The following is a 65,352-nucleotide window of genomic DNA, read 5'->3' as shown; positions in this document are numbered from 1 at the left end:
GAAATGTCTTCCTGTTGCACCTGAAGACACCCAAGGAGAGACAGGGCCCTGGATGTGTGGAGGGCAGAGGAGCTAAAGGAGCTGGGCAAGGGAGAGCATGTCTAGGTCAGAGTTTCTCAATGGTGGGCAACAGAGTAGGCTCCTGCAGCAGTGGAGGGTGCCTTGCTGCCCCCACTGCCAGATGGCACCCTCACAGGATCTGGAAAACTCCAGGAGAAACACCTGAGCCCACTATGATTTGGAGATGCAGCCTTCGGAGGTGGGGTCATGTGCACTGACATTGCACCATCAGATCACAAACAACGGTTTTCTTGTTCCCCGTGGTTCTCCAGACCTCTCTGGAAGCGTGTGTCCTGTTTCCTGCCCAGAGGGATTTTTGTTCCCTCCCAACTCCCACATGTCACAACCAAATTAAGTAGTGCCCATGTCACAAGCAAGTAAAACCATTCAAAACAGTTTTTTTCTGCACTAGGTTAACTAAGGGTTAACAATAATGATAGTAACCGCTTTTTTGCTGCGCATGTCAAAAAGAAATTTATTGCTGCGCCACTAACAGAGATAAAACTTAGCCTTCTGTGCTGTACATAAATCATTATAATTGGTCAAAGAAAACAAGGAGTAACCCTATGATAACACCCTAGCGAAGACCGCTAGATAATTGGCGATTCTAATTAAATTTATGACGTGGTGAAAAGCAATTGGCTATTACACAAATAAAACCTGTCTTCACTTCCGTGAAGAGTGGGAGACCTCCGCACACACACCTGAAAAACCTCTGAATGTATGCGTGAGAGTAACTGACAAATTGATCACTTGTCAGTTTCCCCCGTCTTGACCCAATTCTCAGACGTAAATTGACAACCTGCCAGCCCGACCATTTCTCTGCTCGACCACCAAACTCTTATGCAGACTGACCTACGACCTACAAACTTTAAGCTATAACTAACCAAATATCTTTGACCTCCGTCCTTCACCACCTTGACAGCGTGAGTAAATAATCTTGCTTTATAACTGATAAGCGTCCGCCTAATTAATTCCACTCCAAGCGTCACAAATACCCGCCTGACGGCCTTCTAAGGCCCCGGACCCTTATCTGCCCAGGTGGGAGTCAGGGAGAGCTGCTGGCCGGCTGCCCTGGGTCCCGACACCACAAAGCCTGGTTGGCGCTTAAAGGCGATTTCAGGGTATGAGGGTTTCTTTTGACAGCCTCTGTTCTCCTGCAAAACTAGTCTCCTTCAATGGAGTGAATGAGGAAGCAATCTTTACTGCAAGTCTCCAATTATGAATACTTTTAGCAAATCTTGGAGTATTGCTATCCAATACAGAATCATGCACACAAATACACATACGTGCATTTCATACGTGTATAGACTTCATGATCTAAGTAGAAATAAGCAGTCTTACAAACTAAAATCTTTACATCTTGAAAAATTCTAGAGCCGCCCAGCTTGTTGGGGATGTGTTACTCAGATTTGAAGAAAGGCAAGGATTTCTTAGGGCAATATCTTACATTGGAACAACTTCATAGCTGAGACAGGGAAACCACCTTTTGAGTCTTTAGACAGTCTTCCTTAGATCAAGAATATCCTGCATTGGAAAGCTTGTCTAGCTCTATCCCAACTATGCAGCAGGTGTAGTGAGATAGAGCACCCTGAGAGATCCTTGCCTCCCACATCATCTCTGTACCATCACGACTACATCACTCTTACACTATGAAATCTGAAGACTAAGTACTAAGAGGCATTAGATTTTCACTTCGGTTTGCAGGTGGGAACCGCAGCAAGGGACACGAGAGGGTGTCATATCACAGGGAACGGAGCCCTTTTCCATCCCACTCCTTTTATCCTCCTTTCATCTGACATTACCAGACAGACCTTTGACAACCTGGGGGAGAAAGGAGATGATCTACATCATCCTGTTGGCTAAGATAGAGGATGCTAACCTGAACACTTAATTAACATTTCATGTCCTAACACTGGCTCCTCTTTTAAAGATACCTCTTTTACCCCTGACTCAGTTTGTATTCTACTTCCCTTTGCCTCATTTCCTAATATGGCCTAACTTACACATAACACAGCTAAAAGCTGACAAGAGCTGGTATACTACAGCTGACAGGACTGTGGCTGAAGAGAAAGGTCTTTGCCCTCACACCCTATTCATCAGTCTTTACTTCGCCCTCCCTGCCTTCAATGCAAACAGGCAGAGCCTCTTCCCACCCCACACCATGGAGGGACACCACTAGCCAAGCAGCCACAGCCCTGATCGCTGCCTGCACTCCCATCCCAAGGAGGCAGGTGATGACATGTGCTTGCAGCGCCCACCACAGCCTTCCTCTCACATGCTGACAAAGGGGAGAAGCCAGGAGATAACCCAGTCCCTCGGGCTGGGAGACTGTGCTGCTGCATTTCATTGGGAGCTTAATATGTTGTGAGTTCAGCAACAACGCTCTGGGCACTCCTGGGCTGAACTAGCAGTTATTTCTTATTATAACTCTCTGGGATCATATCCAGGGTGGATCTCAACAATTGCCTCAGTAGATGTATGCAGATCTTGTACTTGCTCTGCCTCTGACTTGGCCCAGTGCAGTCCGGTGCAGAGAGAGGAACCAAGAAATGTCTCTGGCTCCTCAGGGCAGAGAACGTGGAGTCCCTAGTGCTGCAAAACTGCCACAAGCAAAGCGAACCCTGCAGTGCTGAGCATGAGGGCGTTAGCCGTAAAGGGACAGTGCAAGGAAAACACAACAAGGCACAACAGAGCTGCTTCTGCAGAAGGAGCGTGGCTCAGAGCAGAAGCAGAAAGAGCCCAGGCAGGTCCCCGTAGGATGCCAAGGTGAGGCAAGGGGAATTTTGGGAAGAAACCTGAAAGGCAGATGGTGCGGGTCTAGACACGTGCAAAAGCATGAATACGGTCCAAGAGCAGAGCCCCCAGCTATGCTCACCTCACACCAGCTGAGGAAGGCCCTGAAAACCCATCCCTCTTCTGACAAGTCACAGACCCAAGCATGCTCTCATTGCACCAGGACACCCCCACATGTTTCCAGCCCTTGACACTCCTCTCTCCACCTACATGGACACAGAGGTCTCTCTACCACAGCCCCAACATGGCCAGGAAGAGCACCCAGAAAGTCCTTCTGTAGGAGCAGCTTCCCCTTGTATACATGGGGTTGACATACCACCCGAAACTCCCCAGCGGCATACATGGGGGTGACCTGGGGAGCAAAAAAGCCCATAGGCATCCATGGGGTTGACATGCCGCCCGAAACAAGACTTAAAGCATGGACTGGCAACCTTTTACAAGCCATGGGCCAGAACAACTTGTTTCCAGTCCAGTGTGGACTCTGTGGCTGAAGCAGCATGTCAGTGGCAGGGGGCTTCTCCCTGCCCATGCCAGGACCAGGCAAGTGCCAATAATGAATCAGCTCTATGGAGTCAGCGTCTCCTCTGAGTCGTGAGGTTGGAAAGGACCATCGTCTTCTACTCCTACATCCTGCACAAATGCAGGGTGTGCTGGATGAAACCCGCCCTTCTCCAGGCACTACCCTGCCTCTGATGAAACAGAGCCCACAGGGGCCCTGGGCACCTTGTTCCCTGGCCCTGCTGTTATGACGGGGTTGCGGAGCGTCTGTCTCAGTGCCCAGTGCAGACGGCAGCCTATGCAGTGGGGGAGAAACTTCTCCCTCCTGTCTATGGCAAGCTGTCCAAAATCACTGACTGTCCTCACGTGCCTCCTGAACTTTCTCCAAGCCAACCTCACCTGGTTCTCCCAGCCTTTCCTCATATGGCTGCATTTCATCTCCTTTATGCTTGTGACTTACCTTCAACCCAGCCTGCTTCAGAGACAGGACGGTCCCCTCTTCGATGGTGGGACAGTATGGCTACACTGGCAGAAGGCAGGGCAGGGTAATACTTGGGAAAGTAACTCATGCAGGGAGGCAGAAGCTTTCTGGCCTCAGCTGACTTCATAAGAAGCTACGCCTGTGTTGATGAAGGAAGCCATCTTCTGAGGAAAGCCTGGTGAAGAAGAGCCGTACATCATGTTGTGGCTGCTGCAAGGTATTGCCTGGAAATAGCAGCCCTCAGTGGCTTGCTCGAGTGAGGACTAACCCACTTGTCTGCCTTGGGGACCAGGTTGCAACTTCTGTTGCTGGTCGAGGCACACCATATTATGACACTATCAAATCCCTCACACCAACTCCTGGTGCCTTTTGTGACGACACGCTCCTGTGAAGTTACAGCTCCTGTGAAGTTCACTCCTGTGAAACCTGAGCCAGCGCTTCATCCTCCATCAAGTCACAGGAATGGGCCACTCTGTGATTTATGCCAGATGTGAGGGCAACACCACGAGCATGCATGGCTTCTTGAGGATACTGCCCGGCTTTGGAGCATGGATTCAGGAACGTGCGCCTTGTGCAGGGGCCTGGGAGGAGGGAACCGCTTAGCAGAGAGGAGACAGCAGGGCCCTGCTGGCACTGGGTGTGCAGCTGCCAGGTTGGGCTGAAGTCATGTTGACTCCCAGGGTCCAGGCCCTGAGTAAACCCCAGGCCCTGGGGTCAGGTCAGGTCAGGTCAGGTCAGGTCTGAAGACCTTGCCTCAAACCCAGGCCACCTGCCCCCACCACTAACTTCTTTAACTTGCGAGAAACACTGCTGTCTTAATTCCCAGGGCAAACTAGTGCTATTCACAGCTCTGGAGTGGGTAAATAGGCTTCATATGTGGGCACTGTGGCTTAGTTGGTGAAAGCACCTGTTCAGTAAATAGGGGATCCTGGGTTCAAATCCCAGTAGTGCCTGTTTTTTTTTTCTCACCACAACACAAGGTTTCCTACTGTTAAAACAGGATTGAACCTGGAGTCAATACTAGCTTCCTGGCTCCATCTTCCCACCCCTTGGGACTTTGATTGACAGCTAAACCTGTCTCTAATTAACAAGAAATGGGGTCTGCCAAGAGGTAGGTCAAGTGCCGTATTTGCGGTGGGGAAGGATCAGAAAGAGTGGGATCCCTTCCCTGTTTCTAAATGGAACTGCAGCCCTGTGCAATGTAAACCCCCATTCTTCATAGGAAATCCATGGGTCTGAATTTTTTCTACTTGTCAAGAGACTGTCTCATGTTTTAAAGGTTGTCTTTGGTTGATGCAGGAAGACCCAAGTGAAATTCATCTTGTAACCCGCATGGCAGCCCAATAGTTGCCACCCCTGCCCAATATCAGGGATAGTGTGGTAAGAATGGGGCAGGGCTTCCAGCCAGCACCAATTTACTTTCCAGCCGGCCCCTGCTTCCCACAGAGCAGCCCGTGGTCCCAAGAAGGTCTAACACTTAACTGATTTAACTATTTACACTTTATTTACAAAACAAGAATAATAGGAAAGGTCATTTACAAGTGAACTTCAATCACATAACCAGAATCACAAAACAAACCAGAATGCATTAGTCAACCCTTGACTCAAGAACCGCAGGTAGGGTAACTGGCAGCTTTCAGCCACTGCTGAGATGCTCCCACAAGGGAGCAAGGTGGTCACTCCCAGCAGCTCCAACAGGCTTCCCAATAAGTGACAGACTGCAACAGGTTAAGCTCTTCTGGTCTGCAGCAATCAAATTGTATCAAAACCCAACCCCCAAAAGAGGCTGAAGGGTGACCCTCCCTGGCAACCAAAAAGGCAAGCAACAAGCAACAGAGTAGGCTCCTGCAGCAGTCAGCATGACCCAAGCACAAAGCTCAGGGACTCCGTTGGATGACAATCAGCTGCAGAATAAGGGACAGGACTGAGTTCCCTCTGAGGCAGTCAGTGGCAGAGGGTCAGCAGCACAGGCAGCTCCCAGGGGTCATTGCTCTAAACCCCTGCTGCAGATGACTGGCCGGGCAGACTACATGCCTCGCGGCTCACCACTCCCGCTCCGAGCGCCAGCCTGTGCCCCGAGCTCCTGGGGACCCTCCTCCTGGTGCTCTGCTGCTCCTCAGGATCTCAGTGCCTTGCCTGCTGCTGTCCCGCTTCCCCAGGGAAGGTGAGGGGTTTCCTCCACTCACCGGCCCAGCTCCCTGCTTCAGATAAGGATGCCGCCTGTGCTCCTGGCTGCTACTTCTCTGCAGTGGAGTGGGAAGCTGACTGCCACCCCTATCCTCTGGGACACCCGGCACATCCAGCACACTGCGATGGGGCTTTGGGGCACCAGCTCTCTGCCCCAAGCCCTGGCCGTGGCTCCCTCTCTGCTGCAGGGCTGGAGGCACGGCCACCTGCCCCTGCACCTTCTTCCAGGGCCTTCGAGGCTCTTCAGAGAGGTCTCTCTGCTCCCTCTGCCGGGTCAGCGCACCCCAGCTCTTCTTGGGCCTCCTGCATTGTTCCCCGGAGTCATGTCAGCAGCTCCCATGCCAGTTCGGCTGCTGCTTTTATCCCCTCCGGCAGTCCCCACCTGGCTTGCAAACCGGCCAGCAAGGGCTCAGGGTGGCTGGCCCCCAACCCTGGCCATGCAAATGAGGAGATTGAAAACCCCTTCTTTTGACTGGCTTCTCCTTTTCCACAGGGCAGGGCTCCCCTGCTCCACCCTTGGGGTCGCTCCGAATTCACCCCACCGTTTCTAGCCCAGGGTAAGTATCTCAAGCCAAATCTGGTGAGCCCACATTGGCAGTCTCTTAAAAGCTAGATTCCAGTAGCAGCACTGACAGCCCGAATCCAGATCCCAGAGGCATCATTTCTCAAAGAGGCCTTCTGGTTTGGACTTTTCCAAATGCATTTAATGGGTCACAATTCAAGAACGGGTAGGAAACCACCGTGGAGAAAAGTCATCTACAAATGGACTGAGAGAGAAAGAGCAGTTGAAGGAGAGACTGAGTCTTTCTGACACCTTGTTTATGAAAGGGAAAAGGGAGGACCCAAGCCACTGCAGGCCAGTGAGTTTGACCTCAATCCTGAAGTAAATAATCAAAGAATCCATAGCAGACAGGCTAGCACAAGGCAGTATGCTGAAGGACAGCCAGCCTTTGCCCTGGTCTCCCACAAAGTCCTCATGAAAAAATTGGCAAAATGTGGCCTCAAGTCCTTTCAAGTCCAGTGGAGAGGTAACTGGCTCCGAGGTAGGACCCAGAGCGTATTGATTGACAGAACTGAGTCATCATGGCAGAGGGAGACCAGTGGTGTCCCTCAGGGTTCAGTCCTCAGACCATTGCTTTTCAACATGTTCATCAACGATTTGCATTCGGGTATTAAAAGCAAACTAGCAAACTATTAAAGCAAACTATTAAACGCAAAGTTTGCGGACAACAAATGATGTCATTCGTTGTCATTTAATACGTAGAAATGTAAAGTAGCTCTATCTGGGGAGAAATAATCCACAACACACTTACAGGCTGGGCAGTGGTAGGCTTGCTAGCACAAAATCTCAACATGACCTGGGTGTTGTGACAGACTACAGAATGAACGTGAGCCCCCAGTGCAATGCCGTAGCTGGCAGAGCTAATCAAACACTGGTGTACTTCTACCGAGGCATCTCCAGCAAAGCTAAGGATGTCATCCTCCTGCTCTACTCAGATCTGGTGAGACTGCAGCTGGAGTACTGCATCCAGGTCTGGGCGCCGCACTTCAGGAAGGCTGTGGAGAAGCTTGAGAGAGAGCAAAGGAGGAGCACATGCATGATTAGAGGCCTAGAGAACAGGTCATATGAGGAGAGGCTGAAAAACTTGGGACTGTTCAGCCTGGAGAAGAGAAGGCTCAGAGGGGAGGTGGTGGCAGCCTATAATTATATCGGAGCGTACATCAGGGTCTGGGGGAGCATCTGTTCACCAAGGCCCCCTGGGGAGGACAAGAAATAATGGGCACAAGCTGATTAAACATCACTTCAGGCTAGACATAAGGAAAAACTTCTGTACAAGTTGAGTACCGAGGGTTTGGAACAGGTTCCCCCAAGATGTGGTACAGTTACCCACCCTGGTGATCTTGAAAAAGTGTCTTGATGTCCATCTTGCTGGGGGCATCTGATCCCAGTGGTCTTTCCTGCCCAAGTGCAGGGGGGCTGCACCCCATGATCTGTAAGGTCCCTTCCATCCCCTAACAACTATGAAACTATAAAACTATGAAACCATCAAGCTCCAAGACCAACTGCCAAGACCACCTGCCATGCCCAGCTGGTAAGCCCTGCACATGGAGGAGGACTTTGGGGGACGGGGGCACTGAGCGCCAGAGGTGCACGAGCAGGTGCAGGTGGCCCATGAGCAGCAAAGGAATCTGGCTTCCTAAGTTCAAGAGAGGCATGTTGTCCTTCTTGAGAGCACGGTGGTCACCCAGGAGCTGCTTCTAGAGCATGCAGCATCTGGATCACAGCTTCCTAGACAGTAAAACCTGGAGGCTGCAAGAGGGAGAGGAACAGTGCAAAATACCCTAGTCTGATTTGGTTTGCTCTGCCTTTCAGCATCCTCTGTCTAGCACTGAGACACACAATACTGAGCAAGAGGGATCTATGGGCTGACCCAATAAATGGCAGTTTTTAGGAAGTGGCAGTCAAATCAGCTCAGTCCCAGTGGCCCAATGTAGAAGTCTCTAGACTTCTTTGCCATAGGTTGTGGGTTCAAAGCCCACCTATCAGTAAAATGACTTAACTTGTAACCAGGGTGCAGGTCAGCTCGACTCAAAAAGCTAAGTATTAACCAGGTTACTGGTAAAACAAAGGTATATCCATAAGCATAGTGAGCTCAAAATGCTGGCCTGGTGCTCAAACGGTTTAAGGATCTGTGAGTTGAAAGAAAGAACTAAAAAAAAAAAAAGTCTAAGACCTATGACTGGGGCTTAGATGCCTGCACCTCCGAGGCTGTTTAGGATGTCTTGGTAGATCACTCAAGTCTACAGTGGTTGACAGCAAAGTAAGTTTAAATCCCTTGATGCTCCCTCAATTAGCTCCTTAAGGGAGTCTTTATAGATTCATAGATGTTAGGGTTGGAAGGGACCTCAATAGATCATTGAGTCTGACCCCCTGCATAAGCAGGAAAGAGTGCTGGGTCTAGATGACCCCAGCTAGATACTCGTCTAACCTCCTCTTGAAAACCCCCAGGTAGGGGAGAGCACCACCTCCCTTGGGAGCCCGTTCCAGACCTTGGCCACTGGAACTGTGAAGAAGTTCTTCCTAATGTCCAATCTAAATCTGCTCTCTGCTAGGTTGTGGCCATTGTTTCTTGCAACCCCTGGGGGTGCCTTGGTGAATAAATACTCACCAATTCCCTTCTGTGCCCCTGTGATGAACTTATAGGCAGCCACAAGGTTGCCTCTCAACCTTCTTTTGCGGAGGCTGAAAAGGTCCAGTTTCTCTAGTCTCTCCTCGTAGGGCTTGGTCTGCAGGCCCTTGACCATACGAGTTGCCCTTCTCTGGACCCTCTCCAGGTTATCCGCATCCTTCTTGAAGCGTGGTGCCCAGAATTGCACGCAGTACTCCAACTGTGGTCTGACCAGCGCCCGATAGAGGGGAAGTATCACCTCCTTGGACCTATTCGTCATGCATCTGCTGATGCACGATAAAGTGCCATTGGCTTTTCTGATGACTTCGTCACACTGCCGACTCATGTTCATCTTGGAGTCTACTAGGACTCCAAGATCCCTTTCCACTTCCGTGCCACCCAGCAGGTCATTCCCTAGGCTGTAGGTGTGCTGGACATTTTTCCTCCCTAGGTGCAGCACTTTGCATTTCTCCTTGTTGAACTGCATCCTGTTGTTTTCTGCCCACTTGTCCAACCTATCCAGGTCTGCCTGCAGCTGTTCCCTGCCCTCCGGCGTGTCCACATCTCCCCATAGCTTTGTGTCATCTGCAAACTTGGACAGAGTACATTTCACTCCCTCGTCCAAGTCACTGATGAAGACATTAAAGAGTATCGGTCCAAGGACCGAGCCCTGCGGGACCCCACTGCCCACACCCTTCCAGGTCGAAACCAACCCATCCACCACGACTCTCTGGGTGCAACCCTCTAGCCAATTTGCCACCCACCGGACTGTGTAGTCATCCACGTCACAGCCTCTTAACTTGTTCACCAGTATGGGGTGAGATACCGTATCAAAGGCCTTCCTGAAGTCTAAGTATACGACATCCACCCCTCCTCCTGTGTCCAGGCGTTTCGTAACCTGGTCATAAAAAGAGACTAGATTGGTCAGGCACGATCTGCCTGCCACGAACCTGTGCTGGTTTCCCCTCAGCGTAATTTATCCTGCCGGGCTCTCACAAATGTGAGCCTTGATAATTTTTTTCAAAGAGTTTGCCAAGGATGGAGGTGAGACTGACTGGCCTATAGTTGTCCGGGTCCTCCTTCCTCCCCTTCTTGAAAATGGGGACCACATTGGCCCTTTTCCAGTCCTCTGGGACTTGGCTCGTGCGCCACGAGCGTTCGAATATTCCCGCCAGTGGCTCTGCAATGATGTCGGCCAGTGCCTTCAGCACCCTGGGATGGAGCTCATCCGGGCCTGCCGACTTAAAGGCATCCAGTTCTTCCAAGTGACTCTGCACCATCTCAGGGTCTACGTATGGAAGTTTGGCGCCTTGCTGCTGCCTCTCTACAACCCCAGTGAGAAACTTGTCGTGCCCCTCACTTAGGAACACTGAGGCAAAGAACTCGTTGAGGAGTTCAGCCTTGTCCCCTCTGTCCGTCACCAATTGTTTCTGCCCATTTAGCAGGGGTCCTATTCCACCCTGGGCCTTCCTTTTACTCCCTATATATCTAAAAAAAAATTTCTTGTTGTCTTTTACTTGGGTTGCCATCCTCAGCTCCATGGTAGCTTTGGCCCGTCTAACTGCCTCCCTACAAGCACGAGCAGAGGAGGTATATTCATCTTTGGTGATCTCTCCCTGTTTCCACTTTTTATGTGCTCCCCTTTTGGCCCTTAGGCTGCCCTGGATTTCTGCGGTCAGCCAGGGAAGCCTCCTGGCCCCTCTCCCTCTTTTGCCTCGCTCGGGGATTGTCTTGCTTTGTGCCCGAAGGATCGTTTCCTTAAGGCACAGCCACCCTTCTTGGGCTCCCATCCCTTCAAAACACCTACTCTGCAGTGCGTCCTTGACTAATCGCCTGAGTTCATTGAGATCAGCTTTCCTAAAGTCTAGCACTTTCACCCTACTAGTTACCTTACCCACTCGACGTCTTATGTTGAATTCTATTATTAGGTGATCACTGTCCCCCAAATGGCTACCGATCTGAAGGTCCGCTACCATGTCATCCCCCGTTGCCAATACTAGATCCAGTATGGCATTCCCCCTAGTGGGACCGTGTACCTCCTGTGTCAGGTGGAGGTCCTGTACACAGGTTAGGAACCTGCGTGAGCGATGGGACTTTGCTGTCTGCGTCTCCCAGCAGATGTCCGGGTTTTTTAGGTCCCCCATGACTACCGCCTCTTTAGCTTTTATGGTCTCCGAGAGTTGCCTCAGGAGCCCCGAATCTCTTTCTTCCCCTTGATGTGGGGGTCTGTAGCAGACCCCTACCACCAAATCCCTTTCTCCTTGCCCCCCATGTAGCCTAACCCACAATCCTTCTACTTCCTCATCCTTGGATTCCGTCTTGATGAGGGTTGATGTATATTGCTCACTGACATAAAGCGCAACCCCCCCCCTTTCTTCCCCACCCTGTCCTTTCTGTACAATCTATAGCCCTCAATATGTACCGCCCAGTTGTGGGAAGAATCCCACCAGGTTTCTGTTAGCCCCACTAAGTCATAGGTGTTTAGTGCAAGCAGGAGTGCTAGTTCATCCTGCTTGTTCCCCATGCTCCTAGCATTAGTATATAGGCACTTGAGCCCTGTGACTGGTGCCTTTGGTGCCCCCCCGCTCCGAGTCCCAAGGGGCCCATTCTTTCTTACCTTCTCGTTTCTTACCTGTGCCGTAGTGCTGGTCTCCCCATGGCTTTCAGGTTTCCAATGCTCTCTTTCTTCAGGCTGGGCTGTCCTTGTGGGTGCCACATGGTTTGGTGGTCCACAGCTTCCCCCGCCCTCGTACTCCCCTCCCCCCGACGAGCCTAGTTTAAAGCCCGCCGGAGGAGATCCGCCAACCTAGAAGAGAACACACGCTTACCTTTGGGGGACAGGTGAAGCCCATCCCAACTGAGCATGTCCCTTGTCGTGATGTGCGGGTCGTTGTCCAGGAAGCCGAAGCCTGCCTCGAGACACCACTGCCGAAGCCGCCAGTTGGTCTCTCTGATGCAGTTCTCCTGCCGTCTTCCTCGTCTGGTCACTGGTAGGATGGAAGAGAATACCACCTGTGCACCGAACTCCCTCAGCACGCCACCCAGAGCACTGTAGTCCGCCATCAGGTGATCGGGGGTTCTCCTGGCCGCATCATTAGTACCCACATGGACTAGGACCATGGGGTAGTAATCGGTGGGCTTGATCCTGGCCTGGATTACCTCCGTCACATCCCAAATCTTTGCTCCGGGCAGGCAGTATACCTCTCGTGCTGAGGGGTCCTAGCGACAGATGGGTCCTTCCGTACCTCTCAGGATGGAGTCGCCTATGACGAGCACTCGTCGCCTCCTCCTCTGGGTCCTCGTGGATCTCTTGACCTGTTCAGAGTGTGAAGAATGTGGTGTTTCTTCTTACCCAAGGGTTTCCTCCTCCCCTTCCATCTCCTGCAGGGTCGCCAGGGCCTCGTACCTGTTCACCAGTCTGACTGGAGAAGCTGGTACCGGTTCGCTGCGAGCTGCTCCGGTTCTGGCTGTGACCGTCTGCCATTCTGCTGTGGAGGGTATTCCCCGGGGTGCTTCTTCCTTCGGTGCCTGGTCCTGCAGGGAAAGGAAATAACTGTCAATTTCATCCTCCGCCTCCCTGATCCCCCTCAGCCTGCTAACCTCCTCCCGGAGCTCCCTCACCTGCGCCTCCAGAGCCCTAAGACGGGCACCTGCCGGACAGGTGTGGGGGCCCCCAATCTCTGCCCCCCCGGCCCTGCTGGGGATCCCCCACAGGCCAGGAGGTAGGGGGAGGTAGGGGGACATCAGCTCCCCCATGGGAGTGTATGTTGGCTCAACATTTCTTTGTTCTTGCCTGGAGCGCTGTGAACAGTTCTGGCCTCTGTGTTTTAAAACTGAAAGGGAGAAGTTAGAAATGGTCCACAGGTGGGCAGCAAAGATGGTCCAAGACTTGGAAAGCAAATCTTACAGTGAGAGGCTGTAGAAGCTAGGGCATATGATAGCAGTCTTGAAGTACTAGCAGGGCTGCCATAAAGAAGGAAAGCACCTTATTTTCTCTTGCTGCAGACAGGAGGGTGCAGGCCAATGGTCTGAAGCTGACAGGGGAGCACAGCCGACCCCAAGCAGATCATGCTAGTGAGGTCACGGGGAGCCCATACACCGACTGAGACTGAGGATGGGGCTGACTGCTCTCCCAGTGGGAAAAGGAACGGGAAGTAGGGAAGGAGGATCCATAAAGAGCTCCGCGAGGTCAGAGCAGTATGCCTGGAGTTGGAGAACAGAATAGGGTGGATGGAGGGCACAAGCAGTGGCTGCAGAGCAGCAAGGTGGGAAGAGAGGTGGGTGGGATCAAGGCAGGTGGAATCCCAAAAGGGGGGATCAGGGTAGGGGAACAGTCCCCACACCCCAAGCTAAGGAGCTATGTCCCCTGAGAGCCAAAGAGCTATGGGGCTCTGGGGAAAAATACATGGTGACAGGGGTCACGAACTGTACAAAAAATCCCCGAGGCTCCCCTACACAGGACACAGAGCACCACGCAGCACGGTGCACTGGTTTACTGTGACTTGAGGGACAGCCCATGGCCGTCTTTGTGAAGCAGTCCCCAGAACTCAGGGACTCCCCCTGGCCTCTCAGTTGGACACTGACTGTTTGTCACCATCCTTTTAGCTATGTGGAGCTGCTCTGGGCACTTTTGCCCCCTCCCTGGCAATGGCTTTCTATAGCACCTGGTGGTGATGCCTGCCAAAGGTGGAGACCCTGGTACCACCAAGCAGGATGTCCAGCTCTTGATGTCCCCTAGGGCCAGGCACTGAAGAGACCCAGCCCCCAGCAGAATTTCATAGATTTCGTAGACATTCGGGCTGAAATGGAACCCGGAGGATCATCGAGTGCAGCCCCATGCCCAGGGGCTGGAAGTCAGCAGGGATCATAGGATCCCAGCAAGATAAACATCCATATGTGTCTTGAAGGTGTTCAAAGTGGGTGCTTGAACCACCTCCGGCGGCAGTCTATTCCAAACCTTGGGGGCTCAGACAGTAAAGAAGTTCTTCCTTATGTCCAACCTGAATTGGTCGCGGCGGAGTTTGTGACCGCTTGATCTTGTCACCCCTTGGGGCGCTCTGGTGAACAGACATTCCTCCAGATCCTGGTGAACACCCCTGATAAACTTATAGGTGGCCACCAGATCGCCCCTGAGCCTGCGCTTTTCCTTGCTGAAGAGTACCATGGCTCTCAGCCTCTCATCATAAGGTCTGTTTTCCTGACCTCTGATCATGCGCGTGACTCTCCTCTGCACTCTCTCAAGCTTCTCCACATCCTTTTTGAATTGTGAAGCCCAAAACTGGATACAGTACTCCACCTGCGGCTTCACCAAGGCCAAGTACAATGGGAGAATGACGTCCCGGGATTTGCTTCAGACCACTCAAGAATTTGCTTTTGTGCCCGAGGTTCCCAGGCACTGCCGTACAAATCCATTCCCTACTTGTTGAATCCATCATCCCTCGTGGTCTGTCAAAGGGCACGTGTTGAAAACCCCGGCCATGCTGCTTTCCACTGAGAGCTCTTGTAGGATGAGAGAAGCAGCATTTCTTTTCTGCCGCGCTCCGTCTCCCTCCTTGTTCCCGGTGCCTATTCCAGGCGGGCCTACCGACAGACTCGGGGGAGACAGCCAGACACCCTCCAGAGGCTGGCAGTGCCAAGTCAGGCTCTTTCTTTGCATTGAGAAACCCCCTGAGTGCAGTTCTCAATTCCTATGAACACAACAGGGAATGTTTCAAAGGATCTGAAGAAGGGATGAAGGAAAGGTACAAAATGTATGAGCACTTTCCCAAACTGAGGGAAGTCAAATCAAATCAGAAAGTAGCCAGCTTCCTTTTCCTGTGGTGTCACCATAATTTGCCACTGGGCATCCTGCCTTGGAGCTTCCTGCAGCTCCTCTTTCTTGAGGCAACAGCCATCCTCCTGCTTGAAATCCCCGTCTGGGAGCAGTCTAGTGAGAATCTCTAGGGCTAGGAGACTAAAAATGAGGACCTGTGAATGAATGCCAGCCACATGTGAAAAGAAATCCTGGCAGCTGAGAGCTTCACTGCTGAGTCTGGCAACTGCAGGAGTTACCCTGCATGGTGGCCCCAAGCAAGGGAGCAAGATGCACCTTCTCCTTTCTCTCAGGACACTTTCCATGCAGCAGTGTCCTTTCACTGCTGACTATGTCCAAGGCTGGTCAAACATGCCAAAGTCAGACAGGGTTGGGGAAAGGGTGCTGGGCAGGTAGATCCAGGCGAGAGCTTGATGGGCCCCAGACAGTCTTTCTGAGAAAGACCCCACAGCTCAGGGCCTCCTCTTGACTTCTCTGTCACACACGCTCCCCTAGGGCAGGGTTTGGGCCTCAACCTTGCAAGTGGGAAGGAAGCCAGGGATGAAGGCTGTGCCTTTTCCCAGGGTTTCACTTTTGTTTCTCAACAAGGAGCATCAAAGGAAAGAAACTGCAGGAAGAGCAAAGGAGAGGGAAGGTTAAGGAGGGAACTGAGCTAAGCCACCTCTTTGCAAAATAGGCAGCACTATAGGAGTCTCAGGAGTAGCTTTGGCTGAGACTTACCATATTTCTAGTTCGAAATAGAGGACACCAGTCACGGGGGGAGGAGGGGGTACATGACTGTAGGGGCAGTGATATGCTGGTGCCCTCCCCCTGCACATTCCCTTGCCTCTCACTCCCAAGTTACAGCCCCTAGGGCAAGCCCCTAGGGCAAGCCTGGAAGCTGAGCAGAGCAAAATCCCGAACATTTGATAATATTTAAAAAACAAAACAAAACTAACCTCCCAGATGGAGATGGAAAGAACCAGAAAGAGGACATGTCTGGGAAATCCTGGACGTATGATAACCCTGCTTCAGAGAGGGTTGGGCTCACTTTTCTTGGGATTTTCTTCATTTCTAGCACACTGAAAGTGCTGTTGAAATGATCTAGATGAGCAATTCTCTGCCCATGGTAGGGGTTTTTCTGAGATCCTTTTAATAGTGACACATCACCATTAATTGTAGGAATACCTGCACATAATTCACAAGATATATCTCAAGATTTCAAAGAGGAAATGAGTGTCAAGAAACACGCTCGACTGTGCTAGTCTTTCTGAATGCTGACAGTCAGTAAGTTTAGTGACAGTTTGCAACCCTGAGCAGGACTCATCATGGCCTTGCCCTACACCTGGACAGCATTCAATCAGACAAAGGCCTGGGTCAACAGGAAGGTGAGAGAGGACTAGATCACTCCAAGCATAGATCCCAGTACCTGCACAGTGAGCTTCAAGTGGGGGAGAGTCAAAGGGGAGCAGACGAAGAGAGGGGATGTAGCTCAGTGGTAGAGCGCATGCTTTCCGAATATGAAGTCCTGAGATGTCTCCATTTTTTCCTGTGGGCAGAGGCTGGACAGGAGGTCTCTCCAAACCAGGGCTGGACAAAATATGGCCCCTTGGATGGATCTGGCCTGTGGAGGGTCTGTATCCCACCCATGGGGCACCTTTGGACCCACCTGGTCCAGCTGCTACTTGGCCGTGGCATGTCCTGCTGCTCCTGGGCAGGCAACAGGCCTCCATGGCTGGACTGCTTTTCTAGGCAACCTGAGCAGTGGTGCCTCTTTCTGGCTGCCATTGCCACTGGCCCAAGCCCTGTGGTACTGGTGGGGACCTGCAACTCTTTCAGATTTACCCATCTGACTGAGCAGCAGCAGCAGCAATGTCACCCAGCAGAAACTGCTGCTCAGCATGGGGGGAAGCAGCCCCTCCCTGTCACTGCTGCTGGGCAGTACTCCTTGCAGCTGCCTGTAGCCACACTGCACTGGGCTGCCCTGTGGCTGCTTTGCACTGTTACCACTGCTGCACTGGGCAGCCCAGAGGTGGCAGTGATAGAGATGTAGGGCTTTGGGTGTCTGCAGTGAGAACTGCCTGTCTGAGACGGCTGGAGCCGACTTGAGGAGGATTGCTGATTACGCGGCCGTCAGACGGGCTGGTGGATGGAGAGGCGGGACACAGCTTATTGGTTGCAAAATAACTTTAACTTTAACTTTACTTACGCCGCTGGTGGCCGCAACGCAGGTGGTAAGGTTGCTCACGTAGTTACAGGTAATGAGTTGCTTGCGTAGTTACAGGTAACTGGCAACAAAACGAGCCGGCGAGTTTGTAGACAGAAACGAGCATGCAGAATGAAGGATACATCGGGAACAGACGGTGACGGGGAGATGTTTGAGGATGGCCAGTCTGCCAGCTTTTCTCTGCCACGTGGCAAAGTTCTCCGTACTCTACCATGTGCTCAGAGCTCTCCGACTTGGGCGGAAGCTGCACGGATTTTTATACATTTAGAGTAGCCAATAGCAGACTGCCAGGTGGGAATAGCTAATGAGGCAGAACGTACCAAATTTGAAAGTAACTGTGGTTATTCAGGGCAGTTCTATTGTGACAGGGGCACTCAACTCATTTGGTTATGACATGCCCCCTTGACCATGTCACAATAGACAAGGGAATTAGGTTACAAGTAATTTTTGTCTAGGAACTCGTTGTCTTTACAAGGTTCAAGTGGTAAATGGGTATATACATAAGCAGATACCTTTATAAATCGATCTTTAACAAACTGTAAAATACAACAACCCAAACATATAACAATGACTATTGGTAAACACAAGGTAATAATAGGAGTTAACAAGTGTATCAACCAGGATGACGTGTCCCATCCTATCCAACTAAAAATGTCGGCTAACCATCCTTTCCCAATTCTGGCAATTTTATTGGTGTCTGCGGCAACTTGTTTTATGTGGTCGAGTTGCTCTTCTAATGGAATAGTAACGTTGGGTATGCTAATACAACAGTATTCCTTAGACAGGTTAAGAAACTGACAAACGCCTCCCTGGTGTAACAAAATTGCGTCGAGGGCTAAGCGGTTTTGCATGGTCATATGTGATGTAGCTTGTAGTTGTTGGTTCAATAACCATAGGGACGTTTCGGTACTATTGGCTAGAATCTCAACTTGTTCAGCTAACTCGGCGATAGCGACTCTCGCTTTGCCTATCCCTACTCCCCACGCAAAAAGATCTTCAAGCGCCCACGCCAAATGTTGGCTGAATCGCTCACCCCGTGTCAACTTACTCCACACTGGAACGTGTCGCTTGTGGCGACGGAGTACGGCTGGGCTATTCGGGTGAGCTGCATTAACACTTAAAGGAGGGCAGAGCATTACTGTACTCAAAAAACATTGGACACCTGTTAGGGTAGCTGGGAGGTTAGTATAAAGCTGCCCATCCGAGCAGACCCATAGCTTCCCTATAGGGGCTGGCGTATTGATCAGTGCACAGCTTTGATCTTTCCATCTGATTAAAGCTACCTCATGAGGGAGATCGACTGTGTTGGCGGGGACGGCGTAACCATGGCACCATTGACTAAATCTAGCCACGATTAAGATGGGGTAAAAGTATGAGCACCAGTCTTGGGCATCCGATATGTTGATGGCTAGTGACTCATCCCAAGAAACTAGAGATCGGGACCGCTGAAGGACGGATGGAACTGGGCCAGACTCATCTCGTGCCCTCGTTTTGTTCGGGCCTGGTGGAAAAGCTAAGTACCATGTTGGCGTGATGGCTGTGGGGTTCCAGGTTAATGAATTATCATCCCTGGACCACTTTATTCCTTTTGGGTTAATCCCCCACGGTATTTCTGAACACGCAATGTTATAGAAGAGCCGAATGGGGGCAGGTGGAAACATAGCCTCCGATCTGCAGACAGAGCAGTTCATTTTAGCTAGGGTTAAGTTACTTGGCCAGGAATACCGGTAATAGACAGTGTGTTGGCGCTGGGAATATATAAAAGAATGTTGAGTTATCGTAATATTGGGGTTCGAATTGGTGTTCCGGGCTTTAAACCACTTATCAACATTAAGAGGATATACAAACAGGGTTAACACCGGGTCGTTAACAGAAAAAGGTAGGCATAAACATGCGGTGAGTCCTGACTTTCCACTATCTCCCGTAAGGTTCGCCCAGAGTGATAAAAGGGACAAAACCGAGTTAGATGTTGTGAAGTCAGTCCCGTTTGCTGAGGAACCTGTCGGGAACAGCAGGAATAGGGTGACTACCCCGCTCGCAACATACAAGTAGGCGGCCATCGCTGCGTTGACTTGGATGTGCTGTGGTTTGGTGCTCAGTGGATCTCGTGATCGAGCAGCTGTAGATTGCTGCTTCATCACCGCCAGGCCTGCAAAGAAACAAAAGAAACAAAAGAAAACCGTAATTGGGTTCACTATGAGGAAACTGGGTGAACGGCGGAACGGCGAGTCAACCAGTTGTGGTGAACGATAATGGGGGGACGATCGGGCTTTTCTTCTAACAGGATGGAATAGGTATTGGGATACTGTTCCGACCGTTGAACTGTTCCCTTGTAGACTTGTGGATGAGATTGACGAGGGTGCGGTATCGAGACCCACACTAACTCATCTGGTTGGAATTTAGGTTCCCAGGGTAGAGGTTTTTTGGGATTAGCCTCGTCCAATAGTGGCTTTGCAGTGTTCAGCGAAATGAGGACGTCATGATTGTGCTTAGTCCAGTTTTTGTACGTTCCTCCCCCTCTGAGGCGAAGTTGTTCTTTGTATAAGCTGATGTGTCTTTCCACGACGCCGTTGGACTGTGGGTGGTATGGCAGATGGAGATGCCATGCGATGTTGTGAAGACGGGCAAATTTTTCCAGGGCATTAGAGTTAAACGGGGGTGCTCCGTCAGACTGAATTTCATGAGGAGGTTGCCAGGTGGCAAATGCAGCGGTTAAGGCGGAGACAACGGCAGTGGCGTTGCTTTTCCATAAGGGAATGTCCTGTAACTGGCGCGTTCCCAAATCAACAATGACTAATCCCTTACTTGGCGGTTTGGACCCCGGGAGGGGCTCGAGCAGATCTATTTGCCAGACTTTTCCCGCCTAGAACTGCGAGGGGTTGAAAGCTCCAAGCTGATGTTTGGTTCAATGGCACTTCTCTTTGGCACATATCTCACAGGCTTGTGCTACCTTTTCCCAATTGCGTCGAACTCCATACGAGGTGAGCTCTGTAGTGGCTTGGTGCCAGCGTCGATGGCCAGCCCGCGGTCCCGGGTGACCCCAATTCTCATGAAGCCACGGGAGGAATGGGCTTACTTCAGGACCAGGGGTGGTGGTGATGGGCAAAACTACATCGGTCCGGGATGGATCTTCCAAGAGTTTGTCGATAACCTCATGCACTGGGTCGGTGTCAGAGCGGTGTGACTTGGTATGCTTAACCAGTGGGAGCCGTGTAAATTTAGTCAAAGTTTCCCAGATGTCTTCCCAATTACTTAGATTTTCCATGGAAAGGGCTGTACTGGTAAGGATCTTATAGATGTACTGTGAGTCGATTACGATGATTGGGACTGGAAGTGTATCATTGTGGTGCATCAGACAGTGTTGCAGTACCTTAAGGAATCCCAACAGTTCACATTTTTGAACAGAGTTGTCATCTGGGTGGGCCCAGAGTATTTCCACGTCGTGGCAGGCCTTACAATAGTACCCGTAGCCTCCGCCATGTCGGGAGGTTCCATCCGAGGCCATCCAGGCCAGGGCGGAGGTTCCATACAGCGTTGGGAGTTTTTCCTCATCCCCCGGGCTAGGGTCGGGTGTTATGTCTTCAAATTTCCAGCAGCACCAGCTGTAATGATGGGTGAGTACCAACGTGTTCCACGTCTTAGGTTCTCCTTGAAAATGCGGGTCAACTTTTTCTGCATCTAGCAAAGGCAACAAAGTGGCAGCGGGAGCACGGAGCGTTCCGTGCCCCCTTCAATGGCTCCACTAGCTATCCAGCTAGGAGGATTTTTCCTACGGCTCCAAACCGGTGTTGTGCTGCTTGAAGAGTCTTATGGGCAGTGTATACCAGTTCATTGCGAGGGTTGTGCGCGACAGCCCACACGTGGTTAGTGGTGAACCCAAGAGTCACGATTAATGGTTCACTAAGGTTGATTGCGTGGAGCTGCATACCCTTGACAGCGGCTAACAGGCGATGCAGGTTCCGCTGATCCCCTTCCGTCCAAGGTGTGGATTTTCGGGACTTGTCACGGACCTGTTGCTGTAACTTAGTGAGGAGCATTAGATGGCTGGAGTTAACAGTGCCGGTACCAATTTAAGTGACCCAAAAGCTGCTGAAAATGTCTTTTAGTTACGGGCAGGGGTTTCTTTAATGGGTTGATGTCGAGACCATCATGCGAGATTCTGTGGCGGATGGGGCCAACGAATCGGGTGCTGAGGAACGTGATGTCATCTACGCGATGCAGGCATGACTTTTCCTCGTTGATCGTCCATCCCACACCTTGAAGGTGGGCGACTAGTTGGTTGACTATGCTGGTAACGATGGAGCAATCATGGCCCATAATAGCGATGTCATCAACATAACTCCAGATTCTTAATTCCTCTTCTGATGGAAGGGTGTGTGAGGCACGAAAGTTCTTTAAGGTATTGTTCATAGCACCAGTGGCCAACGATGGGGCGTTGCGGCATCCCTGCGGGCAGACCATCCATCTGTACATGGTGCCCTCGATGCACATATTCAACACTCCTTCAGGGTCAGCAATTGGAATCGAGAAGAACATGTTCTTTAAGTCCAGTGTGACCCCGACCCATTCATCTCGCTGGAATTGGGCCATTTCGGACATACATTGTGGTAGGGTAGAAGGGTTGGGTTGCTGAAGTACTTGACACCTTTTGTTGGCCTCCCTGTAATCGATGACTAGCCGGGCTTCGTCGGGTTTTCCAGGTTTTGCGACTCCCCACCCCGGTGATTGGTAGGTGCTAGCAGTTACTGGTTTGATGCAACCCCGTTGCTCGAGTCGTCGCAGGAGGTCGGTGAGGGACCCTTTGAGGGGGTCCTTGGTTGGAATTGGTCGGTATCGCCAGGTGGAGGTGTTGCGGAGCATCGGTCAATGCCAATCCGGCTCCGGGATAGAAATGGGTAGCACTTGTAGCACTTGTTCTTTGAGGTTAAGCGCTTTGATTCCCGGAATTCCCAAGATATTGATGCCTCCTAGCACTGCCTCTAGAGCACGCCAATGGCCTTGGATTGTAAATTTAACTTTTGTTGTGACTGCAACAGCGTTCAGTCCTTGTACCCTAATTATTTTTGTGGTTTTCTGGTGGGGTGTCGTTGGAGTAATTACATTGACTTGAACTCCGGTGTCGAGGAGGAAGAGCACTTGTTGTTGATTACTTGGATTGATGGAGTCGTATACGGTGAGTTCAGTGTAGGGGCGAAGGTCAGTGGGGTCGGGGTTGGCCGCCAGAGTGACCGGCGGCCACTACTCGTTTTTTTGCTTGTCACTGAATTTGAAACCTAATTCAGCCGCTAGGTGTCATTGGCCCTCATTCCCCAGGATACGTAACTGCTGCTTCGTGAGCCTGGAGTGATTGAGGAGGAACCCGAACATGGCTCTTTCCTCCGGTGTTCTTTGGGGTAGCGACTGTGATTCTCGCTGCAGGTCGAGTTCCTGACGCCTCGGCCTCTGGGCCTCGACCGGATACGCTGAAGTTCGGTCTTTTGTATCGATAGGAGTTCCCTCGTTATGTTTCATGAGTGTCTGCAGTCGTGGGAGATGACGTAAGAGGTTCCCTGCTGCCTGACCCGCCGTTGGGTTAAGAAAGAGTCAGAGCGTGATAGCATCTGTCCCTCCGTACACCTCTACACAGGCGTCTATGGCCTCCAGAGTCATTGGAATTGCTCCGGGGTTTGGTAAGTGGCGATGAGGCCATTTTTCCTTGTGTTGGGCCTGTGTCAGTCCCAACTGATGTACCCTTGGGTTCCATGAAAGGTACGACACTCCGATTATGGCCAAGAGAAGTTGTTCCGCACTGGCCTTCTGCGGGCGACCCTCATGCCAGGCGTGGGATTTATGGGTCACTTGTCCCACCACAAGCGCTGGGAATGGAATGGGCCAATGTGTGTTTTCCGTGATCACGTTCAGATCGGTGGCACGTCCTCCACTCCACACCGCTTGTTGGGTTAAGGCATTTGCTTCTTCTGAGTCTAGTATGTCAGATCCGAATTCCACAATCAGTCATCCCAGCCATATGGCTAGAGTTTCTTCAGGTTTCGTTTTTGATTCCCGACAAAGTTCTTGTAACTCTGGTTGAGTGCACATGCGATATGTAATGGTGGTATGTGTGGTGCCTTGCACATCTGCGACATGTTTCATCAATGCTATCGGGTGAGCCGCAGTCGGGAGAGGGTTAAATTTGTCGGGCGGGAGCACTGGATACAACTTTCCTCCCTCATACGGGGGTGGTTCCACTGCTGGCTCCACATCAGGGGGCGGGGCATCTTTTGACGCCACTCTGAGGGGCGGGGCCATGGGCGGTGATGTGGCCGGCCCGCCTCCCAGGGGGATTTTCGCGCCCTTTTCACTTTCCTCGGCACCATTTTCTGGCAGCGGTGCCATGCGGCTGGTGCCATTTTCGAGCGTTAGCTTGGAGCCCCCCGCTGCCTGCTCCAGTGACTCCTTGCCTGCTGTATGCAACTGAGCCTCAAAATTTGCATTCTCCTGTAGTAGACCTGCTACCGAACAGAATAACACATTTATTATTTTTCCTTTATTCCACTTTGTTACCCCCCATCTTGCCGCGTGGTGGCCCTTGGTCTCTAGGCCTTCCCGGAGCTGGCCGAGGAGTTCGTGACCGTGCGATCCAGGCACTAAAGCCGGACAGTTAAACCAGTCCAGTGGGGTGGGTTCCCCTCCTTCTCTCAGGTACCGGGTGCACTGGGCAAACTCTTGAGCGGGGGTCAGATTTTCCGCCTTCTTCGCCTTCACCCCTACTAGGGATAGGGTTGGTGTTTCATCTGGGGGCCGATAGCAAACCCGGTCACTGCCCATTACACACCCGAATGCCCCGGGAAACAGCTTTGCTCTCCACTCCTTCATGACTGCTCCTTCCCCTTTCACCGAGAAGTAGCTGTCAATGTTCCTTCCATCCCCTCCTACCGCCTGGTGGTAGGTGATATGTGCCCAGAGTTCGTCTGCGTTTTCCACACGGCAGGTCCCGGTGCGCCAGGGGCAGCACTCAATTAAATTCATTTCCACCACCGTGCCCTTAGATCCTGTTCGTGACGCCATGTCTCAGACGGCCGGAGCCGACTTGAGGAGGATCGCTGATTACTCGGCCGTCAGGTGGGCTGGTGGATGGAGAGACGGGACACAGCATATTGGTTGCAAAATAACTTTTACTTTAACTTTACTTATGCCACTGGTGGCCGCGACGCAGGTGGTAAGGTTGCTTACGTAGTTACAGGTAACGAGTTGCTTGCGTAGTTACAGGTAACTGGCAACAAAACGAGCCGGCGAGTTTGTAGACAGAAATGAGCATGCAGGATACATCGGGAACAGACGGTGACGGGGAGATGTTGGAGGATGGCCAGTCTGCCAGCTTTTCTCTGCCACGTGGCAAAGTTCTCCGTACTCTACCACGTGCTCAGAGCTCTCCGACTTGGGCGGAAGCTGCACGGATTTTTATACATTTAGAGTAGCCGATAACAGACTGCCAGGTGGGAATAGCTAATGAGGCAGAACGTACCAAATTTGAAAGTAACTGCGGTTATTCAGGGCAGTTCTATTGTGACAGGAGCACTCAACTCATTTGGTTATGACACTGCCCAGCAGTGATGAGTGGAAGGAGCTGCTTGTTTCCCTCCCCCACGCAGAGCAACAGTTTCTGCCTGGAGCCACCACTGCTGAGCCCAGACACGTGAGTTCAGAGCACATGTGGGGTGTGCTGGGTTCAGCCTGTTTGTGCAGGTCCCTGCCAGAACCGCGGGGCTGGGGTTAGTGGCAGCAGCAGATGGAAGGAGATGTTGCTTCCTGGACTGCCTAGAAAGCCAGTCCCTGCATGGGGCTGCTCCAGCCCTGCTTTGTGCCCAGGGGTGCCGGGAAGCACCACAACCAGGCAGTGCGGAGCAGGTGCAGGGGCATAGGGGCATGCTGTGGCCATGCACTGCTGGCAGTGGAGATGACAGGGAGGTGCTGCAAAGCACATGGGCTCTGGACTGTTGTGGGGCAGGGGCGAGTGCTGACTGCTTCAGGGGGGCACGTGTAGGGGGCACACACTCACACCTACCCACAATCCCCACACTCACACCCACGGACCTTTGGGGGAGCCCCTTTCAATGCTGTGTGCATACACCCCACCACACGCATGCACTCACCCACACACACACCCCAGCCACCGTCCCCCTGCACACACCCCACAGGCCCCCACAAACCCCACACCCACCCACACATCCCCACAAAGAGAGGGACTTCCAGTGACAAAGGTCAGAAGGGGGTGGGACTTCCAGTCCCAAATGGCAACCAGGGGGTGGGGCGCTTGTTAAAGGTGGGGCAACAAGTCCCTCGACAGCTCACCAGAACTTGTTAGTGGCCCTCTAGCTGAAATAATTGCCCTCCCCTGCTGTAGATCCTCTCCACAAGCCTTGGAGGCTACAGTGGCAGGGGGCTGCCCTGTCCCGGTTCAGCTCTGCCTCCCAAATTTGCAGCAGGGAGCAGTGACTATCATCATCCCTCACACCTGTGGACTTGAGGGCCCTTGCTGAAGCCCTGGGGCTTTGCACCAGCTCTAGGACCTCAGGAGGTTATTGGTGACTTGAGGCCTAGGCGACTGCTGCAGCAACACCCCAGGATCACCAGTCACCTCTGCTCCAAGCTCTGGAGGAAGCTACCTCAGCACACAAAGCAGATGTAAATTGTACCAGAGATAAGGTGCTGTGTGCCAGGCATTGACACTGCATTTTGCTTGGAGCCTCGTCTCCCTCCTTCATTGCTCCCACCTGCCTTTTTTCAGAGCAACTCCCACCCTGGCTTCAGAGAGATCTAAGGCTGAGCTGCCCTTCTCTTGCCTCCAAGCCCCCTCTATTTCCCCTGCCCAATCCCAACTCTTAAGGCTGCAAAGGTTGGAGTTCAGCATTTCTCACTTTAACCATGGGGAGCTCTCAGGCTCTGAAAGACAACAAGTGTTTTACTCCATCAGTGCCAACAGTCTCAAGGGGTGACCGGTGTGCTTCTGCTGAGTGGGCAGTGCAGCAACCTGGAGAGAAGGGGTGGAGCTGCCCGGTCTCTCCTAGTAGCTTCTAACAAATGTTTGCCCTAAATGGCTTTTGTATTGAGTTGAGAAGAGTGCAGTGATTTGATGTTTCTAGCTCCAAGCTGGGCCTATGCTGAGAAGTAAATATGCATCAAAGCAAGGCAGCTGCTCTGGGCTAGGTGAGAAGCAGCCAAGCCTGGGCTGTGACGGCACCAGGCACTCCCCAGGAGTGCTCGCGCCAGCTCTTGGGAGGGCGAAATTCCTAAGGATTGGTGTCTCAGCAGCCACTTGGTGCTGGTGTTATGCCTCCTGATCATCACCTCTTCCCTTCCCCACCTCGTATGCCTGTCCTTTCCTCCTCTCAAAATACCCCAGACCCTGTGAGTTGATATAAGCAAAACATTTCTTCCTCCTTTCAGTGGTTTCAGACCCCAAGGAGCTAGCGTGCGTCTCATGCCCGGAGACCAAAGCTGACCGCAATGGAGATGGTGAGCAACAAGGCAACTCACAGAGCGGCTCTAGTCAAAGATGCTTCCCAAGCCGATACAGAGACAACGCTGGCTGCAGGGAGCTGCGGTGGAAGAAAAAGCTCATGGGAAATCCTCTGGTTTGACTTCGTCTTTCAGCTTGGATCTCATCCAGATGTTTTTTCCCCAAAGGAGTGCAGTGCAGGTGTCTTTATGCACAGCCATCTGCTGGAGCCAAGGATTGCAACCATTTAGTACAGGGTGGGCAAAATGGCAGAGCTGGCTGCTGGCCAGACTCCATTTCCCTGCAGCCTCTCCCTGCGCCGCTCCCAGCCAGACTCCACGGAGAGCCCCGAGCAGCGTGGCCGTGACAGCCTGGGGCAGCAGACCCCGGCCCTGCACTGCCCAGCCCCACGCTGTCACCGCCATGGAGGATGGCTGGGCAGGGACCTGTTCTGCTGGGACAGGCTGGGATCCCTGCCGTATACAGGGACTATGCACACAGTCTCAGTGCCCCCACTCCTCACAGTGTGGGGCACACCGTCACTGAGAAACACACTCGACTTGTTTCCTAATCTCACTGAATGCTTTTGGTGCCTGAGGCCTGTCACTGTACTGTGCCAGTGCCCCTGAGTCCACCCTGGCACCAGGGCTAACCCCAGCCCCCTGCTCTGCAGGGATTTGCTGCCTGAGCTCCTCTCACCGCTGCTGCTTCAAACCAAAACATGACAGCGCCTCTGGGAAGCAGAGCTGCTGGCCAGGGTTGCACTTGACAAAGGACATGGGCAAGTGCCCATCCTCACGCAGAAGACAAGTCCAGGGAAGGGGCAAACGGCTTGATTGCTGCACTTGGAGATTTGCACTTAGTCCAAGGCCCCTGAGGAAAGAACGAGTCTAAGCTGTGAGCTGACTCCCTGCTCCTTCCTCCTGTGTGAGGCAGGAGCTTAGGGTTAGGCCAGAGACAGACAGAGATTTAGCCAATGCATTGCTGCAGCACTCCAGCACGTCTCCTGCAGTGCTGCTCCATGGAGCAGAGGCACAGTCAATGAAGCAGTGACGTCCCAGCGGGACAACAGCAGGTCACAGATCGCTACCACATCCTGCTGTCTGCAGCAGCCTGCAGGGACCTCAGTGGCAAGCAGAGACCATGAGAATATTTCCCCTTCAGAGGTGCCTTGTAAGGAGGTGCTCAGCCCATGCAGTGCCGTACCTAGCCTCCTGGCAGCCCCAGGTGAACTCTTAGTATTGGGCCCCGCTTCGCCAGGGATGAGTTTTTTTGCTGAAAAAGTCTTGATCACATCTGTGGTATCGATGTCTTTAACTAGTTTGCTCTCAACTGATAGCATTCCCAGTCCTATATATGCACAATATTAAAACATTTGTTGCAATTGTAATTTTTTTTTTTTTCCTTTTTGGGGTCTCTTTCTGTTTGTGCTCCAAGTGGCCACCTGGTTCGCCCATGCCTGTGTCCAGGTCTGAGCCCATGAAGGATTCGGAGCCCAGCTGCAGGGCTCAGTGCACAATAGTGTGGACCATGAGGCTTGGGGTCAGCTAGAAGACACCCGATGCAGGTGGAGCCAAAGAGACAGCTATGAACCGCAGGAGACAGGTACTGGAGAGAGGAAAGGGCAGGCCGACTCTCCTAAAATCTGGAAAGGCCCAAGGGGCTTTGGTTTGTTTGTGTGGTTATGTTGTGGATTCGTGGTTGTTTCATGAAGACTCAAGCTGCCCTGACAACTGGAGAATGGAGCTGACACACCTGGCTAAGGCAACAGGGTAAGCAACCTGCTTACAATCCTCCTTCACATGAGAGAGATGGACAGCAGTTCACAGTCAATCTGAAAGAGATGCCTCCTAAATAATGCAACCAGTCTTATGTGCCACCAGTGACCTCAGAAGTGATGGCATCTGGAGTTTTGCACTAACAGCAATCCAAAAAATAAAACCCCTCAGTGGTAGAGCAAGCAGATGAAGCAAGGACACTTCACAATGGATGCACAGGTGGATGAAGGCTGTGGCAAAGTAGAAGCCTCCGGTCAACTAGATTTCCCTTGATCTTGGATTAAGTTTTCCTTCTCACCAAGTACTTTGTGGCTACTCAAGCTCCGTAACATCCCCATGTTAAAGAACACACGTGCAAGCGTCTTCCTTTCTCAGCAAGTCCTATGGTGATAGATGAGGGGCGATGGAGATAGCAGCTCATGATTACCGAAAGCCCCATGTTAGACCTACATAGAGGCATATGATGCTCAGGGGTGATGCGTGGTGGGTGCACATGCACCCCCTAGAAAAAGGTGTCGCTGAGACCCCTGGTCAACGCCCCAACCCCCCGCCCCCTACGCACACACACTTACTGCTGCTACACTCCTGCCGCAGCTATGCCCCCGCAGCTGCCAGGAGCACATGCCATTCATGATGATGCTTACTTTTGCACTGGGAGCTATAACAGGTGTGCAAGTCAGCAGCTGCAATCATGACTGAACAGGCCTATTTAGGATCCACTTTGTTTCCCCCATATGGGTAGGGAGTTAGAAAAGGGGCCCTAAACAGAGACGATCTTACTTCACCTGACTGGAAAATGGCATCAAATGGGATCAATCTATCCACAGCCCAAAATGAGTCAAAAAGATTGCAACCTGGAACATCCAGAACATCTATGATTTGATATTTCCATTTTTGCACTTAGTGAGACCCAGACACTCAGAGGAGGGCCAGCTCACAGAGCCACACATTTTTTGGAAAGGAAAAGCTACAGAAGACAAACATATCCATGGTGATGGGTTTGCTATCAAGTCCAAGGTTGTCTTCCAGATACTGAAATGTCTGGTTGGCAACAATGAGCATCTTCAACCAAACAGCAACAGTCATCAGTACACCCCCCCGACCCTTGATGCAGAAGACGAAACAAAATTATTCTATTCTAAACTCGACCAAGTCCTGTCATCTGTCCCCAAAGATGATAAAATAATTCTTCTTGGTGATATTAATACTGGAGTGGGGAGGGACTCTGAGTTATGAAAAGGAGCACTTGGAAAGGAAGAGGTGGGGAAGATCGATCCCAATGGATTTCAAATACAAGATCTCATTGACAGGAAAAGCAGAGCTTGTAGACATTGGCAGAACGACATCAACTCCAAACAGAAGCCAAACAGTTTGTGACCACATTAAAACCAAGACCCAGAGGAAAACTGAAGAGTGAAAGAACAAGTGGTGGGAGCACAAAGCAAAAGGCATTAAAACTTTTGTTGACAACCACAAAATGTGTGGTTTCTTCAGCACAATCAAAGCTAGCTCTAGGCCAAACATACAAGAAGCCATCTCTCTGAGGTCCAAGCATGGAAAAACACTGTGATAGGAGCTCTGCCATGTAAGTGTGGTGGGCAGAGCACTTTTAAGCATCCTAAACCGGGATTGTAATGTTGACGACAATAACATTAACGCGATTCCACAACACCCCATTAAGAGTACCTTGTAGATTCACCAACTGATCAAGAGGCCTGGACAGCTCGTAAGCAGGCGAAGAACAACAAAGCATGTGGTGCTGATCGAATTCCAGCTGAAAGTTACAAGCAAGGTGGAAAAAAGCTCTCTCACCAGCTACGAGGGCAGCCCGAGGGGGAAAAGTGGTACAGTTGCACCCCACGTTGATATCTGGTCTACCCAAAACATTAACAACAAGCACCTGGCAGTGGAAGCAGCATTTCATTCCACAGGTGTTAGTTAGTGACTCTCCCATTACCAGGATCTGCTCCTTCTCCGCAACATTTTGTCATGTCTGCAGTCAAATGTACAGCTCTTCAGTGGTCTATGGACTAGATGTACAGGTAGGTCTTCAGTGATCATGTCTCTATTTACTGGGTGATTTCCTGCCTCGTATCAAAGAACTGCTGTAGCAGAAGGAAAGGAGCCATTTCATTCACTAGTAAAGTAAAATAAAAAGGCACTTGGACTGGGGTGATGGGGGAGGTAGAATAAATATCAGCAGCACTCCACTTCCAGTCATCACACAGGGATGGGATTGTGACTTTGGCCTTAATTTGGAGGGAAGGAGACCATCAACCTGTGTCGATGAAGCCATGAGGGTCTTTCATCCCTAACTGGCCAGTGGCTAGAAAATGATATTTAGAGGTTTGCTTTCAGGAATTGGCTTGCAGGTAAAGTAGATATGTATTAGAGTGGTGGTCCAGGGGAACAGCAAGGGTGAAGTGGTTTCCAAAAGCCTGTTGGTGATGAAGGTTCACAGCATTTAAGGCAGATTCTGTGTGTGAAGCCAACAGACAACCAGGCGGAGAAATGTGAACAGTGTTTCCATAACAGGAGATAGGCTTGTTGCATCGACTAGGTCAGAGTGTCCAGCTGTAGAGCTCTTGGGATTTCCAGTTTTGTTGTATGGACCAAATTTAGAGGCTGGGCTTGCCCAAATTAAGACATCGGTAAAAGACCAAGTTAAGATGTGTGTATATGATGGGAACGTGGGAACAAAGGAATATGCTGACAGGACAGAACATGGGCAGTATGTCGATCACTGGGAAACCAATCCCTGGTACTTGGAGAAGAAGAGTCATCAGGAAGAGAAAGAATACCAAAGGAGGGACTTCAGAGCTGCAAAGGGTCCCTGAGGGGGGACCCCAAGGCCACCATGGACTGAGCGTGCCTCACCAGCCCATCTCCCCCACCCCACTGAGGGGGGTGTTCCTTGGTCCTCGACCTCCAGGCTGCTGACATCTGACATTCAAGAGAGAACCGCAAGGTGAAGCTCGTGCAGTGGCCAGACACCTTCCCTCTCTGACAACCCCTAGGACTGATACATATAGAATCGGGGGGTATTTTATTTGCCTTGCCTGCATTATTCTTATCTGCTTTCACTGTGTATCAATAACATTTGCTTATTATCAAACGGAAGAGGTTGTGCTCAGTCTGAGGGTTTGAATCTGCCCAGAAAAAAGTCATAAAGGGTCATAAATCTAGTGCCAACACTAGCTAGGCCCAGACCTATTCAATTTCTTAGTTTGAATGGCTCCCTTTTCCCTTCCCTCCATTGCAACGAGCCATGAAATACCTAGAGGAGTTTATACAAATTACAACCGATAAAACAAGCGGGAGGAAGAAGGGGACAGCATGGGTAACATGGGAATGAGCATCTATTACAAAGTACCAAACCAGATGGGGGACAGGGAAAACAGCAAGGGTGATGTCCTACTCTTATACAGACCATGCAACCAGGGAATACAGGAAGGAAAAGAGCAAGGGTGTTGGTATAACCTGAGTCCATTACTGATGACCAATCCAGGTTTGGGGAACAGCAAGGATGATGTCATAATGGAGAATTAATACAGACCTCCAAACAGCCTGGGGGAAGGGCAAACTGCAAGGGTGATGCCATAATGCATTTCTATAACAGACACCAAACCAGGGAGTTGGGGGAAGGGGAAAATAGCAAGAACCTTGCCTTGGCCGACTGGGAAAAGCAACAGTGACATTGCAATGGATGTCTATTACAGATTTCCAGAGTCATGGGGAGGGGAACCCCCAAATTGGGTGTGGGGAGAGTGGGAGCCTTCATTAAGCCACTCTCCAAGGCAACTATACTGCAGGCCTTGTGAGAAAGACCAAGGAAAGTGAAGGTTCCTCAATGAACACGGAAAGAAATCGAGTAATAGGCAAAGTGCAGAAGGCTGCTGCAGAAGTGGTCAGGAAACATGAACATGGAGGAAGAATCTGAGTGCCCAGTTAGGAAATTTGCAAATGAAGAGCAGTTTAGATAGTCACGTGGCTGAGCTGATTGGGCCAGGGATGAGCTTGCCTTGAGCTGGGGTTGAACTAGACAACTTCTTGATTGTCCTTCCAGGCCTATGGTTCAATGACCCAGAAAATGCAGAGTCCCACCCCTACTCCACCCAGTACCTTCTCTGTCTGCAACTTCTCCAGCTGAGATTTCAGGTACTTCCAGGTTGCCATGACATAGGCTTCAGCATCTCTGTACTCCTGACAGGCAGCTGATTCAAGCAGAGAGGTGCAATGGACAACTTCAAAGCGGCCGGTTTCAACCAGATTTGCTGAAAATCAGTGGATTCCAGGGAGTTGGGTCCCAGCACTGGAAAAAATGACTGCTTCTGCACGGTTTAGCCCAAGAGCACAGCAAATCCTGAAGTCTCTGTGGAGAAGAGAGGAGAGGACATTGTACCTAGAGACTGAGTGAGTTGAGCCCAGGAGGGGGAGGCCCCTCACCCCATGCCTTGCCCCAGAGCCAGGCAATGCCCTCCCTTGAGGCAGATCAGTTGGGGTCCCCTAGAGGGGAAAAGCACCTGCCCCTTTCTCCACAGCCACTCGGCTCTCTCATCACAGCCATTTCTTCCACCCTCCTTGGCATTGCCCTTCTTCCTCACACCAGGGCCACTGGGCTCTAGTCCTCACCTCAGCCAGGGCTGCCCCATGGGCCAGCGCTTTCCAGTCCTCGGGCCGTGCAGGCAGGGAGGGATCATGGCCACAGGGGGAGTAGCCAGAGGATTGCAAATGGACCCAGCGGCTGCCCCAGAGATTCACACTCGGTTGGGGGCACCGTGTGCCTGGATAGAGCCTTGAGTCCTGAAAACAAGCAGACTAAAGAAAGGAGACTCCCAGAAGCTCACCAGGGCTGCTGCCCTCGCCTGGGCACTCCAGGTCGCAGTGGGCACCAAGGCAGCCGGGCAGCGTTGTGACATCAGCCAGCTCCCAACAAAGGGCGGTGAGGCCAGCAGCATGGATCCTTCCCCTATATATACACACATTAACATATTCAATTAGGATAAAATGATAGTGTTGTGGGTTTTTTTAATATAAATTTAAAATAACACTAGCACTTTTGTGCCACGAAAATAACCAGAAAAACCTATGAGAGTCAAATTTAATACTAAATATAATTTTACTCCTTCTGCTCTAGCTGCTGGAATTTTACGGTATTTTGCTATATCAGGAGCTATAACAGTTATTACTTCATTCAAAGTTTTGAAGTTCATTGTTAGTATCTAGGTTCTTGTTTGTCCTTAAAATGGACAAAAATTAAAGAGTTATCTATACTAAACTTTTTTTTCCACCTAAATTATCTATAATGAATTATAATTTTATTTTATCCCATAGTAATTTTTACACTACTCTTGTGAGGAGGAAGCTTAATGTCTTATTTAAAGAAAACATGCTGGTATCTTGCTGTGTTTTAACTCTTTTTCTGCCAGACTTTAGGAAATGTTTTTATTGAATTGTTTTGGTTAACTTTATTAATTACTCAAGAACAGCGACAACTTTAATAGCTGCTAACACTTTTCTTTTTAGAATATTTAGGCTATCCCCATGCTGTTTTTAGATCTATTTTATCCCATTACCGATGAGACTGCACACATTCATACTTTTCATAGTTTCATAGTTTCATAATTGGCAGGGTGGGAAGGGACCTGAGGAGATCATCTAGTCCGACCCCCTGCCGTGGCAGGAAAGAATACTGGGGTCAAAAGACCCTGGCCAGGTGTTCATCCAGTCTCCTTTTAAAGACCCCCAGGGTAGGAGCCAGCACCACTTCTTTTGGAAGTTGGTTCCAGGTCCTAGCCGCCCTGACAGTGAAATAGCGCTTCCTAATGTCTAGCCTGAAACTACCCTCCGCTAGCTTGTGTCCGCTGTTTCTTGTAACTCCCGGGATTGCTCGGGGGAACAGGGACTCTCCCAATGCCTGCTGGTCCCCCTTGACTAGGTTGTAGACTGCCACTAGATCCCCTCTCAGCCTTCTCTTTTGGAGGCTGAACAGCTTCAGGTCCCTCAGCCTCTCCTCGTAGGGCCTGCCCTGCTGCCCCCTGATCATGCGGGTGGCCCTCCTTTGGATCCTCTCCATATTGGCCACATCCCTCCTGCAGTGCGGTGCCCAGAACTGGACGCAGTACTCCAGCTGCGGCCTGACCAGTGTCGCGTAGAGGGGGAGGATCACCTCCTTGGACCTGCTTGAGATGCATCTGTGCATGCATGACAAGGTATGGTTGGCCTTCCTGACCGTGTCCCCACACGGTCGGCCCATGTTCATTGTGGCATCAATGACAACTCCAAGATCCTTTTCTGTCTCAACGCTGGCGAGAAGGGACTTCCCCAGCCTGTAGGTGTGCCGCTGGTTCTTCCTCCCCAGGTGCATTAGCCTGCACTTGTCAGTGTTGAACCCCATCCTGTTCTCTTTGGCCCACCCCTGTAACCTGTCTAGATCCGCTTGCAGCCTGTTCCTTCCTACTAACGTACCCACTTCCCCCCACATCTTAGTGTCATCTGCGAACTTGAACAGGGTGCTTCCTACCCCCTTGCCCAAGTCACTGATGAAGATGTTGAATAGTGCGGGCCTGAGGACCGAGCCCTGGGGAACCCCACTGCCCACATCCCTCCAGGTCGAATAAGACCCATCCACCACCACCCTCTGGGTGCGGCCCTCCAGCCAGTTTGTGACCCATCTGACCGTGTAGGCATCAACACCGCTGTCTCCTAGTTTCTTACTGAGAATGGGGTGAGAGACCGTGTCGAAGGCCTTCCTGAAGTCCAGAAAGACTATATCCACTGCAACACCTGCATCCAAGGACTTGGTGACCTGGTCGTAGAAGGCCACCAGGTTGGTTTGACAAGACCTGCCCCTAATAAAGCCATGCTGGTTGCCCCTGAGCATAACCTCCCCTGCTGGCCCTTCCTGGACATGTGCCAGGATAATTCTTTCAAAAAGCTTCCCCAGGACCGAGGTAAGACTCACGGGCCTATAGTTTCCTGGGTCCTCCTTCCTCCTTTTTTTGAAGATTGAGACCACATTGGCCCTTTTCCAGTCCTCCGGCACATCGCCCGAGCGCCATGACTGCTCGTAGAGCTGTGCCAGAGGTCCCGCAATGACCCCTGCCAGTTTTGACACTCTCTGCCGTACACTACAGGCACAGAGCAAACACATAACACTGTTTACACTCTCTGTTTTACATAAATAGCTTAATAAGTTCTGCAGTGCAGCCCATTTTTTTAGGCTTAATTTTCATGGTGACAATATCAGCAGCAAAGCAGCACTTCACCATGCATCAGCAGATGTATGACAGATAGCTCCACGGAGGTGATACATCCTCTCTATGCGGCATTGGTCACACTGGAGTTGGAGTACTGCATCCAGTTTTGGGCGCCGTACTTCAAGAGGGATGTTGATAGACTCGAGAGGGTCCAGAGGAGGGCCACTCGTATGGTTAGGTGCTTACAAGACAAGCCCTATGAGGAGAGACTGAGGGACCTGGACCGCAAGAGAAGGCTGAGCGGTGATCTTGTGGCCACCTACAAATTCATGGGGATGCAGCATGGGATCAGAGATGCTCTGTTCATCAGGGCGCCTCTTGGGGTAACAAGGAACAATGGTCACATACTGAGAGAGAGCGGATTTCGGCTAGATATCAGGAAAAACTTCTTCACAGTGAGGGTGGCAAAACTTTGAAATGGGTTCCCAAGGGAGGCGGTGCTCTCCCCTACCTTGGGGGTCTTTAAGAGAAGGCTGGATAGGCATCTGGCGGGGGTCATCTGACCCCAGTACTCCTTGCTGCCTAGGCAGGGGGTCGGACTCGATGATCTCGAGGTCCCGTCCGACCCTAGGACTATGAATCTATGAATCTACATCCTTCCCCACCCTGCCTTCCCCGCTGGCCCACCCCGCCAGGCAGGTGGGGGATTTCTGTCAAAGGGAAACTCCCATCTCCCCGACACAGGGCACCTCTTTCGAGACAATGAGGTCTCTCATGAGACACCCAAGTGGCATTGGCACCACTGTCATTGCTAATGGCCACCCACAAGTACATGTATTTATGCAGCGCCTCCATCTGAGGGAACGACTGCCCTGCCCACATGCAGGTCCATGCCAGGGGGCACGTGAGGGGCCGAGCTGGAAAGGGATGTGACCCTGGCGGACAGAGGGGCCGGCCGTGGTGGAGCGCAGCGTGGCGCGTTGCCGCGGCAGCGCTCGTATCATCGCGCCGGCGCCCGGGAGTTCCAGGCAGTTGCCGGCGGCGGCTGGAGCAGTGCTGACGGCCGCCCCGCGTCTGGGCAGGGACAGGTGAGCGGGACGTGGGGATGCTGCCTCTCTCCTGCCCTGCCGCGGCGCACAAGGATCCCAGGGCGGAGGCGTCTTGCCAACCTCGAATATCCGCGTGAGACTTCACTGACACACGGGACCCAGCGCTGTCCTGCTCCTGGGTGCCGGGTCCCAGGGACACCTCACCTGACTCAGTGGCAATGCGTAGGAGGCCTGTTTGCACCCGTGCAGACCCTGGTCGGACGTGCTCGCTGCTTAAGTGATGGGCAGGGGGGCAGGCGGGAGTGACGGTGCCCCCCCTGCAAGCGGTGGCCGATCACTGGAGCTGCTCCCAGAAGTGGCTGCAGCGATCGGCCGTGGGGGAACTCCCTCCGGGCAGCGATACTGTCTGCAGGGGGGACCCCCACACCCTGTGCTGCGAGACTGGTCGCAGTGGGGCACGTGTCCCCCCGACTAAGGAGGCACCAGTTCCCCATGACCTTACTTGATAACATTTCCACCAACTTCCCAGTCTCATGGGGCCTTGGGGTTTACTGGGACCTCATCTTGCAGTTTTTACTCAGCAAAACACCCCTTACATCCTTACATCAGTTTGAGAAAGGCCTGGACAAGTGGCTGGTCCCCTTTCCTACTCCTTTCTTTGGTTGCTTTTAAAGCCAGGCGAGAGGATCACCAAGCCGTGCTCAGCCTAGGTGGACCCCGCAGAAAGTCTGTTTCCGTTTCCTTGGTCTGCAGGAACCAGGACCGGAGCTTTCCAGGCCTGTTTAAAAAAAAACAGGACAGCCAAGTCTGTGCACCAGGCGAGGAGAACTCCTTAAGCGACAGGGGTCACAGCTCCAAATGATGGAGGTTTTCGTAGAAAATCCTCCTCCGCTTTCCTCCACATTTTCACAACCTCAGCCTCGCCCCTGAGCATGTAGCCTATTTCCATCATCTTGACCCACAGGCGTGTTGCTCACATGAGATCCTTCCTCACTGACCTCACTTCAGGATTCATTTCCCTGTTTAAATCAGGCTCAGGGTGCTTGAGTTTTTCATGCAAACTTGTAAGACTTCATGGCACTTTTGGTTTCTCATAGCGATTGCCTGACAGCGGCTGGAGAAGGACAACAAAGCCAGTCCAGAGGAGGATTTGTCCTAGACATCACTCAGCTGAGAGGGCGAGCAGGTAAGGCTCGGGTAAATGGACAAACCACCCTGAACCTCACATCCTTGTGGAGGTGGCAAGGAAGCGAGGGTCTCTTCTGATTTCAGACCCAGGTCCTGCAGGTCAGAAACAGGTAAAGACTAATTCTGCATCCACAGAAGACCTGCCTTGAGAGTAACCTTTCCTAGCAGCTCCACATGTAGGAGGCAGGAGCTGGGCATGGTCCAGAGGCAACACTCTGAATTGGACAGGATAAGAAATGTTTGTGTTTTAATCCTGTGTGTGTTTCGTATCTCTGATTCAGACCAGTTTTTCCTCAACTGTGAACCTGAAGCCACCAAATGGTTCCTGATGCAGGGTCTCCTTCAGAGCCAGGATGGATAAGGCATGGTGCACAGCCAGTGTGGACAGGAACACTGGATGTCATTAGAATAAATGTAGCGTGAAATATATTGGTAATGCAGAGCTGGGCAATAGATCCTTTCCTGGGCATTGACAGGGATAAAGACCCCATAGGTAGGAGAAAGGCAGAGAGCAGCAGAGAGGATCCAAACGTCAACCTCAAAGGAGCAGGAGTTCAATCTGGTTTGGAGCGAAGGGCCAACGTGGGCAAGTCAGGGAGTGACAAGTCTCCTGTGAGTGGGGAAGCACCGAGGGAAAGGGCAGGAAAAAGGAGAAGTGCAAATTCTTGGAAGGGAAGGGGCTGTCTACAGGGCTATGGTCAAACCACCCTAGTGATGTGATCCTGTAGTCCCTTTTCACCTAGCGGACCTCACACCCACCGGCTACAGCTGCTAGGAAGCAGCGGAGGCTCCAGAGAAGAGCGTCAGGACCCCTCAGTGCCTGAGCCTCAAGCGGATCACAGCACACCCGGAGGGTCTGTGAGCATCTGCCCAGCAGCGCTCCATCCCCCAGGGCAAGTGAGTGGCCTTCAGCGTGCCCCTGCCAGCTTCACATATTGGCACATTTGGCTGGAGAATCAAAACCTCCACGTAGTGACGCAGCCCCTGGGGCTCTCCAAGGCCACCTGCAGGGTGTTTGGAAAGATCCCCAAGAGCGGACTCTCAACCCCTCCCCAGGCAGCACGAATGGGCTGCGGCAGTGGGAGGGAAGTGCATGTCCAAACCAACCGAAGGTCTTTGTCCCTGACCATGCAGCTCTCAAAGCCTGAGAGCCCTGGGACCAAAGCTGCTAGGATGGGGAGGGAAAAGCTGAGTGAGCTGCCTGTCTCCTGGACAAGAGAGACTGGCCCAGGTGGCCAGGGAGGGCAGACAGGTGGTTAGGGAGATGCTTTGATGTGTGGCTCACGACTGCTCCTGCTCCCTGCCAGGATGGACAGGCTGAGGCAGATGCTGAAGCACAGGACGACCAAGGTGTCCCCAGGGGAGGAGGTCAGCAGCAGGAGGCCTGTGCCAGAGGAGGAGAGCAGCCCAATTGGTGCAGTGGGCACAGTCAAGACCAGGTGGTGGGCATGCCTGCTGTGCTGGAGAAGGAAGCCCGCAGCTCCTGGAACAAAGACCGAGGAGGCAGAGGAGCCCTCTCGGAAAGCAGGGAGGTGGCCCCGGCTCCATCTGGGCAGGCGGGACCCAGCACAGACAGAGCACCAGGCAGGGCTGCCGTGCAGCTCTCCTCCCAGGGCACCCAGCCACCAGGAGCTGTGCCCTGATACCAGGCCAGAGGAGGCGGCCCCCTGCACTGTTATGGAGGGGGACCCAGCTTCCCCGGGGCAGGAGGTCAGCAAGCCCTGCCCGAGCCCCAGCCTCAGCTCCAGCTCCTCCCGGGGAGACCTTGAGAGCTCTGTGGAGTCCGGGAGCAACCCGCCCTATGGCACCACCATGAAAGGTGAGGAGACAGCCTGGGTGCCAAGAATCTGGGGGCAATGCGCTCACTCAGAACAATCCATCCATCCCCGGCATTACGCAGTTGAATCTTAGCCAGGACAAAGGGCCTGAGCCACACATCTCCAGTGATCCCAGTGTCACGGGCACCATTCCCTGCAGTAGGGCACGGTGGGGTTTGGCTTAGGGGGAACCATGGTCAGTGCAGGGGCCGGCACCTGCCCGGGAAGCAGGGACAGTCTGGTCCCTCTTAGTAATGGGGGCACGAGGTTGAAAATGCAGAGTCGATGCACGGGGAGGCTGTGTGATACTTGCTCTGGCACAGGGCCCTAGGCTCCAGAAGGAAGATGAAAGCATCTCTGCGCCCCCTCTGCTCCTTTACACCCTCCAAGCTGCAGCAATAGTCACCCTCTCCCTTTTCATCCTTGTAAAGTGATTCCCTACCGGCAAGGCGAGGAGGTGGAAGAAGAGCAGGAGGGTGAAGACCTGATGCTCCTGGAGGAAGAAGCCCTCACAGACATCATACTGCACCTCCAGGGCCAAGGAAAGGTAGGAAAATCCCCTAAGGGAACTGGCCCCCAGACCACCCTTGACTCCCAACATTCAGCCTTTATGGCAGTCATACCACATGAACCAAGGTCTCCCCAGTGGAGACACTCAGCCCACGGGCTCTGACACATCCACCTGTGTGCGCTGGTCTGACGGCCAGCCTCCCATCACAGAAGCTGCCTCTGCTTCTCACTCTGCTTCCCCAGCAGGAGACCAGTGCAAGGAAAGAGGGGCATCCAAGGGGTCTTAGTCCCACATTTGATTTGGACAGGATGGGAAGGTCCCTTGCCAACACCCTGTCTTTCCTCCTATCCCGCTCCGGGGGGATGCAGGACAAGGAGCACGGAGAGCGCTTCCTTCTCGGCATCCCCACACTCTGCAGAGCCACCAAGCAGAGGGGAGAGGACACCCTGGAGCCGGAGACCTGCAAAGTGGTCCTGCTACAGAAGATCATGGTGAGCTTGGCCGTGCACTGGGCACTGTGGGGAGTGGGAGGGAGAAGAGACAGGGGCTCCCAAGGCCAGGAAGGCGGGGTGCACACAGGGGAGGGCAGGCATGCCCGGGCCTTGACGAGGGAGCACGGGGAAGGGAAATTCTGGGCTAAAGCCATACAGGACACTGAGCGAATCCTGCATCTGAAGGGCAGCTGAGGTGAGATCAGGGTGTGAGCGGTTGGGTCCAGGGGTAAGTGTGAGAGGGAGTTGGAAGGGGAGGGCTGGCCACGTTGGTTGCGTGGGTGCGAGGGAAATGTGGGAGGGGTCCTGCCATAGCGAGCAGGATCCATCTGCCTGTGCCTGGAGTACTGGGTGGTCTCCCCTGCAGGATGGGCCTGTGGCCTGTGGGGCCCTACTCTCACATGGTCCTTTGGGTCTTGCAGGGCCTGATGGAAACAGCGACACAGGATGAAGAGCCAAACTGGACCCTGTGCAATAGTATAGCTGCCATCTGCAGCCTCAGGTACTGGTGTCCCGGCCCAACACTTCCAGCCCCGATATTGGCTCTGGCATTGGTTGGAGTTCCTTGCCCACCCCACCCAAATCACGTGCCCCCAGTGGCTATTGTACAATTTTGCAATACAGCATGGGCATCTCTTTCTCCTGACTGGAGAGCATTTCCCTCCAGGGGCGTCAGGAGGGCCTTGAAGAGAGAATAGCTGTGGGGGTCTTGCAGGTGGGCAGCAGGGTCACAGGGGCAGTGGGAGAGGGGGCTCTATTGCAGGCCTGATGCTGATGGGCTGGGAGACTTCAGATGGGTCGTAACCACATGTCAGCTCCTCCTTCCACTCTTGCCAACTGGTGCCAACTGCACCACCTCTGTCCAGCCCAGAGCAGTGCCCCCACCAGCCCCACAGAGCTCAGGCTCACACAGGCTCTTCTCTCCTGACAGCGAGCTGAAGCCAGCCCTGGAGCCAGCCATGGAGTCGTGCCTGCTGCAGACCACCCTGAAGATCTGCCTGACGTCCCCAAAACAGAACAGCCTTTATGTCAGGGTCAGTCCTCCTCCCCCTACACAGTCCTGCCCACCAGCCCCTGGCACGTGCAGCCCCAGGCTGCATGGTACTGAGCCTCGGCTATCCTTCCCCTCCAGACCAAACAGCAGAAGCACATGGAGGACCTGGAGGCCTTGCTGAGGAGCCTGTTGGCCACCGCACCCAGCTTGGACAGGCTGCAGTTCCTTTGGGAGGTGAGCACAGTGCGGAGGAGCTGGGCTCTGGGGAGGGACAGCCTCAGTGCCCTGTGAGCTGCCCGAGGTTGTCCTCAGGGATGCATCCCTGCCCTGTCAGGAGAGAGACAGGTTTGGCCTGAGGCATCTGTATTGTCTGTACCAGGCCTGGAGAGCTCTTTTCAGAGCCTCGGACCATGCAGCAGATCCTCCAACCTCCAAGACAGGCTCGAGGCAGAGGAAGGGCATGGGCTCGTGGGTACTGCAGGGGCCAGTGGCCATTGACCTTGTTTCTCCCACAGCACCTGACATCCTGGCTGCAGTCTCCTGACACCATAGACAGGGCGAAGGCCATGAGAAGCAGCAGCGCCCTTCTCCGCTTTGCTGTTTCCCTCCTCCCGCAGTTTGAGGTAAGGGGTCCCTGGGCTCAGGGGTGCCTCCTGGGTCTTTTGAGGCTGCCATGTGATCACCATGCTCCAGGCAGTATCACATTTGGTCCTGGGCTTCCTGGAGCAGCAGGGCAGGGAGACCTCCAGGGAACCAGCTCGGGTCCCTTGGCTCCAGGCTGCGATGGGAACAGAGGGCTTTAGTGCTCTGGCTCTAGCTGTTTTGCCCTGACCTATCCTGCGGCATGGGGCAGCAGGAGATGGACAGAGACACCCAGGATGGGAAAGTGTGTGTGTGATGCAAGGTAGGATGCAGATGCATTCCCTTCCCCTCTCCGCCTTGTTAGGACTCGCCCAACATGCCCCAGATGGGTGACACCGCGGCCCAGCTGTGTCTGTCCCTCAGCCACCCAGCAGCAGACATCAGCTGCCAGGCCAGGGAGGGCATCTACCTGCTCGCCCAAATCCTGCTGCACCACAAGGGTAAGGAAGCCCGGCCAGGGTGCAAGACCCCTGTGGAAACAATCCTTCTGTCCACACACTGATCCCAGCTTGGGGACAAGGAGCTTCCCCTGCCAATGTTTGCCCACACCCAAATTAGTGTGCAAATGTACACCAGCCCTTTCACTCCAGAACCCAGTTTGGCCTCCAGCTAGGAAAATCAGCATGTTCAGGGTCTGACCTCGAATGTGGGGAAAGGAAAGATGCTGGGAGAGACATGGTGGGAAAGAGACCCCGCTGGGCAGGAGCAGTAGCACAGACCACAAGCAAGAGCCTGGGGGTGTTGCCAGGGAAGTAACTTGGAGCAGCACTTGCCTTGACTGGATGCGGGCATTTCTGATATTTAACCCTGCCTAAACCAAGCAGCCAGTCCCAGAGCCCCCAGAACATAAAGGACGCAGGAAACCTAGGGAGCCGGGATCAGCACTTACGACCCAAAACGATGAAACCCGGCCAGGGCCCTGAGCTCGCTGTGCCATGCGGCAGTGTTGGCTCCACTGGGCAGACACCAAACACTGAAGCCACAATGCCAGCTCAGAGTAAGATCTTTCTGTGTGTCCTAGGCGGAGACATGCAGGAGGCAGAGGGGCTTCTCCATCTAAGCCGGGAACAGCAGAGCCAGGTCCAGAGCTACATGGACCTGGCCCAAGTCGGGGAGGTAAGGATGCTCTGCCCAGCCCTGACAAAGCTTAGGGTGTGGGGCTGTGTGTCAATAGTGGCTGTGTCCAGGGTTGTGGAGAAAGGCCTGCTGCTTCTCTGCAGCTCACAAGGTTCCTCCTACTGCCCTGGTGAGGGGCTGGCCTGGACATGGAGCCTGGCTCTGGGATATGCAAACACTTTCTGTCCCCTGGGTTTCAGGTGTTTCAAAAGATCTTATCAGAGGGGCAAAGGAGATCTTTCGTGCAGAGGGCACTTGCGGGGGTGCTGGACATCAACATGTGTGTCAGCCGTGCTGCGCTGATCCTCCTCTATGCCATGCTGGGGGAAGCCGGCTACCTGATCGGGGACAAGGTAAGCAGAGGGTCAGGCTCAGGGAGTGGGTGGAGGGGCACAGGGCTGCTCACCTCTAGGCCCCTTCATCCCATTGACACTTGGTGACCTGTGGAAACAAGTGTGAAAGGAAATGGGAACCCTAGCAAGTGCTTTTGAACAAGGAGTTTGTTCAGCTGTATGCTCAGGATGGCACCAGCCTGTCCCCTGCACAAATACGGCCCCTTCAGCTGCGTATCTCCAGCCAGGACCTACGACAGCATGTACATCTCCATCAGGAGAAACTGCCACTGCCTAGGTTAAGGGCAGGGCCCCTTCATGGCCTCAGGTCACCGCAACTGGACCGGGGCTATGGAGTCATAGAAGAGTAAGCCCCTCAGCCACTCTTCTAGGTCGACCCCTGCTCCAAGAAGGATCGTCCCTGTCTCAAGCAGCCTAAAAGAGTCTGTCTTAGAAGTTGTGCTTGATCCATCTCTTAGAGACGGGGAGGGGCTGGGTAAACTCTGTTGTTTTCTGCTGCTGTGACAACCCTGTGGCTGCCACCTCCCAGAGGCAAAAGAGTCTCTCACTGGCTTTTGTACCTTCACAGGAGGAAGAAATCCCTGCCAGGATCATGAGAAAGCTGCTGGTCATGAAGGGCTTCAAACAGCTGCCCAGAGAGCTGCAGGGCCACAGCCTGCTGACAAGCTCCTCCAGCACCCCCTCCCCTCTGCAGCAGCCCAAGTTCCCTTCTGCAGGTACCGTTCCCTCTCCTCTGCCCCTGTGGATCAGGGACCTGTGGAAAGAAAGACGGAGCCTCACGGCACCAACACAAATCTTCTCCCTTTGGTGTGTGGGGAGTTGTCCCCCCTGTCCCCAAAGACACCTGGCCTGGCATCAGCTCTCCACTGCGCCCCATTCCCTTCTCCTCCTGCCATTGCCAGGGCCCATTTCCTCCCCACCTGCCCGACACACCAGGCAGTGTGTGTTCATCTTCCCATGGATGAATGGGGCTAGAAAACAGATCTCCCTCATCCTAATGACTGCTGAAACAATTTAGGCGTTTGACTATGCCTCAAGCACAGGGCAGCCATACAGCCCATCACCATTAAGTCTTCTGTTTAGAAGACTTAAATTCACCAACGTGCATATCTGATCACCCTTTGCTTTTTCTCCTCCCTTACGGTGACAGCTTCAACCAACAGCAAGGCTGACAGCACCTCCCTGAGCAAATGCACCATCCAGAGCCTCACAGGCAGCAAGACAGCCCCAGAGGGAACCTCCAGCCCGGAACCAGCCACCACGCTAGGGTCATCGACTGATGTGAACACCCCTTGAATCAGTCAGAGCTACCCTTTCCCCAGAGAGACATCTGCCCGGACTTGAGAAGTTACCAGTGGGTGGAGACTTTGGCTTATTCTTCCACCCATTTTGCCCATCAAGGTGTTGGGGGCAAGGAACTGGTGTCATGAATTTCTGACCCCTCAGTTGCGGGATCCAGGTAGCTCTTGCAGTGTGTGTGGCATTTTGCAATCCCAGGCCTCAGGGCTTTTGCCGGTCGCCAGTTGGGGCCAGGAAGGAATTTTTCCCCCCGTTCCCCTTGAAGATCATACTGGCTGTGGGGGTTTTTTCGCCTTCCTCTGAGGCATTGGGGCACAGTGAGATCACAGCGGTGTCAGTTCTCCAAACAGCAGGACTTACTACACCTGGCCAAAACACGAATACTCCTTGGGCACAGGAGAGAGAAAGAAGCAGCAAATGCGGTGTCCTATCCATCATGTTAAATTGTTGTAGCATAATAAAGTAAATATTGTTTTCCTTTTCTGATAACTGTTGATTGCCCTTCTTCTTACTGGACATAACGACTGACCTACTGCCAACAAAGGAACTTCTTGATGCTGCCGATCTTCCTGTTTCTTTTTATAGGCAGTCCTAGCGGCCTTTAGGTTGGCTTGGACTTGGTGAATGGTCTTGAGGAGCTCCAGCACCACAATAACTGGTCAGGAGAAAGGGGCTGTGTGTTAGAAACAGATGAAGCCCATCAGTTACTAAAGAAAAGACAACTGGCTCTCCCATTGAGGCATGTTCCACATTGCTGCATGCTGTTCAGGCAGGACTAATAGTCCTGATAACTCCCAAAGCATCTTAGTTACTGCTTTAGGATCTGGTTTACTCATTCTGATTGCCGTCTGCTTGGGGGTTGGAGGGCAGTGTGCTGTTGAAAGGTGGAGGCAATCATCTAAGAAGTGGTCGCCCTTAGCTGAACATGGGGTGTGCTCTCGGACCCATTACGAGAACTGATATCGTCTTGAAAAGCATGTCATCAAAAGACATGCAGAGCAGAAGGGAGGCTGTAGCCTCTGCAGGTGAGAGCTGGGCTCAGGGTGGGAAGAGGGCAATCTTTGTGAATCGGGCTCTGTGACAGGGCACTAGGGTGTACCTGTCCCATTAAGAGGAAAAGCTGCCTGAGAAGCAGCTTCCAGGTGAGGGGCGGGGGAGGCGCTTTCTGGCGGTGTCTCTGCGCTGGCCGCCTGGCACAGAACTGACCGTCAGGACTCCAGGACTCTACAGTCGTGCCAAGCCTGCCCCGTGAGCCTGCATGGGGCCCCACCACCATGCAGGACCAGACCTCAGTGCTGCGCATACCAGACCAAGCCCACTGCCCAGCCCTGGCCCAAGCCAGAATCAGGTCCCCACATAAAATGTCCATGCACCAACTGCAGAGAAGCACCTGGGCATTACCATAATCCGAATATGAGTGAACAGTGTGCTCTTGTTGCCAAAAATGCCACTAGCACACCGGTTTGTATTAACAGGAGTGTCCCTTGCAAATCAATGGAAGTCATTTTTCTGCCCTATTTGGCACTGCTGAGGCCTCACGTGGACTAGTCTCCAGCTTTGGACCCCTGCAACAGGGGCCCTTACCTCTGTTACTGGGTGCAGGGTGAAAGCGGCAGGGAGGCAAACTGCAGAGTTGTAAGCCTGCTAGTAGGGTGCAGACTGCGGGGGCATTCAGCCTGCTCATTAGAAAGGAGCCGTTCCTGTGCCCAGTCCAGGAAGGGGGCCTGGCTACTGGAAGGTGTGGGGCCAAGCAGGGAATTGAAATGGAGCTTCTCAGCTGAGGAGTCAGATCTGAGCCAGGCTGGGCTCAAGGATGGAGCTGTGCAGGGACTGCAAGACAGTGCCCCACACAATGCGTTTGGTTGTTTCTTTGGTGAGTTTTGTTCCTTAGCCGTGAGGTATGGGAGCCCCCTGAAGATGCCCAGAGGGAGGGCATGGATTGCACTATTGGACTGTGGGTACCACTGCCCCGGTGTGGGGGAGGGAATAGATTTGAGGGCTCTCAGCCCAGGGTGTTAGAGGCAGGGGATGTGAGCTACCAGGCCTGAGTGCGAGGCAGATAGGCCCCAGAGAGACCAACTCTGTCAGGCAGAAGACTCCCATTATGAGCCAGGCAGAGTAAAGTACCTAAAGGGTCATTCTGGTGGTCTGAGGGCAGCCTCCTGAATTTATAACCACACCAAGAAGAGTACAGGAGGTGACCCTGATAAGCCAGGGTGAAGACGGGGCATACTGTGCATCCCAGGGGGGCCACAGCCACCTTCAAAGGTGGGGTCCTGTTATACAACCACCCTTCCAGAAAGATGGGGATACATTAGAACGAGTCCAGTGGAGAGTGACAAAAATGGTTCGAGGTCTGGGAAGCATGACTTAATGAGGACAGGTTGAAAGAAGTAGGGTTATTTAGTCTGGAGAAGAGAAGACTGAAGGGAAGATTTTATAATAGTCTGCAAATACCTGAAGGGAGATTATAAAGAGGATGGAGACAGACTTTTCTCTGAAGCTGTAGGGGACAGGACAAGAAGCAATGACCTCAAACTGCGGCACAGCAAGTTTCGGTTGGAGATTAGGAAGAACTTTCCTGCTGTGAAGGTGGTGAAGTATTTTCCGTTTTCAAGAGTGGCCTAGGCAGATAGCACTTGACTCAGATGGTTTATTCAGGAGTGTGACCCTTCTTTGAGCAGGACACTAGGTTAGATGACCTCCTAAGGTCTCTTCCATCCCTCCTTTTCTATAATCCAATGGCCTCATCAAAAGCAAGTTGGAGACATTTGGCCCTGACAGCACTGCTGCAAGGCACATAGATCATTGGCTCAGTAACCACAAGCAGGAGAAATCATCAGTGAATCAATGTTGGATTGGCAGGAGGTTTTGTGCGATGTTCCACAGGCATCTGCTCTGGGTCTGGTGCTAGTTAACAAATGTATCAATGATCTGCATACTGGAATAGGTCAAGTCTGCAGATGACATAATGACGTTGCGCACAGAGAAATGTAAGGTGCTACACTTATGGTAAGAATCGTCAACAGCAGAAATACAGAATGGAAATTAACTGTCTGGGTGGGACACTGCTGGGAAGGAGCTAGAGGGCTGGTGGATCACGGCATCAACGCGCGTCAGCAATACAATCTGACTGTGCAAGAGGCTCGATAGTGTACTCACTGCCAGTTATGTCTCACAGAGAGTGTTTGAAGTTCTGGCTTCCACCTTTCAGACAGAAATTGGAGAGGCTGTCAAGGCTCCAGAAGGGAGAGACAAAAATGATCAAGGGGTTGGAAAGTAAGCCCTATGAGGAAAGGCTGAGAGAACTAGACATATTTAGCCTGGACAAAAGTGCTGCTTACAGACTTAAAAAACAAAGATGGCGCATTACTTTAAAGCCCATGTGCCCCTGTGCCAAACCCAGCACATGCGCAGAAGAGACAGCACACTAGTCGGACCCAGCTCGCCCAACTTCTGTACCGCTCCGGTGCTAAAGCAGTGCTGTTTTACCACCTTTAATTAATTCCTGATTGAATCAGAATCAGCTCTAGAGAAAAGTGCCAAAAAACCATAATGAAGCATGCGATCCATACAGGCACTGGGGAGCCAGGTCAAACTAACACTCTGTCTCTTCCAGTAAAGCATGTTTTGCTTTTGTTTCATGTCTGTCAGCAGCCAAGGTGATGTATGTATGCAGACACACACAGATAAATTATAGGCACCAATTTATAAATGACACGAAAAGGAAAACGCATAACTAAGCTAATAATGTCAGCTAACAACCAACAATAAATAACCCAAGGTTCATTCTCACATTCACCAATTTGACTACAATGTACTGTACTTTGCATTGATAACACAGCACTTCAAATGCACAGATGATTTAATACCCTGATGCGCACCTGCATCATTCCTGGGTCAACACGGTTGTGCCCAGAGAGATGAGGAAACAGTACCATGGTCTGCTTCTCTGCTCTGTATCAGGAGTGCTGTCCTGGCACTGCAGGACCTGCCTGAGTGACCAGTGGGGTCACCTAAAACCAGCACCCCAACAAAGCTGACAGACGAGGCATGAAGCCCTGGTGCGCACCCCCACTGGAAAGCCCAATGGGCTGTGTGGTGCCAAAGGGTGCAGGGGCAATGCACATGGTCAGGGTGTCCAGGAGAGTCCCCTGGTGCCACAGAGGCATGGTGTGGGATAGCTCTACCTCTGCCAAAGCCCTACAGTGGCAGGCAGGGGGCAGATGTAGTCTGGCTGCTATGGGCTTGGAGCTCCCCACTCTGCTGCCCTCCCTCTGGAGCCCTTTGCCCAGCCAGCAGGTCCCAGCATGACAGACAGAGTGGGGCAGGGAGGCGCAGTGCCACTGCCGGGAGCCCCATGCCACCATGGAGAGGCAGCCCCTGCCTGCCCAGCAGCAGTGTGGGACACAACTCCGTTCCACCACCTCCACTGCTGCTGCATGGGCAGGGGGTGCCTCACCGGGCAACACGGGGCTCCTGGCGGTGACACCGAGCCTCCCTGCCCTGCTCTGGTCTATCATGCCCTGGGAGGGGGCAGCAAGGTGGGGAGGCAGCTGCCAGCCTGCATCTGTCCCAACCCTACACACAAATCTGGAGGGCACGTGCCCACCATGTCCTCCCCAGCAGCGCATTCAGCAGCAGGGAATCAGCTCCACTGCCACCCCCTGGGGCTCCATCCCGCTCTCACCTGGGCCTGGCGACCACCCCAGCACTGGGCCCCACACACCACCCCGGCTGGGCAGCACCCCCAGCCCTGCCCAACTCCCTCTGACACTATGGGGGCCTCAATTTCTCCCCCTGTGCAAGGCTTACCTGCGGGGAGCTGCAGGAGGTGCTCTCCAGGCTGCCTGGATGCCACATGCACATGTGTTCACACACGTGGCATCCCCTACCTGATGGTCCTCTTCCCACTCCCTCTAGTCTCTCGCAGGCTGGAACTCTGCCAGCCTGCAAGAGGAACCCCACCATTTCCAGCCTTTTTCTTTTTAAAACGAGACAATCTGGGTTTCACCCCATTTTTCCATGGCGAACAGACAACCTGGATCTGTGCTGATGAGGAGGGAGGCTGAGGGAACTGGCCTTATTTAGTCTGCAGAAGAGAAGACTGAGAGGGGCTTTAATAGCAGTCTTATAGGGAAGCTCTCTCCATGCCCATTACATAGCCCAGTCTGTCTGTCCACTGCAAACTCACATGTGTTCCTCCTGCCAATACTGTGAAGCCCCCACCCCAACCCCTTCAGAATAAAAGCCATCATGAGCCACTTTTCCTTTTCTTGGGTGGAAGCAGAACAAGGCTCAAGCCAGACTGGGGGGCAGGGAACCCAGCAATGGGCCAAAGATAGTTCCCACTCCTGCCTACAATAGACCACGCCAGTACAAACCCCTCCCTCCCATTCATATAAATTAACTCTCTCTCTCCTGGGAAAGGAGCGGGTGTAGAAGAGCAGCTCTAAAAATAACACCTCTTGCATTAGACCCTGCCCCCCGCTTCAAAATCCAGCTGGCAACCATGCCCGTGGCCCCGCCCCTGCACAGACTCCTTTGGGTGTGGGTGGATGTGGAGCTGTGAAGGCAGGTCTCCGAGAAGGGATGGGCACGTCCTGGAGGAGCCTCCCCAGAGCAAGGTCACTCCCAAGGCTGGTTAATGATGACCTCACCCAAGGCCTCCAGCACCTCCCGCTTGTAGGCGAAGTCGCTGTTGATCTGGTTGATGGACCGCTCCGTCACCCCCACAGCTGGCAGCTGGTCTCCGTGATCACTCATGTGTTGTGGCTGATGATGAAGACCACTGTGAAGAGGAGGGAGGAGGCAAAGCATGAGCCAGGTGGAAGGCAAAGCAGAGGTCATTTTCATACTGAAGGAGAAAGGAAAGACCCCACGTTTTCTGCATCAGCCACTGCCAGGACAGGGCTGGGCAGTGAAGGGCACAACTGGGACCCACCGGCGACCCTGGCAGGAGGGTACTGCTTCTAGTAAACCAACTCTCCCATGGGACCCACAGGCCCACTCCCAGCCTAGTAACCCTTCTGCTTTCCTGCAGCCCTAGACTGGAACCCTGTCCATGCCAGCCTGGATCTGACCCGTGGACCTATTACTACCTTCCTTTGCGCGGCAGATTGGACCCGTAAAGCCACACCAGCCCAGTCTCGTCATCTACCCTTGAATCTGATCCATGGACCCAGTATTCCCCCAAGCCCGTCCTCCTCTGATCAGGCCAGTGGACCCCTCCCACCGTGCTGCTTCCACTTGCCTCCTTGTACTCACTGATAGTATCACCCAAGCCATCAATTGACTCAATGCACAGAATATTTGTGGTTTCATCTGGGGGAAGTGAAAGATCCCAAACTGAACGCAGGAGTCCTGACCCACAGAACTTTCCTCCCACACACACCCACGCCAGGACCCAGGAGTCCTCCCAAACCATGCTCCTCACCATGACATGCTGGATGTCACTCCTTTCCAAGAGCCAGAGCAGGGCACAACCTACAAGTCCTGGTTCTCATGCCTGCTCTGCTCTAACTTGCTGCACCCCCACTTCCTTCCCAGAGCAGGGAACCCATCAGAACCCCATTCCCATCCCCTGAGACTCAGCAGGATGATGACACCAGGTTCCCTGAAGGCCAGCTCGGCAAGCACCACACAGGCTTTCTGCCCCCTTGGGTAGGAAAGAAAAGAGCCCTGAGACAAGTGGGGTGAAAGGAACGTCCAATCCCTTCTCCTTCCCCAAAATGCCATGATCCAACTTTCCATCCACCTCCCTCTCCTGACAGCAGCTCAATGCCCTGCACCCCCGCCCAGGAGAAGGGCAATGCTACTGGAAGTGTCTGCCCCCTGCCCCATCTTTCCCCTGTGTGGCCAAACCCACACCCCTCCCAGGGGCACAGTTCCAGCCTCTCCCTGACTTCTTCCTCAGTGGCCAGCCCTGACTGGTGGATTCCCAGCCTGTCTTCCCCTTTGCCTCAACCCTCACCTCCCGATCAGCGCCCTGCACCCTCAGGCCCTAGCTCCTCCACGCTCACCCTGTACCCCCTGCCTGGAAGACCCAGCTCCATACCTGACAATTTGCAGATCTGGAGGATGTGGGCATGGCTCTTAAGACCGAAGCACCCGAGGCACTTCCGAGCATCCTGGTAGAGCAGGTTGAAGTTGCACTGCAAGTACTAGGTGGCCATCTCCTGCACAGAGCTGGTCAGCGTACTGCTGGTTGGAGAACCCGGGTTTCTGCCAGGGCAGAAGGGGTGGAGTCACCACCTGTTGCTCCTCTCAGCCCTGTCCAGGCCTCTTGTGTCCCTGCAGTGGCCTGGGGTTTGTGGCGCGAGCGCGTGGGGGGCGGGCGGCAGGTGCAGGTGGCGCACCCCGTGCTCTTCCTCTGCTACGAGGACCTCAAGGATGTCTGTGGCTGTGAGCTTCCCCCTGCAGTGCCCTGAGGCTGTGAGCTTCCCCTCAAAAGTGTCCCAGGGCTGCGAGTTTCCCCCAGCAGTGCCCTGAACTGGGGGAGAGGGGGGCAGGGAGGAAGGGAGGGTCTGGTTTCCTGCTGCGATCTTGGTAGTCCCCTAGGTGGGCACCCTGCAAAGTTCCCCAGAGCTGTGAGCTTCCCTGAACTGGAGGGGGAGGCGGGTCCCAGGGGAGAGTCTTGTCTCCTGCTGGGACCTTGGTGGTCCCCTGCCAGTGCCCCGCACTCCCGACTCACAGCCCCTGCCCCCCAACCCTGCTGGTGCCCCCCACTCCCCATCCACCCTGCCTGTTGGGGCTCGGATACAAATTTAATAAGATTTAATAAAAATGAGCCCCCGACACCAGAGCGGCGCGGTGCGGGCAGCAGCCGCGGGCCCCAGGGCAGCCCCTCCCGCGGGCGGGGCGGGGCGGGGGAGAGGCCGGTGCCCACAGCCGGGAGCCGGGCCGGGCCGGGCCGGGCCGGCGGGCACGACTGGAGCCGCCGCACGTCCCTGCTCGGCGCCGGGCGCAGGTTTGCTCCCCAGGAGCCGCCGGGCAGACGCGCGGGCAGCAGGCGGCGAAGGGCTCTCGGGGCGCGGGGGCGGGCAGGGGCAGGTTGCCGCCGGCGGGGAGGGGCGAAGGACGCGGGCAGGCACGGGGCTTTGGCTCAGTCCGGCTTGCGTTAGACTCAGTAATACACGTTTCATGGGACCCACAATAAAAGTTGGTCAACTAGAAGTTAGCAGCGTGACCCAAAGCCCCTTGTCTGCACCAGAGCCAAGCGCTGGACCCCCGCCCTGGGCGTCCATGTTCTTACCTACGCGGGACAGTTTTAAGAAAACGCCTTCCAGTTTGGTCATTGTTTTTGCAGTCATCCTTGTGAAAAGAAGAAAAAATATCGTGGGCATCCCAGTGTAGAAAAGGTTTCAATGAGCAGAGATGATTTTTTCAAGCTTTACTGTTGTTGGCAGATGATGATTTTTTCAAGCTTTGCCGACCTGTTGTTCGGTAGATGTAACAAAACATAGTTGACTGTCGAAACTCTGCCCCCATCAGTCTCGGTAATGGGGCAATTGAAATGTTATGAGAACCAGGGGATATTTCCGCCCCGCTAAACTTGCTTTACTGCAGATTTGGTCTGAAATCCCGCAGGAGGCAGGGCTCTTCTGTTCAGGTACCTAGGAGAGGGCGTCAAAACCTTTCCTTAATATTCATGGTCCTTGTTGCTAACTCATGCCGACTTGGGAACTCGGATAGCTCCAAAAGGAATGGCAAGGATGTGGGAAAGTGTCTGTCTTTCCCCGAGAGAGCAGGGACAGAAGGGGTCGTGGGGAAAATCCAAGAAATATTCAAGTTTGGAGAGGAGGAGTCAGCTGAGACTTACATTCACGTTTGACTTTTCAGTAAAGTCACAAGGCAGGTGGCGAATTTGGATATGAAGCACTTGTTTTCATTACAGAGTTCACTCAGGGTAGATTTCAAAGATTGCCCTTGACTCCCGCACCCAAAAACTCCTAGGTGGAAGGAAGGCGTGTTTCCAGCTTGGGCTGGCTGATCCATCGAGGGATATCGGCGACACTTCTCACTAGCACAGGTCAGCGGTTGCTGAGAGAATCACTCTGTGCGTCTCAGATGCATTTCAATGTTATTTGTGCCCTGGCCACTTTCTCTCCAGTTAGGTGAACTCGGGAGCTGCTATCTTACTTAGATGAACTCTGTAGGGAAGACATAGCTAAGGGTTTGTCTATAACGCAGGCTAAGAAGTAGGTCGGTAATCTGGAGTTTACCAACCCTTGATTTCCTACCCGTTGCTGTGCATTATCAATGCCAGCATGCTGCTGTTAGGGCCTGCTGTACGTGTCCGAGACAAGCCCTACAGCTATGTGGGGTCCTATCCCACGAATCAGAGCCCCGCGATTCAACGCTTGGAGTGGGGCAACTTGTCCGTTTTGCTCCTGGAGCTGCGGAGGGAAATGGACTACAACAGCCGTTTCCTTGCTGTAACCAGTGAATAAGCTGCATGCTGCTCTGTGCCAAAAATGGGATATTGCCCTCTGCCATTACCAAGACCGAAAGCTGCTACTTTTTATGCAGGTAGTGTTTTCTTCTTTATGTCTGCCCAAGTTCCTCCGAAGAGAGGATGGCAAGGAGTTCAGAGGCGATTTGGGGATCCACTGGAGATGGAGGCAGAGGGTGCAGACAGACGTTACAATGGAAACATGTTCAAGTGAAGCACACTTGGATCCGTTTCCTGCAGGAAACTTCAGCCAGGGGCCCCTGTGCCGTCCTGTCTGCCTGGAGGGTGTCTGAAAACCCTGCAGCCTGCTCTGCTGCTCAACAGGGAGCGGTAGAGCTCACCCCCACTTCCAGGATGGAGAACTGGGGGGAAGTGGGGAGCAGACAGATAAGCAGGAGGGGTTGAGGGTCCGTAGCCCCATCATGAATGTGAGAATGAACCTTGGGTTATGTATTGTTGGTTGTTAGCCGACATTATTAGCTTAGTTATGCATTTTCCGTTTCGTGTCATTTATAAATTCATGCCTATAATTTATCTGTGTGTGTCTGCATACACTTGTGTGTGTGTATAGTATTAAGTACTATATCTAGTTTGAATAAACACACACACACACACACACACACACACACGTGTTAAAGTTTGTACATGTATATATCAGTTTGAACCGTGTCTTGCACTGCAGGAGGGGACCTCCAGGCACTCTACTCCTCAGCTGGTACTATTTCTTTGGTGGGCTGGTAGAAAGGCTGAAGCCATTGGCACCCCAGTGATCTGACATCGTCAGCAGGACGCCCCTAGCATGGTGGACCAGGGTGACAGTACTATAGTATGGTATCATGTAGACATGCTACAGAGCACTAAAAGTGTATTCAAAAGCACTTTTAGTCTGAAGAGTTCATTAAAAACATCCAGGGAGCAACTCTGCTCTGGAATCGTTTCCTTTTGCCCACAGCTGCATTTTGCGTCAAGCAGTGTAGACACAACTTCAGCCCCCGAGCTTTCCCAAAGTTTCGTATACTGACAGAATAACACGTTCATAAAATAATGATCCTGATTGCTATACAGACACCTGTAAATATTAGCTGAAGGGCATGTTTTAATGATTATAGATTCATAGACATTAGGGTCAGAAGGGACCTCAGTAGGACAGCAAGTCCGACCCGCTGCTCTGGGCAAGACAGAGCGCTGGTGTCAGACGACCCCAGCTAGGTGCTTGTCCAGTCTCCTCTTGAAGACCCCCAGGGTAGGGGAGAGCACCACCTCCCTTGGCAGCCCATTCCAGATTCTGGCAACCCTTACTGTAAAGAAGTTCTTCCTGAAGTCTAACCTAAATCTGCTCTCCATCAATTTGTGGCCGTTGTTCCTAGTTACTCCAGGAGGTGCCCTAGTAAATAGAGCATCTCCTATTCCCTGCTGCCCTCCCCTGATGAAATTATGGCAGCCCCCAGGCCCGACAGAGAGGACCTAACTCTCCTCTCCCTGCAGCGGCTTGGGGGTTTTAGCACAAGCCCATGGGTAGCTAGTGGCGGGTGCGGGCAGCACACCCTGTACTCTTCCTCTGCTACGAGGATCTCAAGGAGGTCAGTAGCTGCGAGCTACCCCTTGCGGTGCCCTGAAGCCGTGAGCTTCCCCAGCAGTGCCCTGAGGGGAGAGGCGGCGGGGTGAGGCTCTTCTGCTGGGACCTTGGTGGTCCTGACCGCCGGCGCTCCCCAGCCCTCCCGGTGCTCCACACTCCAGACCTGCTCCCAGCCCCCTCGCGTGGAGCTGCGCTGCAATCCCAGCATCATATTTTGTCTTCTTGCTGAAAGACAAAACCATGCCAAATTTAAAACCTTCTGACCTTCCCCCTCTAGTTTGCAAGCAGCCCAATTTCCTGCCTATCACAGGTGGATGGTGTCTTACCAGGTGTCTGCTTTTTTTTTTTTTTTTTTGCACCAGCTAGAGAGAGCACTTTGTTTCGGCTAGAAAAAAAGCAAGAAAAATGGTGTCCCTCAATCCTGACCCACAGCCCCATCCCCGCCGCTGGTGCCTCGCACTCCTGACCCACAGTCCTTGTCCAGCCCCGACCTGCCAGTGCCCTGCGCTCCGGACCTGATCTCCCGACCCAGATGCGTGGCGCTGCGCTGCAATCCCGGCTCTGGTTTTAAACTTGACACCATTTTGTCTCCCTGATGGAAGACAAAAACCGCACCAAATTTAAAACCCTGGGAGACAGGCCTAGACCAGCATGGCTACAAACAAAAACCCAGTCCAACAAAAAATAATGTTAGTTAACCTGATTCTTGCAGTGCCTGATCCCTAACAATTGGTCCTTTCCACCAGGGTGTAATGGCCAGTTTGCAACAGAGATCGCATGGATTTCTCAGTGAATCCAAGTGCCACCTGGTGGACAAATCGTGGCAGAGCAGGGAAAATGCCATTTTTGCCTGTATCTCTGATACACATTTAAAACCTATTACGATAAAAATAATCCTGTTGGCACAATTTCTCACGCTAAAATAAAACATGTCAGAGGTGGTTTAATTTACCATGATAAAAAATGACTAACACAATAAAACGAAGTCAGAACGTCTACCTTCAGACACGATTAAACTAGCAAAATGGCGATTTTTGTCACACGGCTGTTGGAAAAGCGCTATGTGGACAAGCGCCCTAGTGAGAAGGTTTTTTCTCCTATCCAGCCCAAACCTCCTTTGCTGCAACTTGAAAGCATTGGTCCTTGTTCTGTCACCTGCCACCGCTGAGAAGAGTCTAGCTCCATCCTCTTTTGAACCCCGCTTCAGGTAGTTGAAGGCTGCTATTAAATCCCCCCTGAGTCTTCTCTTGTCCAGACTAGGTAAGCCCCGTTCCCTCAGCCGCTCCACAGAAGTCATGTACCTCAGCCCCCAAACCATTTCTGTTGCCATCCATTTGACTGTCTCCAACTTTTCCACATGCTTCCTGTAGTGGGGGGCCCAAAAGTGGACACAGTACTGCAGATGTGGCCTCACCAGTGCAGAATGGAGCAAAATAACCACTTCTTTGGATGTCCTGGCATTGCTCCTACTAATGCAGTCCAGTATGCTGTTAGCCCTCTTGGCAACAAGGGCACACTGCTGACTCATATCCAGCTTCCTGTCCACTGTAACCCCCAGGCCATGGGTGACTGGTGCCACCTGAGTCGGCGGGACACGTCCCCCCTACCCTCCAGCATATCTACTCCACCCCCCAGCTTGGTATCATCTGTGAATTTTCTGAGGATGCAATCCGTCCCATCTTCCAGATCATTAACAAAACTTCCTATCTTCCAGATGGAACAGAACTGGCCATTGTGGTAGATGGGTCGGTTTTCGTGGCAGATGGGTCGGTTTCGACCTGGAAGGGTGTGGGCAGTGGGGTCCCGCAGGGCTCGGTCCTTGGACCTGTGGAATCAGAAAAAATATATGCCTTAAACTTTGATTATTTTAGTTATAAGATGACATAACCGCTTTGTGTAGAATTGCTGGCTCGGTACAGTAGAACAGATAAGGGCAAGTGTTTGTTCTTTGTAACTCTTCTGCAAATGCTTCGCTCACCGCAGCCTTGAAGATCTCCCATCAATCTGAGATCCCGAACTGCACAAGTTTACCCCCTAAGACAAATGCCAGGCATTGGCACCGATGGACAAAATATAGTAACTGTGCATGCACCCTGGACTCCAGGTGATCTCTACAATTTAACTCAAAAGTTCCCAAAAATCAGGGAAGACCCAGAAAAATTTCAGGAAGAATTGCAGACTGTTATAAATTGTTATAATCCAACATGGGCTAACATTAATCAGCTCATGCGATCCATTTTGCCCAAGGAGACTATGCTACGTCTGTACGCTGCCTGTACTTGGCCAGATCAAAACCCAGGGATTGGCCAAGACTTTATTGACAAGAGAAATGCTTTGGTTCAGGCAGTTCTCACAATTTGCCCAAAAAAGGCAGACTGGACCAAAATAAATACCTGTAAACAAAACAAAAATGAACACCCCAGTGACTATTTAGAATGCCTCAAACAGGCATTTGAACGATACTCAGGAATGGATAACCCAGTCGGAAATGCTAAACAAGCAATAGTGGCAGCATTCGTCCAGGGACTTAACCCTAAAATTGCTGAGAAAATTCAAACAGTAATTATTGGCTGGGAAACTAAAGATTTGACTGAAGTCCTTGCTGCGGCTAACCATTTTCATAACAAATTGGAACGGTCTAAAGACAGTGCCGAGTTTAAGTTAATGGCCTTACAGATTTCTCAGTTGCAGGGTTCAGGTAGAGGAAGGGGACGAGGTCGGGGAAGGGGAGGCCCGGGTAGATTCAGGGGAAGAGATAGATCCTTGAGCCCACAAAACCCAGGCTATGGGAACCAATGTCATTATTGCAAGCAAGAAGGACACTGGAAATCAGAATGCCCCAACCGCCCCGGCCAAGGACCCAGGCCCCAGCCCCCACCTCCACTTCCTGTCAATTTTCCCAGTGTTGAATAGGACAGCCTGAGGGACAGTGACATCATTGCTCCTTTGCTTGCTACTGACCAATCTGGTCCGTTTGTTGAATGCCTTATTTCTGGTAAACCTGTCTCCTGTCTTGTCGACACCGGAGCGTCCCGCTCCACGCTAAAGGCTGCTGAGTTTCCTTTTCTACCTTATTCTCCTGAAACTGTAAATGCTGTCGGTATAGGCGGACAACCTATCCCACATCCCGTCTCTGAACCTGTCTCCATCTCTATTGGCCCTTTGTCTGAAAATCATGCCTTTCTTCTTAGCCCCTGTGCACCTGTCAACCTTCTTGGTAAGGACTTGCTGTGTAAACTGGGATGCGTGATTTATTGTAGCCCAGATGGTGTTTACCTTGAGGTACCGGAACATAGGGAAACCGAGCTTGTGGCTTTGCTAACCCAGGAGTACTCTGATCCTGACACTTCCTACTTGCAAGAGGAACTGTTGGCACGAGTACCTCCACAGCTGTGGTCCACCCATGCGAATGAAGTGGGGCACGTGCTGAGTGCTGAACCAGTGCGTATCATCCTGAACCCTGCCAAGCCACTTCCTCGTGTCCCACAGTACCCCATCTCAAAGGAAGCTGAGGAAGGGATCAAGCCTGTCGTTTCCTCACTCCTTGAGCAAGGGATTATTGTCCCAATACGCTCCCCTTGCAACACACCTATCCTACCTGTCAAAAAACCTGGTAAAGATACGTATCGCTTTGTGCAAGATCTTCGAGCTGTAAATGCCGCTGTGTTACCCGCTTTCCCCGTGGTCCCTAACCCTGCCACTATTCTTTCCTGTATCCCTTCAGATGCTACATATTTCACAGTAGTGGATCTTTGTTCTGCTTTTTTCTCTATCCCCGTTCATAAGGATAGCCAGTATCTGTTTGCATTTACTTATTAGGGATTTCAATATACCTGGACAAGACTCCCTCAGGGATATACAGAGTCCCCAACCCTGTTTTCCCAGATCCTAAAAAAAGATTTGGATCCTATCACGTTCAAAGGGGGGTCCACCCTTGTTCAGTACGTTGATGATCTATCGTTAGCCTCACCCACTTTAGAGGCCTGTGAGCAAGATACTTTGACACTCCTCAAAACTTTAGCTCAGAAAGGCCACAAGGCCTCAAAATCTAAATTGCAGCTCTGCAAGTCTAAGGTACATTATTTAGGGCATGATATCTCAGCAGGAGAACGACACCTTTCCCCTAGTAGAGTTGAAGCTATCCTCAACATTCCCAAACCTATGACTAGAAAACAGATGAGGGGATTCTTAGGTGCAACGGGTTATTGTAGACAGTGGATCCTGGGTTATGCTGCTTTCGCAAAACCCTTGCAAGCATTCACTCATGATACCACCCCGGAACCCCTCCCTTGGACTCCTGAAGCCGAACAAGCATTTGTGGTCCTTAAGCAAGCCCTCACTCTTCCTCCTGCTCTTGGACTTCCTAATTATAAGAAACCCTTTACCTTGTTTTGTCATGAACGGGAAGGAATCGCTTTAGGAGTACTCACTCAGCTGCATGGTGAAAAGCATCGCCCAATTGCATATTACAGCTCTGCCCTTGATCCCGTAGCTGCGGGACTTCCTCCTTGCCTCCGTTCAGTTGCAGCTGCTGCCTTGTTGGTTGAAAAGGCAGATTCTCTAGTTTTGGGACACTCTTTAACCGTTGCAGTTCCACATGCTGTGATGGCCCTTCTGCTCAAGGGCAAAACTCAGCACATTTCCAATTCCCGTCTTACTAAATATGAGAAACTTCTACTGTCAGCTGCAAATGTAACCTTAAATCGCTGTTTAATTCTGAATCCTGCGTCACTTCTGCCTATTGCCTCTGATGGTGAGCCTCATGATTGCCTGTCTATCACAACTCAATTGTTAACCCCTCAAACTGACCTCAAGGACATTCCTATCCCGAACTCTGACCTTGTTTTGTTTGTTGATGGTTCCTGTCTTAGAAATGATGCAGGCAAATTAGTTGCGGGATATGCAGTATGCACTCAGTATGCTGTTTTGGAAGCCTATTCTTTACCCCAAGCTCGTTCTGCTCAAGTTGCTGAACTCATTGCTTTAACACGTGCTTGCATTCTTGCAAAAAATCAAACCACAACCATTTATACTGACTCTAAGTATGCTTTTGGTGTTGTTCATGATTTTGGACAAATCTGGAAACAAAGAGGGTTCCTCACTTCATCAGGGACCCAAATCAGTCATGGTTGTTATGTAAAAGCGCTCTTAGAAGCTGTTCAATTGCCTCTTGCTATTGCTATTGTCAAATGTAAAGCTCATGAGAAACCCTTTGATGATGTCACACGAGGAAATGATCTGGCAGACCGTTCTGCCAGAAATGCGGCCCTTTCTGGCCCACAGGCTCCTAACTCTGTTTTTGTTTGTTTTTCAGCAGACCAGTCTCCTTTGGCTAGCCTTTCAAGTCTGGCCCTTCTTCAAAATCAGGCCCCAAAAAAGGAAATAAATGACTGGCTGCGTGCAGGATATTCACTGCACCCCGACTCTCTCTGGCGCTCCCCGGACGGCCGCCTGGTGGCGCCTAGAGAGCTTTTGCCACATCTTGCTCGTTTAACCCACTCTGTGGCCCATACGAGCAAAGGAGGAATGATTGCTACAGTACAAAGAAATTGGTTTGCCCCAAATTTTCCTTCCATGGCACAACAGTACTGTAGCTCCTGTCCCATCTGCTTAGCTCACAACATTGGGCAACGGGTAAAAACGACACCCGCAGCCCATCCCCCTCCATGGGGACCGTTTGTAAATCTGCAAATTGATTTTGTGCAGCTACCTAAGTGCTGTTCTTATGAGTACATTCTTGTTATTATTGATGTGTTCTCTGGATGGGTGGAAGCCTACCCATGCGTACGTGCTGATTCCATCACTGTAGCAAAGAAATTGCTCAAAGAATTCATCCCTAGATTTGGATTGCCCCTCACAATAGATAGTGACCGTGGCACCCATTTCACAGGACAGATAGTAAAAAACATCTGCCAAGCACTCAACATACAGCAACACCTACACTGTAGTTATCATCCACAGTCAAGTGGTGCTGTAGAACGTAAAAACTCTGATTTAAAAACGCGCATTTCGAAGATTTGTGCTGAAACAGGCCTCAAATGGCCTGATGCACTGCCCATTGCTCTAATGTACATTAGAAACACTGTTAACAGAAAACATGGCCTAACCCCTTATGAAATACTCATGGCACGACCCATGAGGATGCCAGCTACACCACCTGTTGCCCCTCACCAAACAGACCTACAATTAACTGATAAAACTGTACTAAATTATTGCAAGGCATTAATAAAGTATGCCAGGTCTGTTCATTCACAGGTCCAAGAAGCCTTACCTCAACCACCGGATGTTCCCTGTCACAACCTCGAACCAGGGGATTGGATCTACGTAAAGGTCTATCAACGGAAAAACGCACTTCAACCCAGATGGAAAGGACCTTTCCAGGTACTTCTAACCACTAATTCTGCTGTTCGTTGCCAAGGTCACCAAACGTGGACTCACGCCTCGCACTGCAAGAAGGTATCACCTCCATTGGACCCCGAAGCAGCTGTATTCCAACCAAGGTTGGGATCTTTCCCTGAGGCCAAGGACAAAGACCCTCAGGACCTCACTCAGGCAAGTGAGGAGCATCAGGGTGCAAGTGCTAGTAACCTCTCCCCTGCACCCAACACCTCAGCCCAGCCGGATTCATCAGTTGAAGAACGAAGATATCATCTTCGGCCTCGAAGAAAGTGAATGCTCCCATTCGGAAGATCACCACCTCGATCAAGACCAAGAGCCGACATTATCAGTCCTTTAGGTAACTTGAGCCCAGAGGACGAAGAAAGACTTTGGCTGCCATCCTGGGTTTGGCTGGTAGTGTTCTTTTTCTTACTGGTGCTGGTTATGTTTGTTGTTAAGATTCTTTGTCCCTCCTGTATCTAAAAATGGCACTGATATCCTTATATATCACACTTGGGTATCTCAGTATCACCCAAGGGGGGTGGGAGAAAAATTTGTATTTGCAGATCTCCCATGCGGTGGCTCAAGCTGGAAATAAAAGTGACTGCTGGATATGCTCTCACAGCCCAGCACACCTACACCAAGGAATCCCAATGATCGGAGTACCAATATCCCTCCAGCAATGGGGAACAATAAACGGCGGCTTCGTTAGACACTACTCGTTAGCTGCCCATCGGTCCGCTCCTAAAGAATGGAGGGCCGCCCCTGCTAACTGGATAATCTCCCCAAGAGTAGAGGCGCCTTTCTGTTACAGATCCAACAACACCGGAGCTTATAATAAAGCCACACCTGTAGGACACTACCCTCATTGCCTAACTACTCTAGATTATAGCCCTAGTAGCACCAGTGGAATCCTGTTGGGTAACGTACCCTCTCTCAATTGTACAGGATTCATGGTCTACAACTTTTCTAAGGAACCTCATGTTGCTCTCATTGCAAACAGATCGGAATTTTACATTCACTCCAATTTTACTTCTTGTAATATATCTCGGTCCAGCAGGATAGCAGCCGAACGTGGACCGTCCTATACAATGCATATCAATCGAAAGTGCCGGATAGGGCACAACAACTGTTGAGATTTGAGTACCCTTTCTGCCCCAGGCCTTTACTGGCTCTGCGGAAACAGGACTCATAAAATCTTGCCCTGGAATTGGGTGGGGGCATGCACTCTTGGACGTGTTATCCCTGGTTTCGAAATGCATAGTGCAATATATCTGGAACAAGTAAAAAATTTCAACCATCACATGAAAAGGGCGGTTAACCCCTTAGCTACCAGAAACACAGGGTTCCATCGATTTGTGAGAACCTTCATACCGTGGCTTGGAGTAAGAGAATTGGAACTAGCCATAATTAACATTTCAGCCACAATGGAAGCTATGGGAAATGCCACTGCGGATGCAATTCAGGCTCTGCAAAAAGAGATCTCCCAGATCTCACAAGTAACTATACAACACCGCATAGCCCTAGATTACCTATTGGTATCCCAGGGAGGAGTATGTGCCTTAGTAAACTCCACCTGTTTTGTCTATGTCAATCAGGACATGCGAATCGAAACTGACATTTGCAAAATCTGAAATCAGTTAAGGGTCCTACATCAAGTGGCCTCAGAAAATACTGACTGGGGTCTAGAAGAAATGTGGTCTTGGCTAACCTCCTGGCTCCCAGATTTCGGGGCCCTTGGCAAGAAAATCCTGTATGGAATATTGTTTGTCTTGATAGTTCTGATAATGTTCTATGTCTTAATGCAACTGATCCTCTGCTGCGTGAAAGCCAGCAGGGGAAGCTTTAGCAAGGCAAGAAAACCCACAGCAGAGTCTAGAATAATGGTGTTACAAAAGTGTGAGCAGATTGAAAGAAAACATGAAAGGCTGCATGATGAAATAGAGGGGCTCATGAGAATGGAAATTTAAGGCTAAAGTGAGACTAAATAGTCTCAAAGGGGGGGGGGGCGGCTGTGGAATCAGAAAAAATATATGCCTTAAACTTTGATTATTTTAGTTATAAGATGACATAACCGCTTTGTGTAGAATTGCTGGCTCGGTACAGTAGAACAGATAAGGGCAAGTGTTTGTTCTTTGTAACTCTTCTGCAAATGCTTCGCTCACCGCGGCCTTGAAGGTAGCAAAAAAAAAAGTATGTACAAAGTAGATTTCCAGGTGCAAGAAGAAGGTTTGTGAACTAACCCTATCTCCCCCATAATTCCCATCCTGATAACAGCAAAGAAATAATGAAGTAATATTATAGCCGCTTTTCATGCTAATTTCACTATATGATCACGTGAGTTGTAAGCGACTGTTAAAAAGTATATAAGCCTCCTGATTTTGCTCTTGGGGGGGGACCCCTTCCAAGTGCTTGGGAAATCCATGTCACTTTGGAACTCCCCCTACAGCTGTAGTTTCTTTTGAATAAAAGCTTCTGCTGACCTGACCCAAAAGTACTCTGTGTGTGTTTCCACGACAGACCGATACTCTTTAATGTCTTCATCAGTGACTTGGACGAGGGAGTGAAATGTACTCTGTCCAAGTTTGCAGATGACACAAAGCTATGGGGAGATGTGGACACGCCGGAGGGCAGGGAACAGCTGCAGGCAGACCTGGACAGGTTGGACAAATGGGCAGAAAACAACAGAATGCAGTTCAACAAGGAGAAATGCAAAGTGTTGCACCTAGGGAGGAAAAATGTCCAGCAAACCTAAAGCCTAGGAAATAACCTGCTGGGTGGCACAGAGGTGGAAAGGGATCTTGGAGTCCTAGTGGACT

At 52.0% G+C, this 65,352-nt stretch overlaps 1 protein-coding gene and 1 non-coding gene across 4 annotated transcripts; both read left to right on the top strand.

Moving 5' to 3' along the window:
- Nucleotides 1-4,714: 4,714 nt before the first annotated feature.
- TRNAT-AGU (transfer RNA threonine (anticodon AGU)) lies at nucleotides 4,715-4,788 on the top strand. The gene has a single exon. It is a non-coding gene; the product is annotated as a tRNA-Thr (tRNA).
- Nucleotides 4,789-36,659: 31,871 nt separating this feature from the next.
- LOC132249417 (uncharacterized) lies at nucleotides 36,660-45,614 on the top strand. Of its 3 annotated transcripts, none has more exons than XM_059724498.1 (15): nucleotides 36,660-36,753; nucleotides 37,812-37,900; nucleotides 38,631-38,799; nucleotides 39,210-39,721; nucleotides 40,151-40,266; nucleotides 40,599-40,721; nucleotides 41,144-41,223; nucleotides 41,653-41,755; nucleotides 41,854-41,949; nucleotides 42,231-42,338; nucleotides 42,662-42,797; nucleotides 43,379-43,473; nucleotides 43,674-43,826; nucleotides 44,395-44,542; nucleotides 44,977-45,614. In XM_059724498.1, exons 4-15 carry the CDS (start codon nucleotides 39,211-39,213, stop codon nucleotides 45,120-45,122), a joined length of 1,815 nt encoding a protein of 604 aa, XP_059580481.1. In that variant the 5' UTR covers nucleotides 36,660-36,753; nucleotides 37,812-37,900; nucleotides 38,631-38,799; nucleotide 39,210; the 3' UTR covers nucleotides 45,123-45,614. The 3 variants fall into 3 exon arrangements, with proteins under 3 accessions (XP_059580481.1, XP_059580480.1, XP_059580479.1); XM_059724497.1 differs by having other exon boundaries at nucleotides 37,812-38,514; XM_059724496.1 differs by having other exon boundaries at nucleotides 37,812-38,799.
- The last annotated feature ends 19,738 nt before the right edge of the window (nucleotides 45,615-65,352 follow it).

The sequence above is a fragment of the Alligator mississippiensis genome, chromosome 3 (genome assembly GCF_030867095.1).
Source record: "Alligator mississippiensis isolate rAllMis1 chromosome 3, rAllMis1, whole genome shotgun sequence".
In the NCBI taxonomy this organism is placed as follows: Eukaryota; Metazoa; Chordata; order Crocodylia; family Alligatoridae; genus Alligator; species Alligator mississippiensis.
This window is presented reverse-complemented; position numbering and strand designations above follow the sequence as displayed.

Bases quoted from the DNA above. Each gene is read 5' to 3' on its own strand.
- LOC132249417 (XM_059724498.1), top strand. From the start codon at position 39,211: ATGGACAGGCTGAGGCAGATGCTGAAGCACAGGACGACCAAGGTGTCC. The intron at 42,339-42,661 runs GTAAGGGGTCCC...CCGCCTTGTTAG, and splicing joins CCCTCCTCCCGCAGTTTGAG to GACTCGCCCAACATGCCCCA. The intron at 43,474-43,673 runs GTAAGGATGCTC...CCTGGGTTTCAG, and splicing joins ACCTGGCCCAAGTCGGGGAG to GTGTTTCAAAAGATCTTATC.